The sequence below is a fragment of the Oncorhynchus gorbuscha genome, linkage group LG06 (genome assembly GCF_021184085.1).
Source record: "Oncorhynchus gorbuscha isolate QuinsamMale2020 ecotype Even-year linkage group LG06, OgorEven_v1.0, whole genome shotgun sequence".
NCBI lineage: Eukaryota > Metazoa > Chordata > Actinopteri > Salmoniformes > Salmonidae > Oncorhynchus > Oncorhynchus gorbuscha.
In genome coordinates, this window is record NC_060178.1 from 84,574,257 (window position 1) to 84,635,204 (window position 60,948).

At 44.6% G+C, this 60,948-nt stretch overlaps 3 protein-coding genes across 11 annotated transcripts; 1 reads left to right on the top strand and 2 right to left on the bottom strand.

Annotated features, from left to right (window-relative positions):
* The first annotated feature begins 2,177 nt into the window (after positions 1 to 2,177).
* Positions 2,178 to 4,080, top strand: nog3 (noggin 3). The gene has a single exon (XM_046351981.1). It carries the CDS (start codon positions 2,926 to 2,928, stop codon positions 3,595 to 3,597), a length of 672 nt encoding a protein of 223 aa, XP_046207937.1. The 5' UTR covers positions 2,178 to 2,925; the 3' UTR covers positions 3,598 to 4,080.
* Positions 4,081 to 24,160: 20,080 nt separating this feature from the next.
* Positions 24,161 to 26,270, bottom strand: LOC124037282 (chromobox protein homolog 2-like). Its single transcript, XM_046351982.1, has 5 exons — positions 26,135 to 26,270; positions 26,006 to 26,049; positions 25,271 to 25,336; positions 24,891 to 24,960; positions 24,161 to 24,653 (listed from the first exon to the last, which is right to left on the bottom strand). Exons 1-5 carry the CDS (start codon positions 26,198 to 26,200, stop codon positions 24,300 to 24,302), a joined length of 600 nt encoding a protein of 199 aa, XP_046207938.1. The 5' UTR covers positions 26,201 to 26,270; the 3' UTR covers positions 24,161 to 24,299.
* An 18,748-nt stretch (positions 26,271 to 45,018) lies between these two features.
* LOC124038460 (hormone-sensitive lipase-like) lies at positions 45,019 to 58,156 on the bottom strand. Of its 9 annotated transcripts, none has more exons than XM_046354368.1 (13): positions 58,074 to 58,150; positions 55,512 to 55,590; positions 55,166 to 55,251; positions 54,801 to 55,050; positions 51,468 to 51,752; positions 51,087 to 51,177; positions 50,761 to 50,906; positions 48,270 to 48,455; positions 47,982 to 48,137; positions 47,659 to 47,803; positions 47,268 to 47,495; positions 46,583 to 46,959; positions 45,019 to 46,143 (listed from the first exon to the last, which is right to left on the bottom strand). In XM_046354368.1, the coding sequence occupies exons 4-13, from the start codon at positions 55,038 to 55,040 to the stop codon at positions 45,922 to 45,924; spliced, it is 2,076 nt and encodes a 691-aa protein (XP_046210324.1). In that variant the 5' UTR covers positions 55,041 to 55,050; positions 55,166 to 55,251; positions 55,512 to 55,590; positions 58,074 to 58,150; the 3' UTR covers positions 45,019 to 45,921. The 9 variants fall into 9 exon arrangements, with proteins under 9 accessions (XP_046210324.1, XP_046210328.1, XP_046210325.1 ...); XM_046354372.1 differs by having other exon boundaries at positions 55,166 to 55,178; positions 58,074 to 58,145; XM_046354369.1 differs by having other exon boundaries at positions 55,166 to 55,247; positions 58,074 to 58,144.
* Positions 58,157 to 60,948: the final 2,792 nt, after the last annotated feature.

The following is a 60,948-nucleotide window of genomic DNA, read 5'->3' on the forward strand; positions in this document are numbered from 1 at the left end:
TGACCGTTTTATGTGTTGATTAATTGTCGGATAACAACTCAATGTTTCTATTCCAGGACAAATTATCTAGCAACAGCAAGCTAGCTAAATAGGACAAATTATCTAGCAACAGCAAGCTAGCTAAATAGGACAAATTAGCTAAGCTAGCTAAATAGGACAAAATTAGCAACAGCAAGCTAGCTAAATAGGACAAATTAGCTAGCAAGTAAGTCGCTCTGGATAAGAGCGTCTGCTAAATGACATAAATGTAAATGTGCAAGCTAGCTACCTAAATTGTCATAAATGTTTAATGCTTTTCGACCTGTCCCCAAGACCTGTTCAGAGTTTGTTTTGATATTTTAATCTGTGTGTCGTGATCACATTTGGTGTGGGGGGACAAAGTATATTTATGGACGATGGTGCACGGGCACAGCTGGTTTGGGTTCCGTGTTAGGTGCATAGGCCACTCACTAATGTACAGTCATGAATCTGAATTAAACTTCAATTTTCCCCTTGGGGTCAGTAGGTTTCGTGAGACGCTTGGCCACTTTGTCATGGTGGCATAGACAGGGTCCCTATGCAGCCTGACAGGAAAGACCCTTATCTGAGAATCACCGTTTTGCCCTTAACTTCCTTTGTACAGAGAGATAGGCTATCACTGGCGCCTGCCTCCCTTCACATACTGTCACACTACTAGGCCAGAAAATTAGGCCAAGGTCAATTTAAAAAGTGAATGAGGAAGAGAGGGGGTTGGGCTGCAAAAAAAAAACATTGGGAGATTGGTTCTCTAGTTCTTCCTGTAGAAAGTGACTCAGTTGATATGTATGCTGGTGGCCTAGTCAAATAGTATAAAAAGGTGAAAAAAAGTTGCAAATGAATGCAAATTAATTCCCATAATTTGCATTCATTCGTTTGAGACATCAATGATTAGAAAATGTTGATTAGAAATCTAGAATGTATAGGCCTATACAATGTATCCACTATCACCACACTAGGTGAGTGTGGCAGGGCCTGTCTAGTAGCGTACTACATTGTGTCAGCAAGTTGTCACTATGAAATAACGCTATTAATTCCCGCGGTCAGGTCGCCGCAGCCCTCGCAGTTGGAACTAAAACAAGTTCCTGACATTCTAGGACTTATTTGTCCATGTCTCGTGCGGTTGAGCCGAGAGAGCACAGACGCCCCTTTATCTGGGCGCTGGACTTTTTAGCATTAGCGTCGTAGACAAGAGTTGTTTTTTATCTGGGCCATAATTCAACCTTTACTACATGCGCAAACATTCCAATGGTTTGCCTTTGGCGAGAGAAGGCAGCGCGAGCCAAGCCTGGCGCATGGCTCCGTGGAAGTCCGTCTGACTAATTGAATTGTGACCGTTTAAGTACTTTTCTCTGCTTCTACCGTTCATTTATTAGACCCCGGAATTAACTGAGCCTATAAAGGATTTTACAATGTCAGCCTGGTATACTTTGTCACCTTTTCCCTCCTTAAAAGTCCCGCCTGACCCTAATGAATTAAGTCGTGTTTCTGTCAATTAAACACTTTGTTTCACTTTGTGTCCTGAACTGAAGAAGAAAAAATCTATAGAGGCTTCCTTGTCCAATAAAAAGGATAAATAATATTGGTAATGAAATGGAGAAGCCTACTTTGCTCACTCTCCTCCGTCCTGGATAAGTCTAAACACACGTTGAGAGCATCTAACTGGAGAGAGTTATAAAATAAACATCGCTCTGGCACCAGCCGTCTTCAGGACAGGCGCCCTCGTAAAAAAAAAAACTCGCAGTTTGTCTGTCTAGAAGAGAAGGCTCTCGGCACCTCCGCTGTTGAACTTGAACTGTCGCTTGATTTATGACACCGCTGGTAGGCCTATTCTAATCTATGAGACGAATCAGCCATTTTTTTAAATGATGTGTTATTGCACTAGAATTTAATGCGCCAGGTTTGGGTGCATGTCATATTTATTTTTATTATGAACATGCATTAATAAAGTTTGTGTAAATAAAGTTAGAGAGATATGGGCTACTCATGTCTGCGTTTTACTAGTGGTGGGGAGCCGGACTCCCCCCAAACGCCTCGCCTCCCCCGGGAAAAAGGAGGAGGGAAAGCGAGATGGAGAGTGGGAGGTGTAGGGTCTTTTTGGCCCCCAGCCTCTTGGTTAGCACAGAGACCCACAGAGAGGGAGAGAGAGGGATATGAGAGAGAGCGATAGAGGGAGAGACATAAAGCCCTTCAATTGAATTGACAGAGAGGGAGAGAGAGGGAGGTGTAGTCTGAAGGATTACATCACGGCGCGCGTGGATATATCGTCGGAGCCAGATGCGGCTCAGTTTGGCGTCCGGCACTGACCAGTGCATCGCCTAGCCCCAGACAACATGCGGACACCTAGAAACCAACAGGACCCAACACTGAGACTAGTGAGAAAACAGAGAAACCAGGACCTGACGCATTTTATGCACGGGAAAGCCCAGGGGAAATGCAGCCAAGTCGGTTCATGCTTCTGACACTAATGGGTATGGTTCAACCTTTTCGTTGAAAGTGCTTTGAAAGTGCGTTTTGCCGTCTTGTTAAAGTGAAGGACTTCATTCTAACCAGTTAGACGCGTGTCATGGACTCAAGTTACGCAGCGAAACTCTCCACTGGCTCAGCGCGTCAACTTTCCTCTCTGACTGCAGTTGCCGGTTGCTATGGTGAATAGGCTCCAGCCAGCTGAAACTTCCTGAGAGCAAGTTTTTCGTGGAGTTTAACAGATCACCGGGTGGAGCGCGTGCGTGACGACGTGATCACCGGGTCGAGCGCGTGCGTGACGACGTGCGCTGGACTACGGGGCGCATCGTGACTTATCCACACGCAACCTCTCTCCCTCGGGGGAAAACGGATGATAATTTCAAACCTCTAAGGATTAGACTTTTTATATTCTATATATAACTTGGAACTATTGTTACTTGAGATATGGATAACTCGTACTATTTTCTGGCCATGTCCATGCTGGTTCTGTCCCTCGGGTTAAGGATTGAGGAGGGCATGTGCCAACACTACTACCTCCTCCGTCCCATCCCCAGCGACACTCTCCCCATAGTGGAGCTCAAAGAGGACCCAGACCCTGTCCTGGATCCAAAAGAACGGGACCTGAACGAGACCGAACTCAGATCCACCCTGGGTAGTCACTTCGACCCACACTTCATGTCCATTACCCCGCCAGAGGACAAGTACTCGGGCAACGAGGACCTGAGCGATTCAGAATTACGTCAGAAGCCGTCCGGCGCGATGCCCAAGGAGATCAAAGCCATGGAGTTTGAGATCCAGCACGGCAAGAAGCACAAGCCCAGTAAAAAACTTAGAAGAAGGCTGCAACTGTGGCTGTGGTCTTACGCCTTCTGTCCAGTTGTTTATACATGGAACGACCTCGGGAACAGATTCTGGCCGCGCTACGTGAAGGTGGGGAGCTGCTACAATAAGCGTTCTTGTTCCGTCCCTGAAGGGATGGTTTGCAAACCTGCCAAATCGGCCCATTTTACGATCTTACGATGGAGGTGCCTGCAGAGAAAAGGAGGTCTGAAATGCGCTTGGATACCAGTTCAGTACCCCATTATATCTGAGTGCAAATGCTCCTGCACGAACTGAAATAAACTGAAATGATCTTTTTGTATTGTTATTATTTCTAAAAAGATTCATTAAAAAAATCATAGTTACATGGTTATTTTTATATGCACTGTCAAGTGCAAGAATGTATATTTTATGTATATGTGGTCCCATTTTATTTTATGATGACAAACTTTGTAAAAAAAGGTCACTATTATTATTATTATATAACCAGCATCTACTGTATTTGTTGAACATATCTTGGATGTGATGTATCTTTATATTTATACTGAAGAAGAGCACTTCGCATTGTGAAGCATTAAAATACTGTTATTGAAGGACTACAGATATGTTCCATTCTTTGTGAAGAAAATAAGTGGTTTATGGACCTCTGTGTCAAAATTAGCCAAAATGTCAAGTCAGCTTGTGATACTAAATAAAGGGACAATTGTGGGTAAACCATGTAAAATAACAGTAACTACCAGGCTATTTATTCTCTGTTCATGTAGTCATTGCCAGTTAAAATAAAACCACTCAAATGAGTCTTTGGAAGGAGTTTTGTTTTGTTAGAAAAATGTGTTCCATCTTTGATTTACATCTCCTTTGTCCTCAATTTGCCAGATTTTTTTTGGACTGTTTCAAAACAGGAAGAAATGGGCCTTACAGCTCATGCAGACCTGTGGAGGAAAAGTTTAGGGAAAGTGTACTGTTTGATTATTCAGCTGCTGACCACACACGTATACATGTCTCACATGGCACCTTTATGCACTCAACATCTGCCCTGTAGCTACATGATATTGGCACCTCTTGGTCCTCTTCCCTTGTTCCCTTATTCCACTCAGTAGATGCTCTCTGTGTTCACTGATGATTCACTTGCCCTATTCTCCTCAGCCCTTTTCCTGGTGGCTCTCCTCCAACCGCAGATGGCAAGACATTGGTTTTAACTTAAACTCCAAAGGCCTTGAACCAACAATCCTGCAGATATATGGCAAGGTCACTACCTCATTCTTTATTTATTTTAGCAGATACTCCTATCCAGAGCAACTTAGGGTTAAGTGTCTTGCTCAAGGACACATCAACAGAATGTTTTGTTTAACCTAGTTGGCCCAGGGATTCGAACCAGCGACCTTTCAGTTAATGACCCAACGTTCTTAACCACTAGGCTACCTTCCAGAAAGGTCCAGACCCCTTGGTAGACAGAGGCATGCTACACTATAATAGCCTAAACATTGGTAGGATGGTGTTCCATTTAAACAAAGGACATACAGCTTAGTCCCAATGACCATTCTCATCACACCCGGTGACAGTTTCTCATCTCACCCGGTGACAGTTTTGAGAGAAGAGAAATTAACTCTCACTGAAAGCAGTCTTTTTTCAAACCTGTGACCTCTGCTACTGCTCCAAAATGAATGAACTATCTAGACTACTTTCAGTAAGTGGGAATTCTATCAGAAAACTGCTTGTCTAATGAGAATGCCCAATGGGGAAATCCGACTCAATCTTTTTCAAACCATGACTTGTGACCTCTGCTGCTGATACAAATTGAATGAAATATCAAGAGACTATACTCTCAGTGAATGTCGGATTTTCTCTTCCATAATCTGCCCTTACAACCCTACAGACTTCTTGCATAAAGACCATGAAGTTGGGCACAGCACACCAATCTTTCATTCAATCAGAATTTTTGGAATTCACTGTTCAAATTCAGGTATACTATGTGTGAAGTAAAGGAAATGGAAGCCATCTGAATCCCAAGCCAGGAGCACTGCTCATTTAACATAAGCAAGAGCAGGACCTGGTCTGATTTGGTCAACACTGCTTCATTCCATTACACTACCTCTTGATGAAAGCTACTGCTGGAGTCTTTTACTAATTCAATATACTGTATATTTTACTGTAAAAGTGGTTTCAGGAAAGGTGAGCGAGATGAATTTGTAGAGACACTAGTGGCCTGCCAGGGACTTGTGTATTTGTCTATATGTCAGTGTGCTTAGTGTACGCCTGCTTTAAGAGGTGCCTAAAGCCCAGACACACCTTTGAATATTTCAAACAAGTGCAACTTAAGTTTTCCAGCTTTCGTCCAGACATTTTAGTTTTTTTCTTAATTTCAGCAGTTTTCTGCAGCAGCATAAATGCTCATGTGTGGACGTATTGGCCCAAAGTAATCAAACAAGGATTCTGAAACTAAAGTAGAGGACATAGTATGTGGTTATACTTTATCAATAATATATTATACTATATCAATATGAGTGTCCTAAGAACGACATCCAATCTCTTTACTGGAATAACACAGGAAAAAGACAGCCAATCAACTTGTTTAATTATTTATGTGATACATGTTCATTACTACAGCACCAATATTGTACACCATTACAACAACGCGCTGGCATTACATTTTTTTATATTTTTTTTATTTATTTCACCTTTATTTAACCAGGTAGGCTAGTTGAGAACAAGTTCTCATTTGCAACTGCGACCTGGCCAAGATAAAAGCATAGCAGTGTGAACAGACAACACAGAGTTACACATGGAATAAACAATTAACAAGTCAATAACACAGTAGAAAAAAATGGGCAGTCTATATACAATGTGTGCAAAAGGCATGAGGAGGTAGGCGAATAATACAGTTTTGCAGATTAACACTGGAGTGATAAATGATCAGGTCATGTACAGGTAGAGATATTGGTGTGCAAAAGAGCAGAAAAATAAATAAATAAAAACAGTATAAAAAACAGTATGGGAATGAGGTAGGTGAAAATGGGTGGGCTATTTTCCTATAGACTATGTACAGCTGCAGCGATCGGTTAGCTGCTCGGATAGCTGATGTTTGAAGTTGGTGAGGGAGATAAAAGTCTCCAACTTCAGCGATTTTGCAATTCGTTCCAGTCACTGGCAGCAGAGTACTGGAACGAAAGGCGGCCAAATGATGTGTTGGCTTTAGGGATGATCAGTGAGATACACCTGCTGGAGCGCGTGCTACGGATGGGTGTTGCCATCGTGACCAGTGAACTGAGATAAGGCGGAGCTTTACCTAGCATGGACTTGTAGATGACCTGGAGCCAGTGGGTCTGGCGACGAATATGTAGTGAGGGCCAGCCGACTAGAGCATACAAGTCGCAGTGGTGGGTGGTATAAGGTGCTTTAGTGACAAAACGGATGGCACTGTGATAGACTGCATCCAGTTTGCTGAGTAGAGTGTTGGAAGCCATTTTGTAGATGACATCGCCGAAGTCGAGGATCGGTAGGATAGTCAGTTTAACTAGGGTAAGCTTGGCAGCGTGAGTGAAGGAGGCTTTGTTGCGGAATAGAAAGCCGACTCTTGATTTGATTTTCGATTGGAGATGTTTGATGTGGGTCTGGAAGGAGAGTTTGCAGTCTAGCCAGACACCTAGGTACTTATAGATGTCCACATATTCAAGGTCGGAACCATCCAGGGTGGTGATGCTAGTCGGGCATGCGGGTGCAGGCAGCGATCGGTTGAAAAGCATGCATTTGGTTTTACTCGCATTTAAGAGCAGTTGGAGGCCACGGAAGGAGTGCTGTATGGCATTGAAGCTCGTTTGGAGGTTAGATAGCACAGTGTCCAATGACGGGCCGAAAGTATATAGAATGGTGTCGTCTGCGTAGAGGTGGATCAGGGAATCGCCCGCAGCAAGAGCAACATCATTGATATACACAGAGAAAAGAGTCGGCCCGAGAATTGAACCCTGTGGCACCCCCATAGAGACTGCCAGAGGTCCCGACAGCATGCCCTCCGATTTGACACACTGAACTCTGTCTGCAAAGTAATTGGTGAACCAGGCAAGGCAGTCATCCGAAAAACCGAGGCTGTAGAGTCTGCCGATAAGAATATGGTGATTGACAGTCGAAAGCCTTGGCGAGGTCGATGAAGACGGCTGCACAGTACTGTCTTTTATCGATGGCGGTTATGATATCGTTTAGTACCTTGAGTGTGGCTGAGGTGCACCCGTGACCGGCTCGGAAACCAGATTGCCAAGCGGAGAAGGTACGGTGGGATTCGAGATGGTCAGTGACCTGTTTGTTGACTTGGCTTTCGAAGACCTTAGATAGGCAGGGCAGGATGGATATAGGTCTGTAACAGTTTGGGTCCAGGGTGTCTCCCCCTTTGAAGAGGGGGATGACTGCGGCAGCTTTCCAATCCTTGGGGATCTCAGACGATATGAAAGAGAGGTTGAACAGGCTGGTAATAGGGGTTGCGACAATGGCGGCAGATAGTTTCAGAAATAGCAGCATGAACTTCAACCAGCATGTTTATTATAATGTTGGGATGTAACCTGGATTGCCCTATGGGCCCTGGTTAAAAGAAGTGCACTAAATAGGGAATAAGGTGCTATTTGGGATGCAGGTCATGCCGCCATGCTGTGACAGTTGGAAGGCGAGAACGAGTGAGAGAGACAGATTGAGAGCGAGACAGGTAGAAAGAGAGAAAGACAGAAAAACAGACAGAGGATGTGAGATTTTATTGCCAGTGTTAATGATTGAAGTGTTGAGTACTTTTCTGCCACAAATCATAATGGGAATGGAGATCTCAGAGTCATGGTCTAACAGTTCCGATTCCACATCGTTTTAGCACCATGTTGTGATGATCACAATGTTGTTTTGGGTCTCTATTTGACTCATATCTCTTACTGGACCGGACTCAATGCCATTCCCCCCCTCTACCCCCCAACCTCCATCACCCATGCTGCACCCACACATTAAGTAAACTAAAACTACTATATAATAAGAAAAATACAACGTTAAGCATCTAAAACATTTTTTTCCCCTTTGTCTCCTCAAAGTTTAAAGCCTGTTTTATCCCAAAATTCCCCTTAGAATTGCAAGGATTTCATTGATGACGTCCACAAGCTTGTAACGCTCTGCAAGTTATGTCCACAACCCTTTTAATGAGGTTTATGAGCCAAGGGGAATTTCTCTACCTTTGTATGCTGTTGCAATTAGTCATTCTTGGAGCTACAGTAATCAATAACATCCAACACTTTCAAAGTGGAACAAATTCCATCATCAAATCATTTTTTAACTTCAATTAGTTACCACAATAAGCACCGGAAATCTATCTCTCTGATCTCTTCTTGCCTTATTTCCAACACACACACACACACACACACACACACACACACACACACACACACACACACACACACACACACACACACACACACACACACACACACACACACACACACACACACACACACACACACACACACACACACACACACACACACACACACACACACACACAAGTCACTGGAGACAACTTAAAACACATATTTTATGTGCCCATCTTGTTTTGCTCTCAATCATCAAGGATAGAGAGGGGAAGTGGAGAGAGGTGGACGCAACGGAGGATTAGTGGAAGAGAGTGCGGTGGAGATGAAAGGATGGATAGAGGAAGAGAGGTGAAGAGGAGGAGGTGGGTAATTCTTGGGTTTCAAATAAGACTGTTATCGGTGGAGTGTAGGCAGGTATGCAGGCCGAGGTCAGACCAGGCTTTGATGTGTGTCTCTGTGTGTGTGTGTGTGTGTGTGTGTTTTGTGATGTGTGGTGGTTGGCACACTGCCAGGTCTGATAGGGAGTGTTTCAATCAGGGCAGCTTCTGTGTGACGATTCTCAGCACTCCATTCAATGACCAGAGACTGCAAAACATATAAGTCTTCTGATGTTTGAAGCTTGAGCACTCTTTAGCCAGTGAAGGTGGCAAAATAACATAGAATGTTGTCAAGCGTTTCAAGAGCTCAGCATTTCAGAAGTAACACCTGTCAGAAACAGAGTTGGAACCATTCATGCAAAACAAGCTGCTATTGTTTAGAACACTAACTGAATAATCCAAGCTGCTATTGTTTAGAACACTAACTGAATAATCCAAGCTGCTATTGTTTAGAACACTAACTGAATAATCCAAGCTGCTATTGTTTAGAACACTAACTGAATAATCCAAGCTGCTATTGTTTAGAACACTAACTGAATAATCCATATGAAAGTTCTTCAAGTATGTGCAACATTTCTCGCACTCATTATTCAAAGAATGAAATTAAACCCCAACTTCTCATTAGATATCATTATTATTGGTCCTTAACGTATATAAAACAAGGCCACAGATGAAGAACTGTATGTAGATATTCTCTGTACATCAGTCAGTGTGTTCACATCATCTCTCATTGGTTTCAGTTCAGTAGGAAAATGCAGTTATAGCCGGTAATGCTTCACTTGAACAGTTTTATAGCTAGCTGTCACATTTAGGGACGATGGAGGAATTCACACAGAGGGAAAGTAAGGCTGCCCCCCCACCACCACACACACACACACACACACACACACACGCACACGTACACACACAGAGGAGAGAAAGAGAAAAAGCGAGAGAGAGTAATGCTGTAGACTTACTGCTCTACCTACTGCTGGCTGTTAAGACCTGGTCAGAGAAGAGACAGCAGTGTGCCTCTGGGACTGACTGGTTGTGTGCACATGCCATTGGGCTGGCTGCAAACACACACAAAAGCATGCACATAGACACACGCAGGCACGTACACACACACAAACACACACAGGCACACGCATGCAACAATCCACCAAACATCCTCCTAGCATTACATCAGTCACCTCATCTGCTCTCATCGGAAGGACATTTTGGTCCTAAATATTTGCTTACTACACTCCTATTTTCTAACATCCAGTTATATTAATAATTTTGATGGGAGAAAAGCTGGCGTTCCTTCTCTTTGCACAGAGCTGAGAAACGCAAAGCAATTATCTCTTCAGAATATTAATAAGACAGTTTGAGTCTCTCTGGGCAGACTGCCTTCTAACAAATCCAGACAGACTGACTGACACAGCTATGGAGAAGTTCTCAAAATGGAGTTCTGAAGTTTCTATGAACCTCCTATGAAGCCTTTGTGAGTCTTCTCAGTTGGCTCAGTTGGTTGAGAGGTATGGTGCTTTCAACACCAGAGTTGTGGGTTTTACTCCTGCATGGCCCTAGCAAACCCCATTGGCCATATTTCTCTGACCTTTGTGGCTGTTACAGCCTGTTGTCATTTTCTCACTATGACTGGCTTGTTAGCCCTACTGTTTTCCCTGATATCAAAATATACACACACACAACACACACACACTCACATGCAAACACAAATACACACTGACACACACTAACATGTCGACACAGACCTGCCTATCATGATCTGCCACCCCAAATATTCCATAGTGTTATCTTGGAATACCACAGTCACAATTAATGTGTGTTCTCTAGGACATACACACTTCAGCTTCACACAAGGGGACATTTGTCGTCTGTCATCAACTTATTTTCCTCTGGTCTTTTTTTATTTTAATTTATTTTGGTCTCTCTCTGGAAGAGAATAGAAAGATAAATGTCTGTCTCTACCTGAAGTAAACCTTAGAGAAGTGGTGGGAGACACGCAGAGAAGAGGACTGTGTGGAGGTCTTGAACTGCTTTCTCTGAGTGGGCTGTCTGCTCCGATTAGTGCTGACACACACGCACACACGTCTCTGGCAGCGGGCCGTGAAAGCTGTCTGCTCCAAATCGATTGGCTGTCAGATGCAGAGATCCATCATGCCCTGAATCTTTGGGGAACGTTAGACTGGTGTGTTTGTATGTGCACTCAAAAAAAATGTGGATCTAGTTAATTCAATTTTAGACAGTACTTACATCTAATGGAAACAGGTAATTTTTACACAAACATTTTTAGAACTACTAAATGTTTTTTTTCCCCCAATTAACAATGGGGAGCGTTCAGCTCCTATCTGTTTCTGGCTCCCTCATGAGCCTCCCTGCCAGCTCCTTAGCCAGCTGGGCTTAAAGGGTATGAAGCATGAGTTTTTATTCACCAATGTAACACAGTGTGGTCAAAGACTAAGTTAATTATTTGTAGTCACCATCTGGTTGCCTATAAGTACAAACCTAATTATGTTTTGGGGTTATTACATATTTATTAACAAAAGAGAAAATCATACCCGCTTGCTCTAATTGTGTAACACTATTATCTCGTCTGTTCTCCTTCCTGTTTTGGCAACTTTTCAGGCATGTTCTCTCTAAAGTAGGCTACAGGGTTTAATTATTATTTTTTCCACCTTTGCTTAGTGCTAGCGCGCTAGCTGACTGACATCTGGAATCTATCTATTTTTAGATTTTTCTCCCAATAGCTTTTGGATTTTCCATGACTCTTCCCATCAGAAAGTCCCCAGCCAACAATTTGTAAGTCTCTTTACTTTTGATCTGCGGTTATGTTTTAGTTTTGTTGGGTTATTTGTGTTCTAACTGGTCCCCGGAAGTTGGGCTCTAGCTTGCTGATCAGGCTGGCAAGGCAAATCACTATTGTTAGATGGCTAAATAGCTAACGTTAGCAGGCTGGCTAGCTTGGTAAGATAGCTATATGTAGTTAACATTCTTTGAAATGTGGTTAGATGGCAACATGTTTTTCCAAAACTTTGATTTACTTTTTTGATAGCAACTGGCTGACTCATTAAGCCTGGTAAGGCTATCAGGCTAGAAAGGTTCAAGTTAAAAGGCTAGTATGCTAGCAAGTTGATTTGTAACAATACATTCATAAAGTATTTGCTTGTAAATTTGGTGAAAATATAATTGAAACCAGTAATCATGAGTGCAAAAGATTTGGTTTAATTTGAAGTTATACATTTGAAGTTATTTCTGTTGGAGTTTACATTATAGGGAGTAGACTGGCTTGCCAGGTCCTCCATATGACATCATACCCCGGAGACATGACTTCCACATTCTTTGGAATTCTGACCGGTTTTATGTAATCACTCCAAAAATAGGAAAGTGAGGTGTAACTTTGCTTTGGGACTTTTGATGCACATACGAACTCAAATCCATATGTTGCATGTGGTTATATTTATGCTACCTAACATTTAAGAAACAGTAAACTAATCAACAGACCAGTTTAACTACAATGACATTCTCAGTAACGGTTACAAACTTTTTACATGTAGTTGTTTATCTACCTTATTTGAATGCACTAACTGAAGTCGCTCTCGATAGAAGTGTCTACTAAATTACCAAAATGTTGCAAAACATGCTGGGTATTATTATAATACTCTCCACCCCCCAAAAAGACAAACTCTTTGACCAAATGAAAGTTTGTCAGTTAATTTCTACATTAATGAATCTGGTGCACATCAAATTCCACTGAGTTAAGTAAATTCTACAAGAGACAATTACACTCCGCCATTAAATATGAATTGATTGTGTACTGTTAACAAAATATGATAGAGCAAAACTTAAAGGGCAGCCAAAACTTATGTGTGTGTGTGTGTGTGGCTGGAGCCTTGAGGGCTTTGGGCCTGCTCTGGAGCAGGATTAGTTTTGCAAAGACATCTAAGCAGTCACCAGCACTTCCACAAGTGTGTGTGCACATCATGCGTACGTTCACAAGATACATTTCGCAATTAAGGCAATCACTTCTCATTAATAATTTAATTAAATGGTAGCTGCAAGCCACAAAATGATCATGCAATGAATTAAGCAATTAAACTGTATAAATTGCAAAGGCAATTTTGCAGTCGATTCAAGTTTCTGATGCTGTTTTGATCACTTTAATATTTACTGATATTTATTCACTGACAGCTTACTGAAATTTCTGATGACTTTACTATACGACTTGAATGACTAAGTAATGTTTATCCTAGGTTCTCATATTCCAGCATTATACTCCCCCTAGTGTCAGATATTCTGATGACGCTGCTTTCAGCCTGCACACTGTTCTGACTGCATGCTGCTTTCAGCCTGCACACTGCTCTGACTGCATGCTGCTTTCAGCCTGCACACTGCTCTGACTGCATGCTGCTTTCAGCCTGCACACTGCTCTGACTGCATGCTGCTTTCAGCCTGCACACTGCTCTGACTGCATGCTGCTTTCAGCCTGCACACTGCTCTGACTGCATGCTGCTTTCAGCCTGCACACTGCTCTGACTGCATGCTGCTTTCAGCCTGCACACTGCTCTGACTGCATGCTGCTTTCAGCCTGCACACTGCTCTGACTGCATGCTGCTTTCAATCACCTCCAATCACTTGAAATTACTGTTTATAGAATTAAAAAATATAGAAATGAACTTAAGCCCAATTGGTACAAACGCTTGCTCTTTTTCGCTCTATTTCTTTCACTCACATGCTCTCATACTGTGTTGGACTGAGAGGGGATTGAAGGGCGCAGAGCGACGGTTACACAGAGAAAGAGAAACAGAGAGGGTCAGAGAGAGAAAGAGAGACGTTGAGTGTCCTGGGAGGCTGTGGCTTTAGCGAGGGGCTTTGTGTGGGCTTAATAACCGTGTCTCCCTGTGGCAGAAAAGACGACACGCTAGACACCTTCACCTCAGGATTATGGGGTAAACCTTCCCATACCTGTGAGCCTCAGACAACAATAACACAATGCTGGGATGTCCTGTATACCCAACCACACACATGCACGGGTGGCAGTGCTGGAATAATGAATTTATTTCAATTGACTGATTTCCTCATATGAACAGTTCATATAAGGAAAATCAGTCAATTGAAATACATTCATTAGGTCCTAATCTATGGATTTCACATGACTGGGAATACAGATAACGCATATGTTGGTTACAGATACTTTTGAAAATATGGGCCTCAGGTACTGGTCACGGTATTTCTGTGCATTCAAATTGCCATCAATAAAATGGAAATGTGTTTGTTGTCCGTAGCTTATGGCTGCCCATACCATAACCCCACCACCACCATGGGGCATTCTGTTGACAAAGTTGACTTAAGCCAACCGCTCACACACATGACGCCATACACGTGGTATGTGGTTGTGAGCCCGGTTGGACATACTGCCAAATTATCTAAGATGACGTTGGAGGCAGCTTCTGGCAACAGCTCTGGTGGACATTCTTGCAGTCAGCATGCCAATTGCACGCTCCCTCAAAACTTGAGACATCTGTGGCATTGTGTTTTTTGACAAAACTGCACATTTTCAAAACTGCCTTTTATTGTCCCCAGTACAAAATTCAGCTGTGTAATGATAATGCTGTTTAATCAGCTTCTTGATTTGCCACACCAGTCAGAGGGATGGATTATTCTGGCAAAGGAGAAATGCTCACTAACAGGGAAGTCATTTGTGCACAAAATTGGAGAGAAATAAGCTTTTTGTGCATATGGAAAACTTCTGGGATCTTTTATTTCAGCTCATAAAACATGCAGCCAACACTTTACGTTTATATTTCTGTTCAGTGTAACTCCAGCTATCTCCTCTTAACTCCAGCTAAACTACCTTCAGAAAATATTCACACCCCTTGTCACGCACTGGCCTTAGTTATCTTAGTTTTCTTTATTATTTTGGTTAGGTCAGGGTGTGACATGGGGGATTTATGTGTATTGTCTGGTCCAGGAGTTTTGTATGTTCATGGGGTGTTTTCTAGTCTAGGTGTTATGGAAGTCTATGGTTGCCTAGATTGGTTCTCAATTAGAGGCAGGTGTTTATCGTTGTCTCTGATTGGGAACCATATTTAGGCAGCTACGTTCTTTGGGTATTTTGTGGGTGATTGTCTTCTGTCTTTGTGTCATTGCACCAGATAGGACTGTTTTGGTTTTCACATTTATTGTTTTGTATTTTGTAGTGTTCATGTTCATCGTATATATTAAAGATGTTGAACACTAACCACGCTGCATTTTGGACCTCCTCTCCTTCAGTGGAAGAAAACCATTACAGAATCACCCACCACAACAGGACCAAGCAGCATGGTGACAGGCAGCGGCAGGAGGAGCAGCGCAATCAGGAGAATTGGACTTGGGAGAAGATACGCCAGAGCCGCCAGTCTGCAAGGAGCCGCCAGAGCCGCCAGTCTGCAAGGAGCCGCCAGAGCCGCCAGTCTGCAAGGAGCCGCCAGAGCCGCCAGTCTGCAAGGAGCCGCCAGAGCCGCCAGTCTGCAAGGAGCCGCCAGAGCCGCCAGTCTGCAAGGAGCCACCAGAGCCGCCAGTCTGCAAGGAGCCATCAGAGCCGCCAGTCTGCAAGGAGCCGCCAGAGCCGCCAGTCTGCAAGGAGCCGCCAGTCTGCAAGGAGCTGCCAGCGGAAGAAAACCATTACACCCCTTGACTTTTTCCACATTTTGTTGTGTTACAACATGAATATAACATTTATTAAATTTAGATTTTTTTTGTCACTGGCCTACACACAATTGCTCAATGTGTAATTTACAAATTAAAAGCTGAAATGTCTTCAGTCAATAATTATTCAACCCCTTTGCTATGGATGTTTTTTTTAGGATAAAAAGAAACAGAGCAGAGCTAAGCACAGGCGAAAACCTGGTTGTCTGACACTGGGAGACAAATTCACCTTTCAGTAGGACAATAACCTCAAAGCCAAATTTCCACTGGAGTTTCTTACCAAGATGACACTAAATGTTCCTGAGTGGCCTAGTTACAGTTTTGACTTAAATCAGTTTGAAAATCTATGGCAAGACTTGAAAATGGCTGTGTAACAATGACCAACAACCATCTTGACAGAGCTTGAAGAATAATATTGTGCAATCAAGGTGTGCAAAACTCGAAGAGACTTACCCAGTAAGACTCACAGCTGTAATCACTGTCAAAGGTGATTCTAACATGTATTGACTCAGAAGGTTGAATACTTACCTAATAAATATATATCACTGTTTTTATTCCACTTTGACATTAGTATTTTGTGTAGATCGTTGACCAAAAAATGTAACCATAACAACAAGAGCATTGTGTGTTTCTGTGGGTCTGTCTCCATGTGCGTCTGTGTCTCTGTGTTCCTGAGGGGTTGAGACAATCCTTCTTATAAAACATAATGAACACATCCAACAATGTTTTAGATGCTTACGGAGGATTTAGATCTCAAATGTCTTTAGCTTCAGTAAAACTAGCCCTGCACACTTCCAACCATCTAGTGCATACTTCATTTAGCTAGTATTTGTTAAAGGCTAATCTGCTCTAAGGGAGAAACTGACGGGAGTCAGCTAAAAGACATTTAAAAAGCGTAATAAAAAGGTGTTAACCTGCTCTAAGAACTTCGTTGCATCCCAAATAGCAACCTATTTCCTAAATAGGGAATGGGCCCTGGTCAAAAGTAGTGCACTATACAGGGAATACTATTAGGGGCTGAGTTCTCTCTGTGATTTTCTGCTCTGGAGTTTATTGACATTCTGTCAATGAGAGGTATAGTATCTATCATCCATGCTGTGGATTATGTGGAGGGTGTGGGCAAACAGGGGGTGTGAAACAATGTCAGGTATTTCGAGAGTACCGCACAGACAACAGGGCCTGGAGGCAGGTACGCTGGAGTTGCTGTGTGTGAAGTTGCCACAAGGTTGGTTTTGTCTGCGCTTGCCAGCCTGCGTTCAGGTAGTGTGTGTGTGATGCTTGGCGGCAGCCTGGCTTGAGCATGGATGGGTGGAGATGCAGGCTGTCTCCTCACATTGAAGTGAAAACTTTGGAACGTCTCTCTGTGACATCCGACTTTTCCTAACCCTCCCACTCCCTGTCATCCGTTTCTCCATACCTGTCAAAGGGGTGTCATAACCTGTCATAGTTGTGTCACAGGAGTGGTGGAGCCAGTGTGTGTGTGTGTGTGTCAATGGTAGAGCTGACTCAGTGTCTCCATATCAACAGTGTGTTAGAAAAAGCCCACCTCCAAATCAGACATGCCTCAGTTATGGCCAGCATTCCTGAACAGTGATACAATGACCAATCCACAATTATGTGCTTTCTTTCTCTGTGTGTGAGTGAGTGATGGAGAGAGGGAAAGAAGAGAGCGTAAAACGCTATAAAGAGTTGGGAAAGAGAAAGGCAGCAAAAGATGGAAGGAGAGAGAGTGTGATGTTGTTTCAGAGTGCAGCGGAAGAGGGATGGTAGTCTGTGTGTGTATCTGCTGGGGGAAACTCCTCCATCCCAGATAGTGCAACCTGCTGATAAGAGACTAAAGGGGGGAAAGAAAGGGGGTTTACATTTCTCTACGCTTTCTGCGTGTGTGTCTATGCTATATTACATCGATAAGTCTTTCTGTGTGTGTCTACGCTATATTACATCGATAAGTCTTTCTGTGTGTGTGTCTATGTTATATTACATCGATAAGTCTTTCTGTGTGTGTGTCTATGCTATATTACATCGATAAGTCTTTCTGTGTGTGTGTCTATGCTATATTACATCGATAAGTCTTTCTGTGTGTGTGTCTATGCTATATTACATCGATAAGTCTTTCTGTGTGTGTGTCTATGTTATATTACATCGATAAGTCTTTCTGTGTGTGTGTCTATGCTATATTACATCGATAAGTCTTTCTGTGTGTGTGTCTACACTATATTACATCGATAAGTCTTTCTGTGTGTGTGTCTACACTATATTACATCGATAAGTCTTTCTGTGTGTGTGTCTACACTATATTACATCGATAAGTCTTTCTGTGTGTGTGTGTCTACGCTATATTACATCGATAAGTCTTTCTGTGTGTGTGTTAGCTAGTGTCTGTCACTACGTCTGTTTTTTTGCATCTATATGTGTGGGTTTGCGTGGCTGTGACTGCGTGCCTGCTAAGGTATGTTACTTTGTCTGTATCTCTATGTCCGTCTAGGTGTGTGTGCAGCGTTGTGAGCACTCAAGAGTGTGTGTGTTTGTGTGTAGACTGGAGAGAGGGAGGTGAGGGTGGGGGATTACACTGCCCCACACTGTTCAAACTGTTTATGCATACCAGTCTGCTCTGAGGGGCTCTCTGTCGCACTCTGTTTACACAAACTTATTTTGGGAAAATTCCACAGAGCTGGACAGGCCCTGGCCATAAATCACAGAATCTGCAGCTTTGTGGAATGATAGCTTCTGTCACTCACACTCCTCAACACACACTTTAACAGCATGTAAGTGGCAGAGGACACTGTGGGAGAATATGAGTGAGTGAATTGAATAAGTGTGTGTTTGTGTGTGTTGAGATATTATTCTGTATGTGCACGCACAGGTAATTTACACTAAATATACAAAAGTATGTGGACACCCCTTCACATTAGTTGATTCTGCCTTTTCACACACCCACTGCTGACAGGTGTATAAAATAAAGCACACAGCCATGCAATCTCTGTAGACAAACATTGGCAGTAGAATGGCCCATACTGAATAACTCCTTTTTAAAATTATAATAATAAAAAAATATATATATATAGTTATGATCCAGTCTTATCGTTGCAACTCCCCAACAGGCTCGGGAGAGGCCAAGGTCGAGTCATGCGTCCTCTTACACATGACCCACCTGATCACACTTCTTAACACCTGCCCACTTAACATGGAGGAAACATTGTTCAATTGACAACCGATGTCAGCCTGCAGGAGCCTGGCCCGCCACAAGGAGTCTCTAGAGCGCGATGAGCCCCGCGGCCAAACCCTCCCTAACACGGACGACTCTGGGCCAATTGTGCTCCGCCCTATGCGACTCAAGGTCACGGCCGGGTTATGACACAGCCTGGGATCGAACCCGGGACTGCAGTGTGCTGAAGTGCGTAAAAACAGTCTGTCCTCGGTTGCAACACTCACTACCGAGTTCCAGACTGCCTCTGGAAGCAACATGAACACAAGAACTGTTCGTCTAGAGCTTCAAGAAATGGATTTCCATGGCCGAGCATAAAGTAGGTATAGAGGTATAAAGCTTGCCGCCATTGGACTCTGGAGCAGTGGAAACGGGTTCTCTGGGTGATGAATCACACTTCATCATCTGGCAGTCAACGGACGAATCTGGGTTTGGCGGCTATCAGGAGATCGCTACCTGCCCAAATGCAAAGCGCAAACTGTAAAATTTGATGGAGGCGGAATAATGGTTTGAGGCTGTTTTCCATGGTTCGGGCTAGGCCCCTTAGTTCCAGTGAAGGGAAATCTTAACACTACACCATACAATGACATTCTTAACGATTCTGTGCTTCTAACTTTGTGGCAACAGTTGAGGAAAGCCCTTTCCTGTTTCAGCATGACAATGCCCCTGTGCACAAAGCGAGGTCAATACAGAAATGGTTTGTCGAGATCGGTGTGGAAGTACTTGACTGGGCTGCACAGAGCCCTGACCTCAACCCCATAGAACACCTTTGGAATTAATTGGAATGCCGACTGCGAGCCAGGCCTAATCGCCCAACATCAGTGCCCGACCTCACGAATGCTCGGGGCTGAATGGAAGGGGGTACAAACTCCATATTAATGCCCATGATTTTGGAATGAGATGTTCGACGAGCAGGTGTCCACATACACTAAATGACCTGAAGTATGTCTACTGCATGGGTACAATATAGTGTGCACTGGGAGATAAAGGGGTGTGGTGAGTACTATACAACAGTGACATCTACTGGTAGCTTTGTGAACGGTGCTTCCAAAGACATCTGGGGACCACCAACTTAAGATGTGTATGACAGAAAAGCACCTACCAATCACGAAAACAACAACCAGTGGAGGCTGCTGAGGGGAGGACGGCTCATATAATGGCTAAAATAGAGTCAGTGGAATGGAAACCACGTGTTTGACACCATTCTTTGAAATCCATTCCAGCTATTATTATGAGCCGTTCCTCCCTCCATTCAGCAGCCTGCATTGACAACAACGTATCCAGTACAGACAGAAGGCGGGTCACCCTTCAGAGTCTGGTTATTCTTCAGGTTTACATTTACATTTACATTTAAGTCATTTAGCAGACGCTCTTATCCAGAGCGACTTCTTCCTAGGTTCCTGCCTTCTAGGGAGGTTCGCCGGGTATCTGTAAAGTACTTTGTGACAACTGTTGACGTAAAAAGGGCTTTATAAAACACATTTGATTGATTTAACCATAAAGAGCATTTTGGTATGGTTAAGCACCCACTTTTATAATACTCACGGTTTATTCCAATACCTTAGAAATGGCAGGAGGCACACAGGCTACGAGTTTCTGAAGCCATAATAAGCACCAGAGTTACAGATACATGTTAATATCAAGAGTAACAAATGTGCAAATATAAATGAAATGAAAACACTTCTCCACTCCTATGATGCTCTTACAGTCAATGACTGAGCGTGATTGTATTCAAATGGTCTTCACCACAGGTAGGCAGATAGGACTAACACTGGTAAATAACTACAATTTTTAAATGCCTGCTTGAGATGAGTGGGTATGTTTCAGAGTTGGATATAGTTAGCTTAAAATATTGAAATAACATACTGTAGTGCAAGATAAATACTGACTGACAGGATAAAAAATAAAACAGATTTTATTTTAAATACGCAATTCACATTCATGACTCCTTTGGTGTCCAAAGACAAACAAAAATAAAAAAGTAAGATGGGAAATGTCACCATTTACTGGCCAATATCTTGACAGTTCTTTGTAAATGCTGGCAAAGCTTCACATACAGCTATGTCTTTGCAATAGTCCTCAATTGGCAAGGGTCCAATACCAAAGGTCTCTTTCCTCTATCCCTTGTTGACTCCACTTCGCAGATCTAAATAGATATGTATGTAAAACTGGATATGTATGAGAAAAATATGCAGAAAAGTGAAAGACCTAGGCAAAGGGGTTGAGGGCAGAAATGGAACCAGGCCCAAGCCTCCCTGACTTATGTCTAATATCCAATCATTGAACATCTTCAAGGGGGCAGTCAATGGGCTAAGGGACCAGGGATGGGTTTGGAATCAGGCCTATCATTGTGTCGTACCTCATCCCTCCAGGTATAGGTTGTCATTAGGCACAGATCCAGGATAAGCTCAGTGAGTTTAACCTCCCTCCAGATTCTTACTTTAAAAGGGGACATTTCACTCATAAATAAAAGTGTCAGCTGTTTTCAGACCTCTAAAGTACTCTAATGAAACTACGTCACATGACATAAGTTGTGTAGATCCAGCTATCGTTGTTTTACCTTAACATTAGACTACTGTAGAAGCCTGAAAATGTCTGTCAAACTTTAATTTGAATGCGTAATGTCTCTTTAACCATTAGGAGGGGCAATGGCCAGTGTCTAGGGGCATCCTGTACATGTATACTACTGTTCAAAAGTTTGGGGTCCCTTAGAAATGTCCTTGTTTTTGAAAGAAAAGCAACTTTTTTGTCTATTAAAATAACACTCAAATTGATCAGAAATACAGTGTAGACATTGTTAATGTTGTAAATGACTGTTGTAGCTGGAAACGGCTGATTGTTTTATGGAATATCTACATAGGTGTACAGAGGCCTATTATCAGAAATACAGTGTAGACATCGTTAATGTTGTAAATGACTGTTGTAGCTGGAAACGGCTGATTGTTTTATGGAATATCTACATAGGTGTACAGAGACCCATTATCAGCAACAATCACTCCTGTGTTCCAATGGCACGTTGTGTTAGCTAATCCAAGTTTATCATTTTAAAAGGCTAATTGATCATTAGAAAACCCTTTTGCAATTATGTTAGCACAGCTGAAAACGGTTGTGCTGATTAAAAAGCAATAAAACTGGCCTTTAGACTAGTTGAGTATCTGGAGCATCAGCATTTGTGGGTTTGATTACAGACTCAACATCGCCAGAAACAAAGAGTTTTTGGTTAACGTACAACGCTGTGTACTACTCCCTTCACAGAACAGCGCAAACTGACTAACCAGTATAGAAAGAGGGTGGGAGGCTCCGGTGCACAACTGAGCAAGAGGACAAGTACATTAGAGTGTCTAGTTTGAGAAACAAGTCCTCAACTGGCAGCTTCCTTAAATAGTACCCGTAAAACACCTGTCTCAACGTCAACAGTGAAGAGGTGATCCCGGGATGTTGGCCTTCTAGGCAGAGTTGCAAAGAAAAGCCATATCTCAGACTGGCCAATAAAAATAAAAGATTAAGATGGGAAAAAGAACACGGACAGAGATATGGCTTTTTCTCTGCCTAGAAGGCCAGCATCCCGGAGTCACCTCTTCACTGTTGATGTTGAGACTGGTGTTTTGCGGGTACTATTTAATGAAGCTGCCAGTTGAGGACTTGTGAGGCTTCTGTTTCTCAAACTGGACACTCTAATGCACTTGTCCTCTTGCTCACATTGTGCACCGGGGCCTCCCACTCTTCTTTCTATTCTGGTTAGAGCCAATTTGCGCTGTTCTGTGAAGGGGGTAGTACACAGCTTTGTAGAAGATCTTCAGTTTTCAGGACAACAGTTTTCAGCTGTGCTAACATAATTGCAAAAGGGTTTTCAGGTGATCAATTAGCCTTTTCAAATGATAAACTTGGATTAGCTAACATAAGGTGCCATTGGAACACAGGAGTGATGGTTGCTGATACACATACGTAGATATTCCATTAAAAAAATCTGCCGTTTCCAGATACAATAGTCACTTACAACATTAACAATGTCTACACAGTATTTCTGATCAATTTGATGTTATTTTAATGTACAAAAAAGTTGCTTTTCTTTCAAAAACAAGGACATTTCTAAGTGACCCCAAACTTTTGAACAGTAGTGTACATGGACAGGCTTTAGGGATTGCGGACGTTGAAGAACCCCACACTGGTTGGAGACTCCTTCACTGTTACTGTGACAAAGTTGGCGGTGACGTCCGTGACAAACACGTGTTCTAGAAGGCTAAGTGCCGGCCGCCAGTCCGTCTCAATTTCTGTCTCCATAGAGACCAGGCGGGGCCCGTTGTTGTTGGGATAAGGGGAGGAGTCGGGCTCTTCTGATTCGCTGCTGCTGGTGTCATCTGAGTCACCTGTGCTGAGCTCGTTAAGGGTCCGAGAGTTCTCGATGCTCCGGGAGTTCCGCTCTTTAAGGCTCTGTTCTGACCTCCTGTCCTCCTCTCTCGCCACGCTTGATCCACCTCCCCCGGCCGACACACCTCCCTGTACACTCCCCCCTCTCTCCAGTCTTCCATTGCCGCTCCCTACACACCTTGGCCCCTTGCTGTCCATCTCTCTCTCAGTCTCTGCACCTGTGGTCTTCCCTCTCTCCCCCCTCTCCTCTCTGGCTTGTGGAATGCTTCCAGAGCGCAGCATCCCTGCCCCTAACCCTCCGGACGCCAGGCTCTGGTCTAGCTCAGACGATGTGTGCATCTCTTTAATGATTCCTCCTGCTCCTTTTCCTGCCTGGCTGGCACCGCTTCTCAGGCTCGACCTTGAAACTGCAACTCCAGTGATGCCAGAGGTTCCGTATCCCTGGAGACCATTGCCGGGCGCCCGTTTGTTGACGCTCTGCAGGTTGAGAGCTCGGAGGCTGAGGGCCTGACTGATGCGATCTCTAGCTGAGGGAGGTGGAGAGGAGGAGGGCTTGGCTCCCTGCTGCTGAACCATCACCACTGCCTGACTTCCAGGGCCCTCCTGCTGCCTCCTCTGCCCGGCTGGGGAGCGTTGAGCTGGGCTACAAGCCGCCGGAGAGCCACCGAACCCACTGGAGGTCTTGGAGCTGTGGAGACCAAGTGACGTTGATGTAGACACCCCTGGTTTTACAGAGGACGCCACCTTAAGCCCTTCTGCTCGGCCACTGCTGTTGCCGGCGTCGGAGACAGAGAGGGAACGCTTCAGATCTGACAATCCCTTACTGTGAGGTGGGGGAGGTCTACTGAGAGAAGAAGAGGAGGATGGAGAGGAGGGGGTGATGGTCGACATGGAGCGACCCGACCATATGGAGTTCAGCAGCCCAGGTTTGGAGGCCCCTGCCTGGAAGAAAGTCCCTCCAGCAGCCCGCTGGGGTGCCGTCTCATCTCTGGAGCCCCCGGCTGGCGCTCAGGCTGGTGTAGGTGAAACTGGCCGGCTGTAGAGGCTTCTTCACCCCCCCTCGGGGTTCCTCTTTGGGGGGCTCACGGGGGGGCCTGAGGACCTGGTGGTGGCGAGAAAGAGGAGGGGGGGGGGCAGGGGCAGCCGGGTATTTGCCTGTCTCAAAGCCCTCAGCTCGGGGAGCAGCGGTTTCCTCCCGCGCTTTTTCCGGACGGGCTCCTGATTGGCCACCACGATATGGGGCCTCGTCTGGAGGACAGGGTGGAGGTTGAGGCGCCGAGGACCTGGTTTGGCCTTCTTCCCGTGGTCTTCATCTTCTGAGGAAGAGGCGGAGGGAGAGGAGGACAGGCCGGATGTAGAGGCTGAGGAGGACCGGTCGGATTTGGTTTCAGTTGGCTCTGGTTCCTAAAGAAATTAGGCAGAATGGTTTGTAATGTAACCATGCATTATGTGACGTCAGATTGTATCTTCATCATCCAAACAAACAAATGGATTCATGTTACTATTGTTGTTTGGAAATGTAATGAAAGCAATCATTGGGAAGAGATTATAATCAAGATGACAAAAGTAAGTCAATTTACTGCATTTGTTGTCACGACTACATCTTATACGATTGAATAGCAGCAACAGTGTGTTGATTACCAGAATTTTCCGTGGGCGCCCCCTTGGCCTCTTCCCTCTCTTACCGAACAGTAGCTCCCTCTCTTGTTCTCTGTAGAAAGTACACACACATGGCATCAGAAACAGTTACTGCCAATGTTCCGCTACTTTAAAAATACATCCTTCCTTACTTGGAGTCACTACTAATATAATAACTAAATAACCAGAAGCAAGGGTTGTATTTCAATTATTTCACCAATTTGGCTATGTCAGATATAAATGATAGCTTCAAGGATGGGAGGAAGGAAACAAAGGATGCATTTGATCTGGGCAACTCTAATACACCATGGACAGTGCTCTACAATAAGTACGAATGAATATGTTCTGGTCAAACATCAACCAGTATGATATTAATAACACACCTCTTGTGGAAGGCAGCCATCAATCTGGGGTCCAGAATATTCTCTTCGGGCTCCCAACTGTTATGCCTGTAAAGAAAACCCCATATTAGAAAACCGTTTATTACAGAACATTAGCTAGAGAGACATTGCAATTATAAATGTCACACCCATAAATCTCTGCCCATTTGTTTCTAGTCTGCCATCTCCTTTATCAGATGCAATGTCACACATAGGATGCTACTATCAAAAACAAACATAGGCCTAATTGACGTTGTATCTAAATAAATATTAAGAACATTGTCTGAACAATGAAAATCTTGAGAGGGTAGCTGTTCAGGGCTAGCCTAAATGTACATGGCTAAAACTTGAGCCTTTGCTCAACTATTTACATTCAGCCATATTATTGGTAAACGATCACGACGCAAGCACGGTGCATGAAAATAGTGGGCGTCACATATTCCGGTGCTCGAGTTCGCTACGGTAGTAGGAGGATGCCTGCTCACGTTACTAGATACCGGTTTGGCATCGTATCATCAGCTGCTCGGGCTTAAGAAAACAAAACAAGACTCCGAAACGGCTAACACCATCATTTTTCTTCCATGCATCCTGCAGTCTATCCAAACCACATGCGACGGGAATAGTATCATATGAATGTAAATATAGCGTAGCTATGAGATAAATACGGGGTCGCAGGGGGATCATGGGCTACATTGTCATTGTTTAGCTCAGCCAGCTTCTTGCTAAATAGCTACTCACTTGGACGACCACCCTCTCCACTTCACCAAATACTCAAACTTCCCCTGCAAATGATAAGAGTGGGAAAGAGTTAAACAATTGTAAAGGGTCTAATGTTTCCATATTATGATAAAATACGTTATTTCATACCTTTCTTGGGCGTTTGTTGAGGATGCATTCGGCGTCAAATACCTGCCCTACAGTTACCCCCTCCATAGCTACAGCCCCTCTCCTTTTTTTTACGAGAAAAGCAGAACAGGGAGAAAAGATTGTCCTCCCGCGGCGTCCTTAGTTCTGCACGGTGCCTCTGCCTCTCATACGTCACTTTAAAAATGTTATTCTAGAGGGCATGGCTGGCTACAAAATATTTTGTCATAAAGTCGTTTTAACTGCTTTATTAGTACATATGTTCCGGTATGCTAAATTCCATAAAAGGCTATTACTAAACAAATCTATAAATTGACAAAATATTATTTCAGCGATCACAGTTATTACATTTACATTTAAGTAATTTACCGTGCATTCGGAAGTATTCAGACCCCTTGAATTTTTCCACATTTATTACGTTACAGCCTTATTCTAACATGGATTAAATTATTTTTTCCTCCTCATCAATCAACACATTACCCCATAATGACAAAGCAAAAAAAGTTTTTTAGAAATGTGTGCACATTTATTACAAATAAAAAATTCAGACCCTTTATTCAGTACTTTGTTGAAGCACCTTTGGCAGTGATTACAGCCTCGAGTCTTGATTGGTATGACACTACAAGCTTGGCACACCTGTATTTGGGTAGTTTCTCCCATTCTTCTCTGCAGATCCTCTCAAGCTATGTTAAGTTGGATGGGGAGGGTCGTTGCACAGCTATTTTCAAGTTTCTCCAGAGATGTTCACTCAGGTTCAAGTCCGGGCTCTGGCTGGGCCACTCAAGGACATTCAGAGACTTGTCCCGAAGCCACTCCTGGTCATCTTGGCTATGTGCTTAGGGTCGTTGTCCTGTTGGAAGGTGACCTTCTACCCATTCTGGCTCTGAGAGTCCTTTCGGTGCCTTTTGGCAAACTTCAAGCGGGCTGTCAGTGCTGCAGAGATGGTTGTCCTTCTGGAAAGTTCTCCCATCTCCACAGAGGAACTCTGGAGCTGTGTCAGAGTGACCATCGGGTTCTTGGTCACCTCCCTGACCAAGTCCCTTCTCTCAAGATTGCTCAGTTTGACCGTGCGGCCTGCTCTATGAAGAGTCTTGGTGGTTCCAAACTTCTTCTATTTAAGAATGATGGAGGTCACTGTGTTCTTGGGGACCTTCAATGCTGCAGAAATAGTTTTGTCCCCTTCCCCAGATCTGTGCCTCAACACAATCCTGTTTTGGAGCTATACAGACAATTCCTTCGACCTCATGGCTTGGTTTTTGCTCTGACATGCAATGTCAACTGTGGGACCTTATATAGACAGGTGTGTGCCTTTCCAAATCATGTCCAATCAATTGAATTTACCACAGGTGGAATCCAATCAAATTGTAGAAACATCTCAATTATGATCAATGTAAACAGAATGCACCTGCGCTCAATTTCGAGTCTCATAGCAAAGGGTCTGAATACTTATATTACTTATATGGTATCATTTTTTATACATTTGCAAACATGTCTAACCTGTTTTCGCTTTGTCATTATGGGGTATTGTGTGTAGATTGATGAGGATTTTTATTTATTTAATACATTTTAGAATAAGGCTGTAATGTAACAAAATGTGAAAAAAGTCAAGGGGTCTGAATAGTATCAGAATGCACTGTAGGGGCTTGTACATTATTTATAACGAGGGATACCTGCAGAAAATCGTATCTCTCTGAAATGAAAATGAATGGCCCTTACTTCAGTAAAATGTATTTTAACCTGACACACCCTGAAAGCTTGAAAAAAACAAATTCACCATCCCCTCCACCCAAAATAATATTTAAAACAAATTGGATCGTAGAAAACATGCCTACCATTTACCCTCACTCCTAGGACAGACCAGAGCATTAGACAGAGCAATATTAGACACTGTTATTTGTTTTGTAAGCATTACATGGCAAAGTAGACAGACGGTGGCGGATTCACAGACCACCTTGGACAAGGATGAAAATATATCCATTATAATAAAAGTACTGCATTAATCTATCATCTTATTTGCAGTAGGAGAAAAAAGTGTGTTGTAAACACATTTCATGCATGTCTGTCATTTTAGATGACTGGAGACAAGCAGAATATGTTTTTAATACCACAACAGAGCACATCGACTCGGCACCGGTACCCCTGTTTATACACTACCAGTCAAAAGTTTTAGAACACCTACTCATTCATGGTTTTTCATTTTATTTTTTACTATTTTCTACATTGTAGAATAATAATGATGACATCAAAACGATGAAATAACACATATGGGATCATGTAGTAACCAAAAAAGTGTTAAACAAATCTAAATATATTTTATACTTGAGATTCTTCAAATACCCACCCCTTTGTCTTGATGACAGCTTTGCACACTCTTGGCATTCTCTCAACCAGCTTCATGGGGTAGTCACCTGGAATTAATTTCAATTCACAGGTGCGCCTTCTTAAAGTCAATTTGTGGAATTTCAAATCTAATTTGATGTGTCACATACACATGGTTAGCAGATGTTAATGCGAGTGTAGTGAAATGCTTGTGCTTCTAGTTCTGACAATGCAGTAATAACCAACAAGTAATCTAACCTAACAATTTCACAACAGCTACCTTATACACACAAGTGTAAAGGGATGAAGAATATGTACATAAAGATATATGAATGAGTGATGGTACAAAACGGCATAGGCAAGATGCAGTAGATGGGATCGAGTACAGTATATACATATGAGATGAGTAATGTAGGGTATGTATACATTATATTAAGTGGCATTGTTTAAAGTGGCTAGGGATACATGTATTACATAAAGATATCAAGATGCAGTAGGTGGTATAGAGTACAGTATATACATATGAGATGAGTAATGTAGGGTATGTAAACATTATATTTAAGTGTAATTGTTTAAAGTGGCGAGTGATGCACTTCTTTTAAATATATGGCAGCAGCCACTCAATGTAAGTGGTGGCTGTTTAACAGTCTGATGGCCGTGAGATAGAAGCTGTTTTTCAGTCTCTCGGTCCCTGCTTTGATGCACCTGTACTGACCTCGCCTTCTGGATGATAGCGGGGTGAACAGGCAGTGGGCTCGGGTGGTTGTTTTCCTTGATGATCTTTATGGCCTTCCTGTGACATCAGGTGGTGTAGGTGTCCTGGAGGGCATGTAGTTTGCCCCCAGTGATGCATTGTTCAGACCTCACTACCCTCTGGAGAGCCTTATGGTTGTGGGCGGAGCAGCTGCCGTACCAGGCAGTGATACAGCCCGACAGGATGCTCTCGATTGTGCATCTGTAAATGTTTGTGAGTGCTTTTGGTGACAAGCCACATTTCTTCAGCCTCCTGAGGTTGAAGAGGCGCTGCTGCACCTTCTTCACCACGCTGTCTGTGTGGGTGGACCAATTCAGTTTGTCCATGATGTGTACGCCGAGGAACTTACATTTTTCTACCCTCTCCACTACTGTCCCGTCGATGTGGATAGGGGGGTGCTCCCTCTGCTCTTTCCTGAAGTCCACAATCATCTCCTTTGTTTTGTTGACATTGAGTGTGAGGTTATTGTCCTGACACCACACTCCGAGGGCCCTCACCACCTCCCTGTAGGCCGTCTCGTCATTGTTGGTGATCAAGCCTACCACTGTAGTGTCGTCTGCAAACTTGATGATTGAGTTGAAGGCGTGCATGGCCACGCAGTCGTGGGTGAACAGGGAGTACAGGAGATGGCTCAGAACGCACCCTTGTGGGGCCCCAGTGTTGAGGATCAGCGAGGTGGAGATGTTGTTACCTACCCTCACCACCTGGGTGCGGCCCGTCCGATAGTCCAGTACCCAGTTGCACAGGGCGTGGTCGAGACCCAGGGTCTCGAGGTTGATGACGAGTTTGGAGGGTACTATGGTGTTAAATGCTGAGCTGTAGTCGATGAACAGCATTCTCACATAGGTATTCCTCTTGTCCAGATGGGTTAGGGCCGTGTGTAGTGTGGTTGCATCGTCTGTGGACCTATTTGGGCGGTAAGCAAATTGGAGTGGGTCTAGGGTGTCAGGTAGGGTGGAGGTGATATGGTCCTTGACTAGTCTCTCAAAGCACTTCAAGATGACGGAAGTGAGTGCTACGGGGCGATAGTCGTTTAGCTCAGTTTCCTTAGCTTTCTTGGGAACAGGAACAATGGTGGCCCACTTGAAGCATGTGGTAACAGCAGACTGGGATAAGGATTGATTGAATATGTCCGTAAACACACCAGCCAGCTGGTCTGCGCATGCTCTGAGGACGCGGCTGGGGATGCCGTCTGGGTCTGCCGCCTTGTGAGGGTTAACACGTTTAAATGTTTTACTCACGTCAGCTGCAGTGAAGGAGAGTCCTTCAGGTTTTGATAGAGGGCCGTGTCAGTGGCACTGTATTGTCCTAAAAGCGAGCAAAGAAGTTGTTTAGTCTGTCTGGGAGCAAGACATCCTGGTCCACGACGGGGCTGGTTTTCTTTTTGTAGTCCGTGATTGACTGTAGACCCTGCCACACCTCTCATGTCTGATCCGTGGAATTGCGTCTCTACTTTGTCTCTATACTGACGCTTAGCTTGTTTGATTGCCTTGCGGAGGGAATAGCTACACTGTTTGAGTTCGGTCATGTTTCCGGTCACCTTGCTCTGGTTAAAAGCAGTGGTTCCGCTTTCAGTTTCGCGCAATCAACGGTTTCTGGTTTAGGAATGTGATAGAGGAAATTATGGTTGAAATGACTAATTATGTATACATTCCAATCAGAACTGACTAGTCCAAATGTTATAATGTACTGTACATGTGAATTTTATCTCTTGCTCCCTTTCCCAATTGTATATAATGTAGTCAGGAGTTTAGTAACAATGAAGGTCTGTTCCTTAGTTCATTCAGTTGTACAAATCTCCAGGTGGTGGGAACGGGCCATCTCCAGATTGTCGAGAATGTTGATTTATGCTGACTGGCCTTGACTTTGTGCTGATAACGCGAGGGCCCTCTGCTTGTGTAATGGAACGTTTGGAAAACGCTGACGTCATTTTCAGTTTATAACCTGTGGAAATGTGTGTAAGCATTTAGTACTCTCTGGAATTAAACGCTCTTACCTGACTTTTAAGACTGGTCTCGATCTACTTCATACATAATTAATGAACTTACACCTCATTAATGAATTAGAAACGAGTGCGAATTTGGTTTTGGCTGTAAAACAATAAGGAATTTAGAAATTCCTCTATCAGAATGTTTTAAAAGTTGCTGTGGGTACGACATCACCAATGCACTTGCTTATGAACTCGCTCCACGAATCAACGAATGAACTCGCTCCACGAATATTAGTCAATGTTGTTGTTTTGACGCAATGCGGAACATATCCCAGTCCACGTGATCGTGGATTAAATGTATTTCCTTCTTAATGCATTTGAGCCAATCAGTTGTGTTGTGACAAGGTAGGGGTGTATACAGTTATAGCCCTATTTGGTAAAATACCAAGTCCATATTATGGCAAGAACAGCTCAAATAAGGAAAGAGAAACAACAGTCCATCATTACTTTAACACGTGATGGGTCAGTCAATACAGAACATTTCAAGAGCTTTGAAAGTTTATTTGAGTGCAGTTGCAAAAACCATCAAGCGCTATGATGAAACTGGCTCTCATGAGGACCGCCACAGGAACAGAAGATCCAGACTTACCTCTGCTGCAGAGGAGTTATCAGCCTCAGAAATTGCAGCCCAAATAAATGCTTCACAGAGTTCAAGTAAGACACATAACCAATATCAACTGTTCAGAGAAGACTGCAAATCAGGCCTTCAGGGTCAAATTGCTGCAAAGAAACCATTGCTAAAAGGACACCAATAAGATGAAGAGACTTGCTTGGGCCAAGAAACACGAGCAATGGACATTAGACCAGTGGAAATGTGTCCTTTGGTCTGGAGTCCAAATTGGAGATTTTTGGTTCCATTTGCCGTGTCTTAGTGAGACGCGGTGTGGGTGAACGGATGATCTCCGTGTGTATATTTCCCACTGTAAAGCATGGAGGTGGTGGTGTTATGGTGTGGGGGTGCTTTGTTGGTTACACTGTCTGTGATTTATTTAGAGTTCAAGGCACACTTAACCAGCATGGCTACTACAGCATTCTGCAGTGATATGCCATCCCATCTGGTTTGCACTTGGTGGGACTATAATTTGTTTTTCAAAAGGACAATGACCCAACACACCTCCAGGTTGTGTAAGGGCTATTTGATCAAGAAGGAGAGTGATGGAGTGCTGCATCAGATGACCTGGTCTCCACAATCCCCTGACCTCAACCAAATTGAGATTGTTTGGGCTGAGTCAGATTGTTTGGGCAGAGTGAAGGAAAAAGCAGCCAACAATGTGGTAACTCTAAAAAGACTGTTGGAAAAGCATTGCAGGTGAAGCTGGTTGAGAGAATACCAAGAGTGTGCAAAGCTGTCAATGCTACTTTGAAGAATCTCAAATATAAAATATATTGTTTAACCTTTTTTTGGTTACTACATGATTCAATATGTGTTATGTCATAGTTTTGATGTCTTCAGTATTATTCTATAATGTAGAAAATAGTATAAATAAAGAAGAACCATGTTAAAATGTTATGGGATGCATGTTCTCCATTGTTTATGATGATCGGCTACTCTGGTAGGCCTACATTATGATAAAATAGCCACAGTAACCTACATGGCCACTGTTAAAACTAATTTAAAGCAGGTATAGCCTCCGTGTTCACAGTAAATGCACGCTGGAAGTTGCACTGAATTTCTACAACTTTCAAGTTTGCACTCAGCAGATCTGAAATTTGCTCAGTGCTGAAAATAATTAGAGGGAACCTGGTTGAGCAGCAGTCTCATCGGTAGGCCTACAGACCCCGATACAACGGTCCCATCGTAATCCATGTTCCATTATGCACTCGTTCAGAATACGGAATATTTCATCTGCAGTTGAGGCAACTCAACTCAAAATTCTTCATATATGTAGCGATTATATACAAGAAGTAGGCATTTGAAATGTCAGTCGGCTCATCTAATTGGATTACAAAAAAAACATTTGTTGTGCAGGCTCTGCCAAAAACCTGCATGTGATTCAATATCATCTGCCAAATCCTGGATTCTACATATGACACTGTCATTGGAAAGTGGGATTTCACTGATCTTTGTAGGAGTAGTTGGGCCTAAAACCTTTTGGCAAGCATCCACGCCTGAGGGCATGACCAACTTAAACAAAAAATGAGAGTATGAATCTTTCAGTAAACTGTCATCTGTGAAATTATTGTGCAGCATTTTTGTTTGGTCGGTCATCTCTGGTATGTCCTTGAAATGTGGATGCTTTGTTTCTAAATGTCTGTGCATTTTAGAATTGGATGGATTCATAGTGTAATGTTTTATACAGTCAAAAGTCTCTCAGCCTATCACACACATTATGCAATTTAGTTGCTCTATGTTAGGATGCGGAAGGCATATTGAGGGAGAGTTTTTGGGAAGGCTTGGTGTGAACTGTCTATTCATTCAAATAAAATACAATTTCATTATTCCATGGGAAATCAGTGTCCTAGACTGTTTACGCTAGTCAACAAACAACATGCGAGTTTTGTTGGCCTTACAGATTCGTTACAAATTGGTGACAGCGGTGGGATCAGCACGTCAACTAGCTAACATCAACTCGTAAGCTTGGCTAACTTTAGCTGGTTAGCTGCGTGGGAAAATGGAGGGAGAAGTCGAACAACCCGGGAACATCAATTAACAACCACCAACTGACCGACAGCTGGTGGTGGATCACCCAGGTGCCATGGACAGGCAGATTGACCGTCCAGTGTTCATGCCAGAATCTTTCGAGGGGAAAGAAGGCGAATGGATTGTTTGGATTGAACAATTTGAGTTAGCAGCGCAAGTGAATGGATGGCCCGCGGTAGATCGTTTGAATTTTCTCAGTCTGTTGCTGAGGGGAAATGCTTGGAGATTTTGTTGTACTTTACCTCAAGATTCAAAGAAGGATTGAAACAGCGTGAAAGTGGCTTTGCAGAGGCATTTTGAGCCACCGGAACATGCTGACAGAAATCGTGCATGGGCAAAGCTTCAAAGGCTTATCCAGATTATTAAGGGAAAGGGGATATCTAGTCAGTTGTACAACTGAATGCATTCAACTGAAATGTGTCTTCCGCATTTAACCCAAACCCTCTGAATCAGAGGTACAGGGGGCTGCCTTAATCGACATCCACGTCTTCAGTGCCCGGGTAACAGTGGGTTAACTGCCTTGCTCAGAACAACAGATTTACAACTTGTCAGCTCTGGGATTCGATCCAGCAACCTTTTGGTGAGTGAGGGACAAGCAAGGCATATGAGGGACAAGCAAGGTTACTCTGCCTCCAGTTGGAGACAATTTCAGAGTTCCAAAAGAGATGTTCGAGTCATTGTGTGAGAGCGTTGCACAGTTGCGGACCGAGGTGCAGTATCTGGCAGCCACAAAGAGGGAGACAGGATCTTCTACAGTAGCAACGGTTGACGCCGCGGAAGGATACAGACCGGACCAAGGGAGAGGGAGATCTAGGTTCCTCGGGAACAACAGAGGACGACCTACATCGACCAATAGCAGGGCCTGCTGGCACTGTTGTTGCACATTGCTCATGGAAAAAAATAACTGTCCTTACATGGAAAAGGACAGTGCAGCATCGGTTTCAACTACATGCACAGCTGACCAGCCCATAGCGGGGATGACTTCAAGTGTTGTGGGGAGTGGGGTTTACTTGGAGTGCAAATTGCTGACCATTGAGTGTGAGGTCATGGTGGGCTCAGGTTTCCATGGTACACAAACAGGTATGGAGAAATGCTACTGGAGGTAAGAGTGGTACACTGCAACCATACCACAGCGCGGTTAAAGTAGCAAATGGACAGTTTCTCACAGTCCAGGGGAGCTGGTCAACAGTCATGAACATGGACAGTTTGAATCTGACCTGGGATTTTGTGGTCGCTAACGAATCAGACCAGTGTGCACTGATAGGGACAGACTTCCTGGTAAAATATGGGGCTGTACTTGATTTGCTTCCCTTTTGGAGAGACAGTCAGGTTATGGCCGAGCCCCAAGTCATTAACAGAGACAGTCAGGTTATGGCCTAGCCCCAAGTCATTAACAGAGACAGTCAGGTTATGGCCTAGCCCAAAGTCATTGACAGAGACAGTCAGGTCATGGCCTAGCCCCAAGTCATTGACAGAGACAGTCAGGTCATGGCCTAGCCCCTTAACTTCCGGTGCCGACTGAGATGGCCGCCTCGCTTCGCGTTCTTAGGAAACTATGCAGTTTTTTGTTTTTTTTTACGTGTTATTTCTTACATTAGTACCCCAGGTCATCTTAGGTTTCATTACATACAGTCGAGAAGAACTACTGAATATAAGATCAGCGTCAACTCACCATCAGTACGACCAAGAATATGTTTTCCGCGACGCGGATCCTGTGTTCTGCCTTACAAACAGGACAACGGAATGGATTGCAGGCAGCGACCCAAGGAAACGACTCCGAAAAAGAGGGAAACGAGACGGTGTTCTGGTCAGACTCCGAAAAAGGGCACATCGCGCACCACTTCCCAGCATTCTTCTTGCCAATGTCCAGTCTCTCGACAACAAGGTTGACGAAATCCGAGCAAGGGTGGCATTCCAGAGGGACATCAGAGACTGCAACGTTCTCTGCTTCACGGAAACATGGCTTACTGGGAAGACGCTATCCAGGGCGGTGCAGCCAACGGGTTTCTCCACGCATCGCGCCGACAGAAACATACATCTCTCTGGTAAGAAGAGGGGCGGGGGCGTATGCCTCATGACTAACGGGACATGGTGTGATGAAGGAAACATACAGGAACTCAAATCCTTCTATTCACCTGATTTAGAATTCCTCACAACGCATTATCTTCCAAGAGAATTCTCTTCGATTATAATCACAGCCGTATATATCCCCCCCCCAAGCAGACACATCGATGGCTCTGAACGAACTTTATTTAACTCTTTGCAAATTGGAAACCATTTATCCGGAGGCTGCATTCATTGTAGCTGGGGATTTTAACAAAGCGAATCTGAAAACAAGACTCCCTAAATTTTATCAGCATATCGATTGCGCAACCAGGGGTGGTTAAAACCTTGGATCATTGTTACTCTAACTTCCGCGACGCATATAAGGCCCTGCCCCGCCCCCCTTTTGGGAAAGCTGACCACGACTCCATTTTGCTGATCCCTGCCTACAGGCAGAAGCTAAAACAAGAGGCTCCCACGCTGAGGTCTGTCCAACGCTGGTCAGACCAAGCTGACTCTACACTCCAAGACTGCTTCCATCACGTGGACTGGGACATGTTTCGTATTGCGTCAGATGGAATATTGACGAATACGCTGATTCGGTGTGCGAGTTCATTAGAACGTGCGTCGAAGATGTCGTTCCCATAGCAACGATTAAAACATTCCCAAACCAGAAACCGTGGATTGATGGCAGCATTCACGTGAAACTGAAAGCGCGAACCACTGCTTTTAATCAGGGCAAGGTGTCTGGTAACATGTCCGAATATAAACAATGCAGCTATTCTCTCCGCAAGGCTATTAAACAAGCTAAGCGTCAGTACAGAGACAAAGTGGAATCTCAATTCAATGGCTCAGACACAAGAGGCATGTGGCAGGGTCTACAGTCAATCACGGACTACAAGAAGAAACCCAGCCCAGTCACGGACCAGGATGTCTTGCTCCCAGGCAGACTAAATAACTTTTTTGCCCGCTTTGAGGACAATACAGTGCCACTGACACGGCCTGCAACGAAAACATGCGGTCTCTCCTTCACTGCAGCCGAGGTGTTTAAGACATTTAAACGTGTTAACCCTCGCAAGGCTGCAGGCCCAGACGGCATCCCCAGCCGCGCCCTCAGAGCATGCGCAGACCAGCTGGCTGGTGTTTTTACGGACATATTCAATCAATCCCTATACCAGTCTGCTGTTCCCACATGCTTCAAGAGGGCCACCATTGTTCCTGTTCCCAAGAAAGCTAAGGTAACTGAGCTAAATGACTACCGCCCCGTAGCACTCACTTCCGTCATCATGAAGTGCTTTGAGAGACTAGTCAAGGACCATATCACCTCCACCCTACCTGACACCCTAGACCCACTCCAATCTGCTTACCGCCCAAATAGGTCCACAGACGATGCAATCTCAACCACACTGCACACTGCCCTAACCCACCTGGACAAGAGGAATACCTATGTGAGAATGCTGTTCATCGACTACAGCTCGGCATTCAACACCATAGTACCCTCCAAGCTCGTCATCAAGCTCGAGACCCTGGGTCTCGACCCCGCCCTGTGCAACTGGGTACTGGACTTCCTGACGGGCCGCCCTCAGGTGGTGAGGGTAGGCAACAACATCTCCTCCCCGCTGATCCTCAACACGGGGGCCCCACAAGGATGCGTTCTGAGCCCTCTCCTGTACTCCCTGTTCACCCACGACTGCGTGGCCACGCACGCCTCCAACTCAATGATCAAGTTTGCGGACGACACAACAGTGGTAGGCTTGATTACCAACAACGACGAGACGGCCTACAGGGAGGAGGTGAGGGCCCTCGGAGTGTGGTGTCAGGAAAAAACCTCACACTCAACGTCAACAAAACTAAGGAGATGATTGTGGACTTCAGGAAACAGCAGAGGGAACACCCCCCTATCCACATCGATGGAACAGTAGTGGAGAGGGTAGCTAGTTTTAAGTTCCTCGGCATACACATCACAGACAAACTGAATTGGTCCACTCACACTGACAGCGTCGTGAAGAAGGCGCAGCAGTGCCTCTTCAACCTCAGGAGGCTGAAGAAATTCGGCTTGTCACCAAAAGCACTCACAAACTTCTACAGATGCACAATCGAGAGCATCCTGGCGGGCTGTATCACCGCCTGGTACGGCAACTGCTCCGCCCTCAACCGTAAGGCTCTCCAGAGGGTAGTGAGGACTGCACAACGCATCAACGGGGGCAAACTACCTGCCCTCCAGGACTCCTACACCACCCGATGTTACAGGAAGGCCATAAAGATCATCAAGGACATCAACCACCCGAACCACTGTCTGTTCACCCCGCTATCATCCAGAAGGCGAGGTCAGTACAGGTGCATCAAAGCTGGGACCGAGACTGAAAAACAGCTTCTATCTCAAGGCCATCAGACTGTTAAACAGCCACCACTAACATTGAGTGGCTGCTGCCAACACACTGTCATTGACACTGACCCAACTCCAGCCACTTTAATAATGGGAATTGATGGGAAATGATGTAAATATATCACTAGCCACTTTAAACAATGCTACCTTATATAATGTTACTTACCCTACATTATTCATCTCATATGCATATGTATATACTGTACTCTACATCATCGACTGCATCCTTATGTAATACATGTATCACTAGCCACTTTAACTATGCCACTTTGTTTACTTTGTCTACACACTCATCTCATATGTATATACTGTACTCGATACCATCTACTGTATGCTGCTCTGTACCATCACTCATTCATATATCCTTATGTACATATTCCTTATCCCCTTACACTGTGTATAAGACAGTAGTTTTGGAATTGTTAGTTAGATTACTTGTTGGTTATCACTGCATTGTCGGAACTAGAAGCACAAGCATTTCACTACACTCACATTAACATCTGCTAACCATGTGTATGTGACAAATACAATTTGATTTGATTTGAGTCATTGACAGAGACAGTCAGGTTATAGCCTAGCCCCAAGTAATTGACAGAGACAGTCAGGTTATGGCCTAGCCCCAAGTCATTGACAGAGACAGTCAGTTATGGCCTAGCCCCAAGTCATTGACAGAGACAGTCAGTTATGGCCTAGCCCCAAGTCATTGACAGAGACAGTCAGTTATGACCTAGCCCCAAGTCATTGACAGAGACAGTCAGTTATGGCCTAGCCCCAAGTCATTGACAGAGACAGTCAGGTTATGGCCTAGCTCCAAGTCATTGACAGAGACAGTCAGGTTATGGCCTAGCTCCAAGTCATTGACAGAGACAGTCAGGTTATGGCCTAGCTCCAAGTCATTGACAGAGACAGTCAGGTTATGGCCTAGCCCCAAGTCATTGACAGAGACAGTCAGGTCATGGCCTAGCTCCAAGTCATTGACAGAGACAGTCAGGTTATGGCCTAGCCCCAAGTCATTGACATAGACAGTCATGTTATGGCCTAGCCCCAAGTCATTAACAGAGACAGTCAGGTTATGGCCTAGCCCCAAGTCATTAACAGAGACAGTCAGGTTATGGCCTAGCCCCAAGTCATTAACAGAGACAGTCAGGTTATGGCCTAGCCCCAAGTCATTAACAGAGACAGTCAGGTTATGGCCTAGCCCCAAGTCATTAACAGAGACAGTCAGGTTATGGCCTAGCCCCAAGTCATTGACAGAGACAGAGACAAGTCATTCAGGTTATGGCCTAGCCCCAAGTCATTGACAGAGACAGTCAGGTCATGGCCTAGCTCCAAGTCATTGACAGAGACAGTCAGGTTATGGCCTAGCCCCAAGTCATTAACAGAGACAGTCAGGTTATGGCCTAGCCCCAAGTCATTGACAGAGACAGTCAGGTTATGGCCTAGCCCCAAGTCATTGACAGAGACAGTCAGGTTATGGCCTAGCCCCAAGTCATTAACAGAGACAGGTTAGTCAGCCCCAAGTCATTTATGGCCTAGCCCCAAGTCATTAACAGAGACAGTCAGGTTATGGCCTAGCCCCAAGTCATTCAGAGACAGTCAGGTTATGGCCTAGCCCCAAGTCATTGACAGAGAGAGCCCCAAGTCATTAACAGAGACAGTCAGGTTATGGCCTAGCCCCAAGTCATTGACAGAGACAGTCAGGTCATGGCCTAGCTCCAAGTCATTGACAGAGACAGTCAGGTTATGGCCTAGCCCCAAGTCATTAACAGAGACAGTCAGGTTATGGCCTAGCCCCAAGTCATTGACAGAGACAGTCAGGTTATGGCCTTGCCCCAAGTCATTGACAGAGACAGTCAGTTATGGCCTAGCCCCAAGTCATTGACAGAGACAGTCAGGTTATGGCCTAGCCCCAAGTAATTAACAGAGACAGTCAGGTTATGGCCTAGCCCCAAGTCATTGACAGAGACAGTCAGGTTATGGCCTTGCCCCAAGTCATTGACAGAGACAGTCAGTTATGGCCTAGCCCCAAGTCATTGACAGAGACAGTCAGGTTATGATCTAGCCCCAAGTCATTGACAGAGACAGTCAGGTTATGGCCTAGCCCCAAGTCATTGACAGAGACAGTCAGGTTATGGCCTAGCCCCAAGTAATTGACAGAGGCAAGAAGCTACAGGAGGTTCATAGCAGGTTTTGCAGCTACGACGGAGCCTTTGTACAGATTGACAGATAAGGGCGAAATGTTTGAGTGGAACGCATCGTGTGAATTGGCCAAGCTTATCACATCCCCCATACTGGCTTTCCCGGACAACATTTCATAATGGATACCGACGCATGTGACACAGGCATAGGGGCAGTCCTCTCCCAGAAACACGAGGGTAGAGAGAGAGAAGTAGCATATGCCAGTCGGGCACTGTCAAGAGAGGAAGAATTCAACTACCAAGAAGGTGCTTTTTGCTGGGGAGGAATTTTCTACTGAGAACTGATCACAGCGCACTGAGGTGGCGGAGTAACTTCAAACAACCTCAGGGACAGTTGGCTCCACACACAGACAGTGTGGACACAGCCGTCTCACAGGAGGCCACTGTCAATCTGAGAGCCATCGTAAACCGTCCTCAAGATGTCACTATTGAGCCTGTAGTTGGAGCTCAAACAAGCCAGGCAGTACCCAAAAATGCAGCTTTCCTGTTGGAAGCACAGGATAGAGACTCCCAGTTTAATAAATGCAGAGAGGGTAGAGCGGAGCTCCCTGTGGAGTTGCAATCGGAGCCAAAGTTCAGGCCTTTCAAACAAGTCTGGGGGACATTACATGGGAAGAATGGAGTGTTATGCCTTGAGAGTCAAAACTATGAGACAGATGGCACCATCTGGAGAGGGGTTGTACCAGATGAGCTCGTACATGATATACTTACCTTTATCCACAATGATAGAACAGCAGGCCATTTAGGAGTTGAAAAACTCACCAGTAAAATTAGAGCAAGATTTTATTGGCCAGGCTGGCAGAGAGCCATTAAGCAGTGGTGTAAGGACTGTGTGGTGTGCACTGCATACAGGGTCCAGTGCACAGAACAACCATGACGAGTTCTGTCCCAGGCTGCCCTTTTGAGAGGATAGCTGTAGACTTAATTGGTCTGTTTACAGAGACGGGACGAGGTAACAAACATATTATGGTTGTGTCAGATTATTTTACTAGGTGGTCAGTGGCATATGCTGGTAGAGGTAGAGGAATTTGTGTTGAAGCTAGGCCTTCCTCGTTCTAAACATAGAGACCAGGGGCGACATTTTGAATCTACTCTTTTTAGAGAGATGTGCAATCTTTTACAAATGAATAAAACACGAACCACAATCAGATGGTTTAATGGATAGAGTGAACAGATAACTCTGATCAACATGCTGACAATCAAAGAAATTGGGATGAGATACTCCCATATGTGATGTCATACAGGAGTAGTCTTCAATCTTCCACGGGGTTCACACCATACAGGGTGCTGTTCGGTGCTGAAAAGACTTTATTGGTTGATGTGGTTATGGGAACACAAAATGAAGGGGAACAGTATTTTTCTCAGTATGTGCAAAAGGTAAAGGGGTATTTAAGCACTGTAAGGGAATCTGTAAAGAGAAATCACATAAAAGCCACAGGTAAACAAAAGCAATACTTGGATTCTAAAGGTGACACCCCAGAGGTATGAGGAAAATTAATGCGTGACTTAGAGACTACCAGAGGGAAAAGGGGTTGTCACTCAAACTGAGAAAGAAATTGAAGGGTCCTTTCAAAATGTCAAATAAACTGTCAGAGGTGCTGTATGAAGTAGTACAGTGTAATGGACCTTATCATGCCTGGGTACACTACAACCGGCTCAAACCTTCCTTTGGCCTTGTTTCCGAGCATGAGGGGGCAATGTAATGTTTTATACATTCAAAAGTCTCTCAGCCTATCACACAAAGTTAAGCAAATTAGTTGCTGTATGTTATGACGTGGAAGGCATGTTGGAGAGTATTTGGGAATGCTTGGTGTGCGGCTGGTCAGTTTTGGTGTGCACTGTATGTTCATTCAAATAAAACGTGATTATTTAATGGGAAATCAGTGTTAACGCTAGTCAACAAACAACATGAGCGTTTCTGTGTCCTTACAGGTTCTTTACAATAGCATCTTGACACATCACACAGACTGGTTTTGTCAGGCAGCTGTTATTTGGGATCCCGAGTGACGCAGCAGTCTAAGTCACTGTATCTCATTGTAAGAGGCACTACAGTCCCTGGTTTGAATCCGGGCTGTATCACATCCGGCCGTGATTGGGTGTCCCATAGGCCGGCGCACAATTGGCAAAGCGTTGGCCGGGGTAGGCCGTCATTGTAAATAAGAATTTGCTCTTAACTGACTTGCCTAGTCGAAGGTACATTTTCAAAAATAAGAATGCAGGCTGCGCAGCAGAGCTAGCTTGTGTGGTGTAGCTAAACACAGTCATGCCAACACTATTTTTCTAGTGCGGCAAGTGCTTAGTTCAGTTCATTATGCAAGTAGGCCCAAGGCAAGTATTTATATGACTCAAATATGCCACAGACCACAAAAAAGCCAGCTAAATCATATTCAATACAAATACACTCCAGACCAGCATGCATTCCTCCATGGACCGGCGTGGGTTTGAGAAAGACTAGACGATGAATAATTTTATTGAGATCACACTTGGCACACTTGATATTGCAAGCCCAGTACAGAATAAGGGATGAGGGGCATCATCCGGCACACAAGATATAAGCAACTACACTGAACAAAAATATAAAACAAGATGTTTTAGTGTTGGTCCCATGTTTCATGAGCTGAAATAAAAAGATCCCAAAAAGTTTTCATACCCACAAAAAGCTTAATTCTCTCATTTTGTGCACAAATTTGTTTCCATTCCTGTTAGTGAGCATTTCTCCTTTGCCAAGATAATCCATCCACCTGACATGTGTGGTATATCAGAATCAAATTAAACCGCATGATCATTACACATGTGCACCTTGTGCTGGGGGCAACAAGACAATAAAAGGGCCACTCACAACACAATGCCACAGATGTCTCAAGTTGAATGTGCAATTGGCATGTTGACTGCAGGAATGCTCACTAGAGCTGTTGCCAGAAATGAATGTTAATTTCTCTACCATAAGCCACCTCCATCATTCTAGAGAATTTGGCAGTACGTCCAACCGGCCTCACAACAGTGCCCCATGGCAGCAATTGGGTTATGGTATGGGCAGGCATATAAGGTACAGACAACAAACAATTGCATTTTATCGATTGCAATTTGAATGAACAAGAATACCATAAAGAGATAAGGAGGCCCATTATTTATTTTTTTGGTATCTGTGACCAAGAGATTAGCGGTCGACCGATTAATTGGCATGGCTGATTAATTATGGCCGATTTCAAGTTTTCATAACAATCGGTAATCAGACTTTTTTTATGCCGATTATGGCTGATTACATTGCAATCCACGAGGAGACTGTGGCAGGCTGACCACCTGTTACGCCAGTGGAGCATCAAAAGGACATTGTGGCTGCAAGGAGCCAAGGTAAGTTGTAAGCTAGCATTAAACCTATCTTATAAAAAACTATCTTCACATAACTTCACGTGGTTGATGATATTACTAGGTGAACTAGCTTGTCCTGCGTTGCATATAATCAAAGCGTTGCCTGTTAAATTTACCATCGAATCACAGCCTACTTCAACATAGCCAAACGGGGGTAGATTTAACAAAAGCACATTCGAGAAAAAAAGCACAATTGTTGCACAAATGCACCTAACCATGAACATCAATACCTTAAAATCATTTTTAAAGCTGCATATTTAGTTCAAATAGCTGCATGTTAGCAGGCAATATTAACTAGGGAAATTGCGTCACTTCTCTTGCATTCAGTGCAAGCAGTCAGGGTATATGCAGCAGTTTGGACCGCCTGGGTCGTTGTGAACTGTGTGAAGACCATTTCTTCCTAACAAAGGCCGTAATTAATTTGCCAGAATTTTACACAATTATGACATAACATTGAAGGTTGTGCAATGTAACAGCAATATTTAGTCTTAGGGTTACCAGCCATTCGATAAAATACAGAACGGTTCCGTATTTCATTGAAATAAACTTTTTGTTTTCGAATTGATAGTATCCGGATTTGACCATATTAATGATCAAAGGCCCGTAGTTCTGTGTTTATTATATTATAATTATGTCTATGATTTGATAGAGCAGTCTGACTGAGCGGTGGTAGGCAGCAGCAGGCTCGTAAGCATTCATTGAAACAACACTTTAATGAATTTGCCAGCAGCTCTTAGCAATGCTTGAAGCACAGCGCTGTTTATGACTTCAAGCCTATCAACTCCTGAGATTAGGCTGGCAATACTAAAGTACCTATAAGAACATCTAATAGTCAAAGGTATATGAAATACAAATGGTATAGAGAGAAATAGTCAACACGTCATAATTCCTATAATAACTACAACCTAAAAGTTCTTAAATGGGAATATTGAAGAACTGGGAATATTGAACCACCAGCTCTCATATGTTCTTATGCTCTGAGCGAGGAACTTAAACATGATCTTTTTTACATGGCACATATTGCACTTTTACTTTCTTCTCCAACACTGTTTTTGCATTATTTAAACCAAATTGAATAGGTTTCATTATTTATTTGACTCTCAATAGCTTAAGCATTTCACTGTAAGGTTGTATTCGGCACACGTGACAAATAAACTTTGATTTGAATTGATTTTATGTATTATATTAAGTTAAAATAAAAGTGTTCATTCAGTATTGTTGTAATTGTCATTATTACAAATATATGTATACATTTATATATATATATATTTTTTTATTCTGCCGATTAATTGGTATCGGCTTTTTTTGGTAGGGTACACGGTTGGGTATACAGGACATCCCAGCATTGTGTTATTGTTGTCCGAGGCTGACAGGTATGGGAAGGTTTACCCCATAATCCTGAGGTGAAGGTGTCTAGCGTGTCGTCTTTTCTGCCACAGGGAGACACGGTTGTTAAGCCCACACAAAGCCCCTCGCTAAAGCCACAGCCTCCCAGGACACTCAACGTCTCTCTCGCCCTCAAGCCCACACAAAGCCCCTCGCTAAAGCCACAGCCTCCCAGGACACTCAACGTCTCTCTCGCCCTCAAGCCCACACAAAGCCCCTCGCTAAAGCCACAGCCTCCCAGGACACTCAACGTCTCTCTCGCCCTCAAGCCCACACAAAGCCCCTCGCTAAAGCCACAGCCTCCCAGGACACTCAACGTCTCTCTCGCCCTCTGACACTCAAGTGTTTTTTTGTTTTTAACTCAATAAAAATGTGTGAAATTTTTGTGTCAGTATTGTTCTCAAACCTTAGGCAATATGACATTTAATTGATTACAAATGACATGACCCTTTCCTGGACTAAAAAACACTAAACTGTGAACATTGACATCACTCTCAGCAGATGCTCTTTAACCAGTAACTTCAAATATCACTCATAATTAGAAAATGTTTTCCTCAATAAAGCAGCATTCAGTCAGTGCTAGTCAGAAAGGTGCAAGAAAGGCAAGGGTGTTATCTTTCACTTTTGTGAGGACAACAATTAGTTTTCCCCTCGGTTTTATTAGGCAAATGGTCAGCCCCATTATTATTCCTTTCAAACATTGGTCACTTGCGAGTACAGGAAGGCAGAGTTGTCTGCTGGAAGACCTCCCTGATTCGCTCTATGCAGATGTCGGAGGCCACCTTTATCTCCTCTGCGTATCCCGATAGGCTAAGGAAGCCATGTGGGAGGTCTTCCACTACCCTTAGGGTCACTGGTTGGCCCATATTCCGCAGTTTCCTGGCAAACATCACAGAGTCATCCAGCAAAGCATCCAGTGCAGAGGCCTGTGGGGACAGACAGGGGAGTAAAAACTACAGCAAACTCAGAATGTGGAAAGACCATCAATTGTGGAGTGAGATCGAGACCAGTGAACAAGGACAAAATAGGCCTGCTGCAGTAAAATGTGTCTGCTGCAGTAAAATGTGTCTTGGTTTTTCTTTCTTTATCTTTTCCATCCCTCTCAACCTACAAACACGTCTTCCTGAATCAGCATTTCCCTAACTCGGTCCTCATGACCACAAGGGGTGCACGTTTTGGTTTTCGCCCTAACACTTTGGAGCTGATTCAAATGATCAAAACTTGATGATTAATTGATTATTTGAATTGGCTGTGTAGTGCTAGAGCAAAAACCAAAACGTGCACCCCTTGTGTCTCGAGGACTGAGTTTGGAAAACTCAGTCTTAAATGCATTGACTCGCCCCCTCCCCATCCCTCCTCTCTCACCACTAAGTGTACATGTGGTAGTCCACGCAGTAAGTCGTCAGAGGCTAGCAGGGGTGACACAAATGGGTTCTTGACGGTGGGACAGCTATGCGGCTGGATCACAGACAGGCGCTCGGAGCGCAGGGGCTCAAAGCCTTCTGGGTAGTCCCTGGGGCCTGAGGAGGAGTCGGGTGGCAACACTGATCTCTGGTGGTTCTTGTTGTCCAAGGACCTCCGGTGAGACGATGACCATGACCCTAGGACCTCTGCGGGAATGAAGGACTGGATCCATTTGGATGCCCCGTGTGAGAGGTCACTGATCAGCGAGGCTGTGTCTCTACCTAGAGCGCTCAACGTGCTGATCCCCTCTGTAGGCTGAACCGTCTCAGAGTCTACACCTGGGGGGGGGGGGTGAAAAAGAGAAAGACAAGGTCATTTGGAAAAAATGAGAAAGTAACTTAACTTTCCCTATTGAAAAACAATACCACATATAAATACAGTAAGGTAGTGATAGCTACACTGAGGAAAAATGTACTTTCTATGCCTGTGATATGTGGTTGTCCCACCTAGATATTCAACTAGTCAATGTGGATAAGAGCATCTGCTAAATGACAAATGCTTAATGAAAAGTAAAAGACTGGAGTGTGACTAACTACCTTTTACATAACCTTGGACCAATACCCTCTCATGCCTTTCACTTCCTTACCTGTGTAGGCGTTGATACACTTGGAGAGCACCCCTAAGGGCAGCAGTAGGTCAAAGCTGGTGAGAAGGCGGGAGGGCGAGGCTTCAATGGTGAGCAGGGTAGCAGGATATGCAGCCATAATTCCATCAGGGATGCGCACACCGCAGGCAATGGCCCTCATGGACACAGTGATGCAGAGGTTCCCCCCAGCACTGTCCCCAGCCAGACACACACGCTCAGCAGTGGAGCCTAGGGCAGAGGAACAGACCAATCAGTACCAGCGGGTCCGACAGACGTTTTGTTGTAATACTGCAATATAAGATGTACCAATATGATTGAGCCGAGGGTCCTCTGTCAAGCTAAGAAACCATTTCATTTGGCTCTTAGCTCTAACAGTGGTAATGACACTGACCCAGAAGATGGCAGTTCTTGAGGGCCCAACAGTAGGCATAGAAGCACTCCTCCAGGGCTCTGGGAAAGGGGGCCTCAGGTGCCAAGGAGTAATCCACAGACAGGATGGGGACATTCAGATCCTTGGACCAGCTCTTCAGATAGTTCTGGGAGATGGAGGACAGATGGAGATGTGACAGGACAATTAAACAGCAAGGTTCAACAATATGAAAGTATTCATGGTATGTGCTGAGCCCCAAGCTCCACTTAATTACTGTGAAACTAGGGTTTGGGTTTAGCATAAGTCATTTCAGGCGACACACACTACCCCCCAGGCCTATGTACCTCATGGGATTTGGAGGTCTGGGACACGAAGCCTCCTCCATGGAAGTGGATCAACAGCCAGGGGGAAGGAGGTCGCTTCTGGGCACCAAACGGTACTAAAGACAGGGAAATGGGTGGAGCTTCTGTACGAGCGAAGGCTAGCAGCTCTTTACTGTCCTGAAGAAAGAGAGATGGTAAGATGTATGCATCATAACTGAACCCTTTTTACAGTAATATGATTGATAAAACAGTGTAGACCTGTGATGAAATCATCAGATAATAAGCACAAGGTAAAAGCTGAGTTCTCACCTGTCCTTCTCGAAGCTCATAGGAGATGAGGCGCATGTTGACAGGTCCAGGGCCCCAGTGGGCCACTGGCGGGGACACAGGGGTAGAGAGACGGGGGTCTGAGACCAGCGGGAGGAGTAGCGGTTCAGGGGGTATGGTCAGGGTGAGGTTCACCTGCACTAGGGTAGAGGTTAAACTGGCAAAGCCCTGTGGAATGGACGGACAAAAAAGATGGAGGACATTGCAAACAGTCAGAAAAGGAAACAAACAGGAAGATTGAGTGAGCAAGGAGAGACTGAGTAAGTAGGAGAAACACTGCTCCCCTTTGTAGAGTGGTGTGATGAGTCACACTTGGTCCTCAATACCAATAAAACCAACGAGATGCGCAAAGACTTCAGGAAGCATACAACACCTATCAGAGGTCAGAACATACATTTACATTTAAGTCATTTAGCAGACGCTCTTATCCAGAGCGACTTACAAATAGAGATTGTAGAGGAATACAAATATCTGGGTGTCCTCTTAGACAATAAACTTCAGTGGAGTAAATGTACAGACCTAATCTACAAAAAGAGTTGACAGAGACTGTGTCCTCAAAAAGCTTGGATCTTTTAATGTTAATTGTACTATACGGACTCTGTTTTACAAAAATGAGAGTATTTTCACTTTTTGTATTGTTTGTTGGTTTGCAATGGCCAATGATTTTCAAACAGACAGGCCTGGATGAGATCGTCACCCAGCTCACAAAGGCCAGCCACCCCCAGGCTAACTCCCCTCTGTCTGTTTCAAGAAAAACACAACTAGACAATTTGTGCCAGGTATGATATCCCTCCTAAATAGCTTGGGCCAATGTTTCTATCGACCCAGTAAGGCCAGCAGGCTAATGTTTCTATCGACCCAGTACGGCCAGCAGGCCAGTCTCTTTTTATCAAATCAAATTGTATTTGTCACATACACATGGTTAGCAGATGTTAATGCGAGTGTAGCGAAATGCTTGTGCTTCTAGTTCCGACAATGCAGTAATAACCAACAAGTAATCTAGCTAACAATTCCAAAACTACTACCTTATAGACACAAGTGTAAGTGGATAAGAATATGTACATAAAGATATGAGTCAGTGATGGTACAGAGCGGCATAGGCAAGATACAGTAGATGGTATTGAGTGCAATATATACATATGAGATGAGTATGTAAACAAAGTGGCATAGTTAAAGTGGCTAGTGATACATTTATTACATAAAGATGCAGTAGATGATAGAGTACAGTATATACATATACATACGAGATGAATAATGTAGGGTATGTAAACATTATATTAGGTAGCATTGTTTAAAGTGGCTAGATATTTTACATCATTTCCCTTCAATTCCCATTATTAAAGTGGCTGGAGTTGAGTCAGTGTGTTGGCAGCAGCCACTCAATGTTAGTGGTGGCTGTTTAACAGTCTGATGGCCTTGAGATAGAAGCTGTTTTTCAGTCTCTCGGTCCCAGCTTTGATGCACCTGTACTGACCTCGCCTTCTGGATGATAGCGGGGTGAACAGGCAGTGGCTCGGGTGGTTGTTGTCCTTGATGATCTTTATGGCCTTCTTATGACATCGGGTGGTGTAGGTGTCCTGGAGGACAGGTAGTTTGCCCCCGGTGATGCGTTGTGCAGACCTCACTACCCTCTGGAGAGCCTTATGGTTGTGGGCGGAGCAGTTGCCGTACCAGGCGGTGATACAGCCCGACAGGATGCTCTCAATTGTGCACCTGTAGAAGTTTGCGAGTGCTTTTGGTGACAAGCCAAATTTCTTCAGCCTCCTGAGGTTGAAGAGGCACTGCTGCGCTTTCTTCACGACGCTGTCTGTGTGGGTGGACCAATTCAGTTTGTCCGTGATGGATACGCCGAGGAACTTAAAAAAACTTACTACCCTCTCCACTACTGTTCCATCAATGTGGATAGGGGGGTGTTCCCTCTGCTGTTTCCTGAAGTCCACAATCATCTCCTTAGTTTTGTTGACGTTGAGTGTGAGGTTATTTTCCTGACACCACACTCCGAGGGCCCTCACCTCCTCCCTGTAGGTCGTCTCGTCGTTGTTGGTAATCAAGCCTACCACTGTTGTGTCGTCCGCAAACTTGATGATTGAGTTGGAGGCGTGCGTGGCCACGCAGTCGTGGGTGAACAGGGAGTACAGGAGAGGGCTCAGAACGCACCGATGTGGTATTGGTATGTAACTTATGAAAGTTGTATTGTCAATTTGTTCTGTATTTAAATGCCACTTTAAACATGTACATGACACTGCAACATAATTTCCCCATGGGGACAAAGTAAATATCTGCTAAATGTACAAATATTCTGCAGATGATCTTACCAAGAGTGACTTACAGTTAAGTCCGTTCATCTTAAGGTATCTAGGTAAGACAACCACATACCACAGTCATAGTTTAAACTTTTCCTCAGTACAGCTGCCATCAGCAAAGTCAGTGCTAGTAAGAAAAGTAGAATTAGTTAAGAGCCTCCTCCCCTCACCGATACAAGCTCTGATTCGGTGAGGTTCCAGAAGGACTTCCAGAACTTCATGTCCAGGTTCTGGGTGATCCGCTCATATTCTTCTCCTCTCAGCTCTGGATCGATGACATACTTCCCAGAGGTAAGGAGGGAGAATGCTGCCATGCCTAAGGGATATGGAGGAGACAAATGGAAAGTCAGTATAGCACTGCACACTATGTACTAACTTTGTAAAATGACAAAGGATTACCATAAATCTTGCAATACAAGGTAGATAATCAGTCAGTTGAGATGACAACTAACATGTATAGTTTTACAACTTGATACAGACCAAAGAACAGACTGACCTAACCCGGAATGCTGTTTTTCGTAGCTCTCTCCAAACGAGACCATGCTTATGATTAATGACTGCAGGATCGGACGAAGGGAAGATGAGAACTGGGGAAGCAGAGGGGGGAAAAATATTTCAGAATCTATTCATTCACCAAGTACATTTACACATACCTGGAATTTGACTTAGCGAATAGTTGCTGCCAGCAATAAACAACATATACAGAATACAGACAGTAAGTCAACATACAGGATATACAATATAAACATAGGGAACATAAAACTCTGGAGAAAAGCTGATTTACAGTGAGGATATGCAATTTACAGAGAGAATATATATCTAGTACCCCCGGTTGAGAACCACTGCTCTATAGCATCTCCCCCTGGTGGTGACTGACCTGAAAGCCCAGGCAGCGGCCGTAGAAGCAGGCCTTGTGCATGGAGGCATACTCCCTCACCAACCACCTGCTCAGCTCTCCGTCCTGCTCTCCGTACAGCTGCCCGGGACTGTTGTCGTGGAGCATTCCCTGGGCAATGTAGAGGAGGGCCCGTAGCTGACACAGGACACTGCCATAGGCTTCCATCTCTGAGGCGTTGTGTTCGGCCCTGAAGAAGGCCCTGTGGCAGTTAGAGGCAATGTAGCGGCCAATGTGGATGATGTGCAGAAGGCAAGACTTCAAAACCTGTGAAATTAGATTATATTTTGTTTGCTCTGAAATTTGAATACAAAGAGGTAAAATATAAAAGTGTTTTAATAATCGAAGGAGCTCCATCACTCCCTCCCAGGGCCGGCCCTCCCATTAGGCAAGATTCGGCCACCGCCTACGGCGGCACTTGAATTTGGGGCTGCATTTTGACAATTGGCTGCCGCCACCCGGGCGCCCCTGATCGGCTGCTTCACTACCCGCGGCACCCCATTCCCACTTCTCCCGAAGTTCACTCCCACTGTCCTTGGTGTAGCTATGGTGGTGTGTGTGTTTATATGAGATTATCCAATTGCGAAACATTGAATCTGACAGTTATTTTTTCATTTTTATGTGACGAAGACGATCGGTGATGAAGGCAGTAGCCTAACCTAGCCTGTTAACTTTGGCTAGCTACTACTAGTGGATTTTAGCTAAAAGTAATCTATAGAGATCTGAAACCATTTTCTACCATGTCAAAGAGACAAAAACTAATCAGGAAACGAATATTTTAAAAAATTAAATAAAAACAATGAGAAAAGAGGCATACTCTCTAAACCAAAGAAATTGGCTGGTGAAATGTATCCGCATGCAGCAATGTCCATCAGCCGTTGGGGAGAATGACAAGCCTACGAGGACAGGCCATTTATTCGGCGAGAACGACAAGCCCCCAGTGATGGCAGCTCTCTGGCTGGACAAGTACAGGTGGTCGCACCAGGCCTAGCCACACCTCCAAACAATGCCGGCGAAGATCCTACTATAATTGACCCAGACTCGTCGCTCCCCATCCTGGATGACAGTGGTGGTGGTGCTGTTAAATCCGACTCCCATACAACAACAAAAAAGATCCCGGTGAGTGGCCAAAATATATAAATGGATCTTTACGGGATGCTAGTGCAGGCTGGGCCACATCAGGATAAGGAGGGGAATTTCCCAAGAGATGAGGGGCAACGAAAGTGTTCAGTGGCCCACTACAATAAGAGGATGGCGAATGGGGAGTGGAGAGACCAAGGCTGGTCTATTCCAACAAAAACGATGCAGCCTTCTCTGTTTTTGTGGCAAACTTTTTTCACATGAGTGCAAATCTGTGCTGGTCAGGGATGGAATCAGGGACTGGAAGAATCTGTGCCACCTCCTCAGTTCGCATGAGAAGTCGCATGACCACCTAGATAGTTTCCAGAGGTGGAAGGAGCTGGAGATCAGGCTGGTGTCCAAGCAGACTCAGATGATTTGATTTCAGGCCCATGGACAGCTACCAAGAGAAAACGTTGCTGACTGTAATGCAGCGCCACAGCAGAGGAAAGAGGCCACTAGGTGGAGATGAAATAATTCATTTTTTAAATTTACATATTTAATTTAAGGCTAGGTCATTGACATGAAGCTTATTTTACACTGCTCCAGTGAAACGAGGCCTGTCATGCATTTATCAAAGCAGTTGTTTCTAAAGCTCAAACGATCTTACTCTGTTTTACAGTTCTACAGGAATATATAAATATGTTAAATATGTTATATAAAAGTGTTATTTTTATTGTAATTGTAACAATTATGTGGTCGTGCCATGTGTGATAACAGGTGGGATATTATTAATAAGAAACTTGTTTTCCGGCCACCTGAGTGGCAAAGTGGTCTAAGGCACTGCATCACAGTGCTAGCTGTGCCACTAGAGATTCTGGGTTCGAGTTCAGGCTCTGTCGCAGCCGGCCGTGACCGGGAGACCCATGGGGCGGTGCACACAGCATCGTCTGGGTTAGGTGAGGGTTTGGCCGGCAGGGATGTCCATGTCCCATCTCACACTAGCGACTCCTGTGGCGGGCTGGGCGCAGTGCACGCCTACACTGTTGCCAGGTGTACTGTGTTTCCTCCGACACATTGGTGTGCCTGGCTTCCGGGTTAAGTGGGCATGGTGTTAAGAAGCAGTGCGGCTTGGTTGGGGTGTGTTTCGGAGGACGCATGGCTTTCGACCTTCGCCTCTCCTGAGTCCATACGGGAGTTGCAGCGATGAGACTAGACTGTAACTACCAATTGGATAAAAAAATGTAACTTATTTTCCTCCTATAGGTAGTAGGTTGCATAGTGATAGCAACGTTGTAACTCTCCGCCTGGAAAGGGACCTTCTATATGTGCACGCGTGCACCAACATTTTCTATGGGCATAAACATATATAATTGGGGGATTATTTCTTAATCTTTCAAAAAAATAAGTGGTAAGCCTACCTTTTTGACAGACACATTTATCTAAATACCTCCGTGCCTGGGAAGGGCTTGGTGTGCTTGACTAAAACCAGTGCTCGAATTGAGTGAGGGTATCACATATCCTTTTGCTCTTTTCTTTAACAAAGGGTATCTATTGGTTTGTTTTACATTTTGAAATAAATACATAAAATGTATCCAGATTATATCAAGCGTTCTAGAACAATGCTTAACTCTGATGCCTTATGGTAGAAACAAGCTCTGAAATGTCTGTGAAAGACGTGACTCTGTCCCATGTGGTCATATATTGATTCCTCTCCATGACAGTCTGAAGCTAAACTGCAGCCTATAATATTAGGAGATCAAAAAAATATATGTTTGCTATTCTGTCTTTTCTCTTTCTGAAAAGACAAGATGTTTGTTTAAACCCAGGCAGCTTTTAGGGAAGCACTTATGTTGTTGGGTTATATAACGGACGAGTAGCCAGCAGTTGAAGCTTATAGGCTCTACTGACGCAGAAAACGGTTTCTGGGTAGAAAGGTAACTTTTGAAAGTGCCATGCTTAGATTCTATAGGATGTCTAAGATGTAATCATTTTGGTCTCACCTAGGGCGGCAGAACCTCTAGGGTATTGGTGATTTTACCAATGTAATCAGATTGAAAATATTAGACTATGTTATTGACATTGTACTGACTATATGGCCTACAAACCAGCTGTGCTAAAATTTGTAGCATATGGGCGGCAGATTATAGTCTCGCGTACGGTAGCAGAACATCCAGGACCAGCTCTGCTACCTCCTATTTTCCCCTCTGTGGCAAGAGAATGAGAGGCAATCACAGAGTGATAATTCTACCTTACCTTGACCAGTGTGCGATACCCATTCGCAGGGGTATCAGAGTCAAAGTCATAGTGGTGGTAGACTGCAGTGATGCCGGAAACCACAGGTTCCAGGGCACGACCATGGTCCTGAATCTTTCTCATGCATGTCACCAAGCGCCTGGACACGTCGCCATATGGCAAGTCAGGAGGCCCAGACAGAGCAGTGATGTTTTCCTTACACACCGCCTCCAAGGATGTGAACACAGATATCCAATCCATACCTGAGACACTAGAGTGCACACATACAGAAATATAAACCAAACCTATGCCAAAAACATTATTTTATTTCTGAATAATTTGAAAGTTTAAGTAAGGAGATATAAAAATCATTACATCTGACTAACCTCTTTAAAATGACTGGTTTGGTTGTGTGTGCCAAAGGTCAAAGATTAAAAGATGCAACTAGCACAGGACTCCTCTCACAAACTGACTTAGCAAAAAAAAAAATAGGCTGTTGACAACATTTATCATAATGTACACTAAATATTGTCCTAAAGCCTTAATTTATAGGCCTAGTCAATAGAAGACTATGCTACTAAGAATCAACAAATCAAACCAACCTTGTTCTGGTATATATGACTGACAAGTTATGTAGTCTATATGCTTGCACGCCAGATATGTAATAACCATGTTTCCATTACAGGTTAACGTTAGCTTATACAAAACGTTGAAATTGATTCTTCAACTAACCTGCTCTTGCGACACAGTCTTCGTTCTCGATTCGGGGAAAGGGTGCCTTATAAATGTCAGTATCCAGTTGCAGGGGGTTCTACAAAAAAACAGAAAATATATATTTTAATTAAATTCATGTTTTGTACGTCACGAGGAGGTTCCTAGACATTTTAGGGTGTGTTCGTAAATTCAATCTGGATTACCAGAGGTGCGCTCTAGGGTCGCTCTAATCGGGGAGTAGGGTTTATACGAGCGTTCTGACCTCACAACGGCAGTCAAGCATCCACGCTAACTGGCTAACGTTGGCTAGCTACTTCCAGACATACTAGCAGAGCTGGTTAGGCTGTTCATGTTATCCAGACCCGCTGGTGACTGTCACTGTGCTGCTGTCAACAATTTAATTACGCGTTTTTGCTGAAACCGGCCATATTCAACGGGTGTTGAGCGTTCGTAAATTCGTCAGTTATTCTTCGCTCTGCAACACTCAGATGAGTGTCTTCTGAAATCGGTGTTGATGGCCAGAGTAAATTTACTAACGCACCCTTGCTGCCCCGCATCTAGCATTTTCCAGCATCTTTGCAGGAACTAGTCGTTTCTTTGCGACGCGGCCACGTGTAGACGTAGTTGACGCGCGTCACACAGTGCGACCAAAACAAAGATTGACACACATGTAAAAGGTATTTGTCACTCGATACAAAACATGGATTTAAAAAAAGTGTCACACAAGCATGAAAATCTTGTGCTTAGAGGGGGAAGGGGGCCAATGGGGTGTTCATGCAGGATCCCCGGAATTGCAGTTCAACACTAGTGCATCAGACAGGGTTCTGGAGAACGGAACAGCCATCATCGGTGCATCCTAGTCCTGTCGTACTGATCCTAGCCCAATTTACTAATGCATAGCGAACGTTCTCTCTTTGTGGTGTTTTGGGAAACGTATGTTAGCCGTCATATTCGGCTAAATATGTATCGTTAAAACAGTACACGACTTACGGACGTGCTCCCAAATATTTCCGTCCATCCTCAACCCCAGGACGTGGGTGCTCACATATTACGATGATTCCCTAGTTGATCATACACAGCTATCCAATCCATACCTGAGACACGGTTGTAGGAAAAAAATCCGACACACAAACAGTGAGCTGCTTTATTAGTGTGCACTTTGTGCATAAATATTGGTTTTAAAAGAGACGGAGGCCAGGGATACAGACGCAAAATGCAATAATAATGATACTTGTATTACCTTCTGTTTGTTTGTCATGGTAGGGAAGCAGATGTAATATTGGTACAGTTCGTTTTGCACTTGAAACGGTCTAAAACAACAAATCCACTAAACCGGGGCACCGGGCCATGTAAAACGAACTCGCCCATTGAAAATGCATTGTGTTCTCTCCACAGTTCCACCAATCTTTATTCTATCACCGCAGTCCGCATGTTGTTAATTTCCTCTTCGCCATACAACAATATGCACGACCAACATTTACTGACATCTGAGAGGTGTATGGAGAACAGAACAGCCATTGTCGGTGCGTCATTCACCCGCTCAAACTACCAGATTCCAGGAGTACTGATCCTAGTGACTCCTTTAGCACTGCATATAAGTGCTAAAGGAGTCACCACAGACCCTGGTTCGATTCCAGGCTCTATCACAACCGGTCGTGATTGGGAGTCCCATAGTGCCCACAATTGGCCCAGCGTCGTTCGGCTTAACGTTTGATCGGTGTAGGCCGTCATGGTAATTAGCATTTGTTCTAAACTAACTTACCTAGTTAAATAAAGATAATAAAAAAATTAAAAACAAGTCACCTTTCATCTAATTACTCAAGACTCCCCAGCTCTCAGAACCTAACCAGCTGCTTGATGACGTCACCACACAGACAAATAACAACTCCACTCTAAACTGACCAAATCCACTCTTCCCAATATATAAACTCTAAACTGGGACACTGGTAGCCGCGATATCATCTTTCCCGATGGTAACCACATGTAAATCCATATAGTTAAAAAAAATAGCACTTTCAAACACGACATAGAACTTTGGAAAAAAGTATAACCTACCCCAGTTTCAGCCCTGCCCAGTTGAAACAAAAAGGGATCAGCTGGTGCTTGACTGATGGACTTTAAAATCTCCACAAAATGAATGAACCCCAGAACACTTATATTGAAGATTATCCGGGAGAATAAAAACAAGGAGCAATCGGTTGCGGTGTAAATCTGATCGATTTATTGAAGGGAAAAACACATTTAATCAAGAGGCTCTGATTAAGGCGATTCATACCGAAACGTAAGCAAATGTTGTTTGTCCCGTCATTACATGTCAGATTTACGCAAACAGTGTTTACATTTTTTTTATCTCCAGGATAGTCACCAGTTGAAGTGTCCTAGTGTACATAAAGTTTTTTTTCTACGACATTGAATTTGGCCGCCCATGACTTGCACAACATTGTGACGGACGAACGACAATTAAATAAGTGACTTCAAACGAACACTTGCAATAAACGTGCGACCTATGTTTACGAGAAAAGTTAGTGTACAGTATGATCAAATATGGAAAGCCTTGCATTGTACAGCCTACAAACTTACCAACACGCATCCTCTATTCTTCAGCTGACAGTTTCTGTTTCGCCCCACCGATTGGGGTGCGTTCCATTCGTTTAAAAAATATTTGGCTTCATTGTTTCATCTATGGTATAATAGCCGTCCGCACACACGTTTAAGGTGCATGCCTGCCGCCACCTACTGTGCTGGAGTGTGCGATTAGAATTATACAAACCATGATCATACTACAAAAACCCATATTAACTTCTAACAAACCCTTCCCTCCCCTAAACACATCAAACCTTTTCAAACCTTTGCTCTGTAATGTTGAGACAATCCATCCTTAGGATTACTCATCATTTAAAAAATAATGTGGCCAGTAACATTTTTATTTAACCAGCTAAATTGACTGAGAACACATTCTTATTTACAGCAACGACCTGAGGAATAGTTACAGCAGAGAGGAGGAATTAGCCAATTGTAAACTGGGGATGATTAGGTGGCCATGATGGTATGAAGGACAGATTGGGAAATTTGGCCAGGACACCAGGGTTAACACCCTACTCTTACAATAAGTGCCATGGTATCTTTAGTGACCAGAGAGTCAGGACATCCGCTTAACATCCCATCCTAAAGACGGCACCCTACACATGGCAATGTCCCCAATCCCTGCACTGGGGCATTTGGGATATTTGTTTTAGACCAGAGGAAAGGGTGCCTCCTACTGGCCCTACAACACCACTTCCAGCAGCATCTGGTCTCCCATCCAGGGACTGACCAGGACCAAACAGCTTCAGAAGCAAGCCAGCAGTAGGATGCAGGGTGGTATGCTGCTAGCTTGCTGCTAGCTTGCTGCTACATTCTGTTAACATCTGTTGCCACTAATAACTCTGTTGCCATATCCGCAATAATCTTCAACATGGCATTTCTGCTTTTCACAATCTGAGTCATGTTGATAAACTTTCCAATGAAAGCTATGAAATCAATTTGATTTACTATCAAAGGGTCCTTTGACCAGACCCGGCGCCAGAATAAGGTGGCTAAGGGTGCGGCAGGATAAAGTGACTAAGGGGGCGGCAGGGTACAGTGGCTAAGGGGGCGGCAGGGTACAGTGGCTAAGGGGGCGGTAGGATAAAGTGACTAAGGGGGCGGCAGGATAAAGTGACTAAGGGGGCGGCAGGATAAAGTGACTAAGGGGCGGCAGGATAAAGTGACTAAGGGGGCGGCAGGGTACAGTGACTAAGGGGGCGGTAGGATAAAGTGACTAAGGGGGCGGCAGGATAAAGTGACTAAGGGGGCGGCAGGATAAAGTGACTAAGGGGGCGGCAGGGTACAGTGACTAAGGGGGCGGCAGGGTACAGTGACTAAGGGGGCGGCAGGGTACAGTGACTAAGGGGGCGGCAGGGTACAGTGACTAAGGGGGCGGCAGGATAAAGTGACTAAGGGGGCGGCAGGATAAAGTGACTAAGGGGGCGGCAGGATAAAGTGACTAAGGGGGCGGCAGGATAAAGTGACTAAGGGGGCGGCAGGGTACAGTGACTAAGGGGGCGGTAGGATAAAGTGACTAAGGGGGCGGCAGGATAAAGTGACTAAGGGGGCGGCAGGATAAAGTGACTAAGGGGCGGCAGGGTACAGTGACTAAGGGGGCGGCAGGGTACAGTGACTAAGGGGGCGGCAGGGTACAGTGACTAAGGGGGCGGCAGGGTAAAGTGACTAAGGGGGCGGCAGGATAAAGTGACTAAGGGGGCGGCAGGATAAAGTGACTAAGGGGGCGGCAGGATACAGTGACTAAGGGGGCGGCAGGGTACAGTGACTAAGGGGGCGGCAGGGTACAGTGACTAAGGGGGCGGCAGGATAAAGTGACTAAGGGGGCGGCAGGATAAAGTGACTAAGGGGGCGGCAGGATAAAGTGACTAAGGGGGCGGCAGGATAAAGTGACTAAGGGGGCGGCAGGGTACAGTGACTAAGGGGGCGGCAGGATAAAGTGACTAAGGGGGCGGCAGGATAAAGTGACTAAGGGGGCGGCAGGATAAAGTGACTAAGGGGGCGGCAGGGTACAGTGACTAAGGGGGCGGCAGGGTACAGTGACTAAGGGGGCGGCAGGGTACAGTGACTAAGGGGCGGCAGGATAAAGTGACTAAGGGGGCGGCAGGATAAAGTGACTAAGGGGGCGGCAGGATAAAGTGACTAAGGGGGCGGCAGGATAAAGTGACTAAGGGGGCGGCAGGGTACAGTGACTAAGGGGGCGGCAGGGTACAGTGACTAAGGGGGCGGCAGGGTACAGTGACTAAGGGGGCGGCAGGATAAAGTGACTAAGGGGGCGGCAGGATAAAGTGACTAAGGGGGCAGCAGGATAAAGTGACTAAGGGGGCGGCAGGGTACAGTGACTAAGGGGGCGGCAGGATAAAGTGACTAAGGGGCGGCAGGATAAAGTGACTAAGGGGGCGGCAGGATAAAGTGACTAAGGGGGCGGCAGGGTACAGTGACTAAGGGGGCGGCAGGGTACAGTGACTAAGGGGCAGTGACTAAGGGGCGGCAGGATAAAGTGACTAAGGGGGCGGCAGGATAAAGTGACTAAGGGGCGGCAGGATAAAGTGAAAGGCAGGGTACAGTGACTAAGGGGGCGGCAGGATAAAGTGACTAAGGGGGCGACTAGGGTACAGTGGCTAAGGGGGCGGCAGGATAAAGTGACTAAGGGGCGGCAGGGTACAGTGACTAAGGGGGCGGCAGGATAAAGTGACTAAGGGGGCGGCAGGGTACAGTGGCTAAGGTGGCGTCAGGATAAAGCGAGGGGAGGGTTGAAATCGGCAAAGGGGCACAATTTTGAGGGGTTCTTGCATTGGAATTATATTGAATTCGGCTTATATCAAGCTATATCACAATAAACAAAGTTAAAATGCAGAGACTGAGATCATTGAGT

What these genes read in the sequence shown, in the direction of transcription:
- nog3 (XM_046351981.1), top strand. Translation starts at nt 2,926, where the DNA reads ATGGATAACTCGTACTATTTTCTGGCCATGTCCATGCTGGTTCTGTCC.
- LOC124037282 (XM_046351982.1), bottom strand. Translation starts at nt 26,200, where the DNA reads ATGGAGGGGGTAACTGTAGGGCAGGTATTTGACGCCGAATGCATCCTC. An exon ending in TCAACAAACGCCCAAGAAAG is followed by an intron (nt 26,050 to 26,134) that starts GTATGAAATAAC and finishes TATCATTTGCAG; the next exon opens with GGGAAGTTTGAGTATTTGGT. An exon ending in ATGGCTGCCTTCCACAAGAG is followed by an intron (nt 24,961 to 25,270) that starts GTGTGTTATTAA and finishes TACTTTCTACAG; the next exon opens with AGAACAAGAGAGGGAGCTAC.
- LOC124038460 (XM_046354364.1), bottom strand. Translation starts at nt 55,040, where the DNA reads ATGGATTGGATATCTGTGTTCACATCCTTGGAGGCGGTGTGTAAGGAA. An exon ending in CCGAATCAGAGCTTGTATCG is followed by an intron (nt 48,456 to 50,760) that starts GTGAGGGGAGGA and finishes TCCATTCCACAG; the next exon opens with GGCTTTGCCAGTTTAACCTC. An exon ending in CAAGAACTGCCATCTTCTGG is followed by an intron (nt 47,496 to 47,658) that starts GTCAGTGTCATT and finishes CCTCTGCCCTAG; the next exon opens with GCTCCACTGCTGAGCGTGTG.